At 39.6% G+C, this 72,089-nt stretch overlaps 3 protein-coding genes across 12 annotated transcripts; 2 read left to right on the forward strand and 1 right to left on the reverse strand.

Moving 5' to 3' along the window:
* Positions 1 to 3,147: 3,147 nt before the first annotated feature.
* Positions 3,148 to 4,273, forward strand: PTH (parathyroid hormone; the record flags this gene model as incomplete). The annotated part of the gene is made up of 2 exons (XM_079536977.1): positions 3,148 to 3,233; positions 4,000 to 4,273. The coding sequence occupies 2 exons, from the start codon at positions 3,148 to 3,150 to the stop codon at positions 4,271 to 4,273; spliced, it is 360 nt and encodes a 119-aa protein (XP_079393103.1).
* An 11,664-nt stretch (positions 4,274 to 15,937) lies between these two features.
* BTBD10 (BTB domain containing 10) lies at positions 15,938 to 34,663 on the forward strand (the record flags this gene model as incomplete). Of its 2 annotated transcripts, none has more annotated exons than XM_079537169.1 (8): positions 15,938 to 16,038; positions 27,163 to 27,356; positions 28,175 to 28,460; positions 29,948 to 30,050; positions 30,733 to 30,853; positions 31,910 to 32,107; positions 32,682 to 32,792; positions 34,353 to 34,663. In XM_079537169.1, 8 exons carry the CDS (start codon positions 15,938 to 15,940, stop codon positions 34,661 to 34,663), a joined length of 1,425 nt encoding a protein of 474 aa, XP_079393295.1. The 2 variants fall into 2 exon arrangements, with proteins under 2 accessions (XP_079393295.1, XP_079393294.1); XM_079537168.1 differs by lacking the exon at positions 15,938 to 16,038 and adding an exon at positions 21,432 to 21,556.
* A 1,659-nt stretch (positions 34,664 to 36,322) lies between these two features.
* On the reverse strand, positions 36,323 to 57,657 carry BMAL1 (basic helix-loop-helix ARNT like 1; the record flags this gene model as incomplete). 9 transcript variants are annotated; one of them, XM_079536720.1, is made up of 18 exons in its annotated part: positions 36,323 to 36,483; positions 36,957 to 37,059; positions 38,681 to 38,774; positions 40,131 to 40,239; positions 40,757 to 40,845; positions 41,285 to 41,435; positions 41,775 to 41,881; positions 43,807 to 44,053; positions 45,155 to 45,304; positions 47,415 to 47,532; positions 48,429 to 48,521; positions 49,521 to 49,600; positions 51,726 to 51,883; positions 52,660 to 52,701; positions 53,017 to 53,055; positions 53,910 to 53,930; positions 56,823 to 56,970; positions 57,567 to 57,657. In XM_079536720.1, 18 exons carry the CDS (start codon positions 57,655 to 57,657, stop codon positions 36,323 to 36,325), a joined length of 2,001 nt encoding a protein of 666 aa, XP_079392846.1. The 9 variants fall into 9 exon arrangements, with proteins under 9 accessions (XP_079392846.1, XP_079392848.1, XP_079392851.1 ...); XM_079536722.1 differs by lacking the exon at positions 57,567 to 57,657 and having other exon boundaries at positions 43,807 to 44,050; positions 56,823 to 56,962; XM_079536725.1 differs by lacking the exons at positions 53,910 to 53,930; positions 57,567 to 57,657 and having other exon boundaries at positions 43,807 to 44,050; positions 56,823 to 56,962.
* Positions 57,658 to 72,089: the final 14,432 nt, after the last annotated feature.

Raw genomic sequence — 72,089 nt, forward strand, 5'->3', positions numbered from 1 at the left:
TCTATATTTTTTCACATGTGAATCCCTTCAAAGTATCAACTTTAGTAATCTGCTCTTGATATTTTAGATACTTGAGATTTTAGTTTTTTTTTAATAAAAACAATATTAAATAAGAAATCCTATTTCCAAGTTGCTATAAAGACTAGGTATGCAGCAAACCAACCAGCTGAAGTTACATCTCATTCAAAGGCATCTGCACTAACAGATTCTAAGTTTCCTGAAGTGCATTAAGCATCTTCCACTGCAATATCATACTGTGCTGTTTTCTCTGCCTCGGTTTTATGGGAAGCTCCAGCCTGGGCTCTCTTGCAGATTTGATGTGCATTGTAAGGATGCAACTGCAAGAACAACATCTGCAACTTATGTTCGCTAACACTTATTTTGCAATTGTCACTAATGCTTTACTGCCCATTTTTGCTATCAGTTGCTACCAAGATATATGGAAACATTTTTTTCTCTATACAAACACCACATTTTCTAATGCTTGGCCTTTACCTAAGGTTGTGCTGCCATCTGCTAGAGGTTCCAAATGAATGTCAGGCCTTGCAAAAGCACTGCCTTGAGGCTCTGCTTTAAAGGTTTGCATATGTTTATCATGGTCAAAAAAATTTGAGCTTTTTATTATCAATTGTGTAGAGATTTTTCCAAATCATTTCCTGGTATGCCATGCCCATTGCACATTTTTACTCACTAAAGCATTCAGGTTAGTATCTCTAGTGGCTAAAATGGACATAAATCTCCTAAGAAAATGTATCATCCCCATAAAGCTCTGTATACTTTGCTTTTTGTGTAGCTAGAAGGACTCTGAGAACTGAATTATAAAGGAAGGCAGTTCCATCCAGATTTCCTAAACTCACTTAATTGGACTTTATTTTTTGCTTCTCACTTCACTATCTACTGAGAGAACTATGAATTTTTAGAATTTTTTTCCTTCCTTCCTTTTCCACAGCAATACCATCTGTGTAATCCAATACACTAACATATCTACTTTATCTGTATGTGAAATAATACAGCACAACATAGCATAATCTAAACAGTATTCGCTGTAAAAGCAACAGTAGCTTTCAAATGGTGTATTTAAGTGTGCAGGCAAACTTTTTTCTGGCAAAATACTCTAGAACCCAGAAAATGCATATAATGTAGGGAATCTATATTGCAGCCAAAAGTAGTCTCTCTTTATATATATGGGAATGTATTATTTAAACATTTTACTTCTTAGAATGTAGACAGAGTTCTATATTGCTTTTCCAAAATGTATGAAGTACCAGTATATATCACAGCCTCTTCAAATGCCTTCATTTTATCCAGCACATTAGAGCAACGCAGAGATGTTCATGGTTGTAGGTATAACAGGGCAGTGGGGATCTAGCACTGTATCTTAACATTTCAATACCATCATTTTCATTAGATTGATTTCACAGATTCATTAGATGACTGTCTATCATCTTGGGGTTTCTGCTGCTCTCCAGTGTATTCTTTTACAAAGAAGTCTAGTTTCTGACCTAAAATTGCTATTCTCATTTCTGGCAATTATTGTATATGTTACTCTTTCAATATGTTTTATCTTGAGTTTGTAGCTTATTGACCCCACTGCCTGCATTTAACATCACAAAGCTTTCTTTGCAAATCCTTCCAACAGCTTTAGATACCACATTATCTTGAGCACAAATCTATGAGTAATTGGGAATCTGAATTCAAAAGTCAGACTTCTTCATAGCTACCAAGGATATTTTCTTTCTGCTGAGACCTTTCTTTTCCGTGTAAATGCCAAATTAACAAAAGCATCTGAGGGTGGGTACATGAGGGTCAGGAGGGTGTGTGTTAAGAGTGACATCAACTGAGACAATAAAAGGGCTTCTAAGTTACTTAGAAGCTCTATTTTAAAGTCAGATTTAAGGGGTCCACTAAACCAATTCAGTAGTCTTTAAATATACTTGACATCAAGACACAGCCATCTGCCAACATACCCAAACCAGAAAACTGTTCAGGATAGTATTTGGTGAGTATACCTCTATTTTATTTCCAAGTTCTCTAGAACACTTTATCTAGAAGATTTTATCATTGCTTTATAACTTGCTTTTATTTTATTTTTAAGGTAGCCTGAAAAAAAAGTGAATGTAAGTAAGATCAAACTGTTTTATTATCTAAACCAAATGTTTGAAATGAATACATCTGAGACAGTGTGTTAGAATATCTTGAAGTGAATCCAATTCCTGAATACATAATATTGAGTTAGATGGACTGCTGGGGCCATTCACATTAACACGTAAGAGGACATATAGTAAATGTTTCCTGCGCTAAAGTAAAACTGCAGAAAATATTGCAAAAAAGGCACTCTGGAGTTTGATGTTTCCTTATGTTTTGTGTACTCTCTATAAAATTTCTTCAGTTGTAGCAGAAAAGATGCATTTCCTAGCAGTAAATACTGAAAATCCAAACTGAAATTTTGACTGTGTCTTATCTGTCAGTTGTAACATCGTTGGTAATACATTTTCTAAGCAGCAGTTGTGCTGATGATGTGCAAAGCAGTGCGAAATTCATATGGGTAATGCAGGATTAGCACTGAAAATACAGGGGGCTCAGTTCTGATTTCTTTTGTGTGATTAAATGATGAATGAAATAACTCAGTAGAGTTATGCCTCTGTGCAAAATTGTCCAGAAGAGAGTTGGCCCCCTCATGCTAAAGCAAATGCAACTCGTTTCTGCAAAAGAAATACATAAAAGCATCCAAATTTTCAGTTGCATAGCAATGCATAAGTATATACTTATGCATTACAACATACAACATACTTAAAGCATATCAAATGCAAATGATAAATAACAGTTCTACTGAAAGGATGTGGTCCTTTTCACCCCATTAGCCAAAATGTGAGTACATACATGATGATAATGCAAAGCAATTAAAGCTGACAGAAGCTTTCAGACTTGCCTACAAAGTTACAGAAGTTTTCTCATAAGAAATAGTATTAAAACCATTTTTTTTTCCTGTCGTACTCCTTGTTGCAGCATATTTCATGAGAAGAATGTTTTTAAAACCATTCTGATGCCTTTCTTTAACTTTTTTCCTAATCTAAATTTCTTTGGAATCCAAAGAACTACTGGAAATACTGATCTATACATTTATTCTCTTCTATCTCTGCAGACAAAATGAGTTCTACAAAAAATCTGGCCAAGACTGTAATGATTTTATATGCCATATGTTTTTTTACAAACTCTGATGGAAGACCAATGATGTAAGTACATTATTATACACTTCCAAAGTTTGGGGAATTATGTGAATTATTCTCAAGAATGTGGTCTGTTTGAGTACCAGTACCTTAATCTTTCCATCCTCACTTTTGAACCCTTTGGCCCAGCCAGCCAAATTCTGACTTCTCTAGAGCAGTAGAGATCTCAGAAACATGCAGAGTTTTTAAACTCATTTTGAAAATAGTAGATGAAGAAAAATCATGTATGGGTTTTCTTGGGAAGATCATCAGGTAATCCACACTATTAGCAGATGCTTGAGGGGGATCTAGTGGGTGATCTTCTCTATTGTGACAGCCTACTTGGAACTCACCCTCAGACACTGACATCAGTTGGCACTGAGACAAAAATCCATAGGAAATCATGCTTCCTTAACGCTAGTGTCCAAAGAAAACTGTCTTTGAATAAAAACCATACTTAGTTGTCTTAACCTTAACTATTGTCTCGTAAGCCCTAAGCTCAACTACAACAGGTGAAAGAAATGATAAATACATAAGCAAACACTATTGCCACATTGGACTACTGGTCTACTTGCCATATTTGGTGCCTTCTCACTCATATCTGTTACAATTAGCAAATCACCATCCACACTCCCTCTCTACTCCAGATGTTATTCTACTCCTTACAGATGAGAAAGGTAAGTTGTACAGCTCTGTACTGCAAAATCCTACAAAAGATCCCAAATCTGGATTTTGACTTAAGATGATGAATTCAAGAGAGCCATTATGAGTCCTTTCCTTTCCTCTCCTTCAGGAAGAGATCAGTGAGTGAGATGCAATTAATGCACAATCTTGGAGAGCATCGACACACTGTGGAGAGACAGGATTGGCTTCAGATGAAACTGCAGGATGTGCACAGCGCCCTTGAGGATGCCAGGACCCAGAGGCCTCGGAACAAGGAGGATATTGTCCTGGGGGAGATAAGAAACCGGAGGCTGCTCCCTGAGCATTTGCAGGCAGCACTGCAGAAGAAATCCATCGACCTGGACAGAGCTTACATGGATGTACTCTTTAAAACTAAGCCGTAACAAAAAGCCCAAGAGCATTATATCTGTCCAAGCAAGCACGTGTCTGTAGATCACTCATCAATTAAGGCATTTTATTTTTTAATTCAAACTATGATAAGGATTAAAGGCTCCATACCAGACTGTAGCCCCATTGATGGTGGGTATTTCACCACTAAATAATAAAATGTATTTACAGGTCACTCATGGCCATTGCTGCTATCTCCTGGGTATCTTTTAAGTAGTTAATTAACTAACTCATTACTTCCAGGAGAATTAAAAACAAAATAAAAGACAAAACAAAAAACAACAACGAAGACCACCCACAATAGAATAAGAAAGTTGAAAAACATTTAAGACCAGTTCTACCACTCCTATAGGGAGAGCATTTGTCTGTAATGTGTGGGCCTATTTGTACTGTAAACCAACAACGTATAACTGCCTTATGCCTAGGGTTAAACTTCAAATTTGTCCTAATGAAAAAATGGAAACTTTAACTCACTTTTATTTTCCCAAAAAGGCCTAAAACCAGATGAATGTCAATAACATAGCAAAAGCTGCATAATTTAGGATTAAAGAGTGCAAACATGAAAAATAGAAGAAGGAACCCAAAGCTTAACATTAAAGCATAATGAAATAAAATTAAAACAAATTGTGCATGAAATAATTAAATTTTATAAAATACTGAAATGAAGGGAAGGTTCATTAACTTTTCTTCTTCCAAAAGATGACAACTCATGATTAACTGCAGAAACAGTGAGAGCAGAGACTGTAGCATGTATGTATGCACAGCCCTAACTATAGAACTGGGAAATGGTTAACACAAGATAATAACAATTGAAACAAATATCTTGTTTTTATCTCTCCTTTAGTCTATAACCTATGAATTTCTGTATATTGTGCTTAGGATGCATAGGTAAGTGGGTCACATAAATAAAATTATCCATCTTCACATGTGCACTTTTACAGAATTGGGATTTCAGTTTGTTAAAACCCTGAAATGACAACCATTAAAATGCAGAAATCAATATCTGGAAAAGGAACTATCAGATAAAGTATAAGCAGGACTCAGAAAGAATTTGACAAGAACATGGATGGGGAAAAAACAATGCTGATATTATAAAGAGCAAGCAGCAAATATAAAATTATTTTGAATTGTACAGACAATGTCCTTATGACCTCAACCACTTCTGCATAAGAAGAATATTTTCTCTGTAGAATTGACAGCAGTTTCCTCCAAACATTCCACTGTGAGAACTCAAACCTCGAGTAGAATTCTCTAAGCCAACACATCTGTGTGGTCTCATACCACTTTTGGTGTTTGATGTCCAGCACATCTCAAGGAACATCATGAAAAACTCACACATAATTACAAACATAAATGTAATCTGCTGGAGGCTTAAAAGGTTACTTGTAACTAGTGAACTGTAGTATACAATCTAGGCTGTCCTTTTACTAATGTAAAGGCTCTGATGTTGGAAGCAGATGAAATATCAGTGCACATTAGTGCACTGCACACACAGGCAAGGATTCCATGCTGCTTGCCTATTTGTAGAATCAAGGCCTTAAAGTGCACTTTCTATTTATTCTTGTATCAGACATCTGTGCCAACTTAAATAAAATTGTATTTTGTACCTATGTCTCACATATGTATTACAAAATAAAGTGGACCAAAAGCTCTTGGACATTATTTTAAAGCATAATAACTGAGTGATCTGTCACTACTCTCATCTAATTTAGCATTTGGGGATAGATTATTACAGCCTTTTATTTTTAACATAGCAACGTAAATTCAAAAACAATGAAAGCACTTTTAATCTTTCCTTTTGTCTCTCATGCATGCAAAGTCATACAGATGGTTAAAAATAAAGGTATTTACCTAGTACAAATCCACCTACATCCTCTCACAACGACACATGCAGGAACTATACAAACTTTCAGGGTCAAACTCACAAACTCTTTCCATTTGATCTAAGCAAAGAATTCTATTATCCATACAATTTGTTCTTTCTAGCCTTCAGCTGTTCAGCAGATGGAAAATGCTTTCACAAATACTTAAACTTACTTTTGGCTTCAAAAAAATACTTATTGTTTATAGAGGGCTTTAGTGGGGCAAATGAAGAACAACTGAATGTTATTTAGCTAGAAATGTGGCCACAGATAAGCCATGTCCAGCACTGTCTCATTTTTGGCTGAAAATCACACTTTGCCCCACAGTATAGCTCTTTGAAGGACTAAAGCCAGCCACTGGCAGGAACATTGATGCTGTGTAATTCCCATTAGAAAAAAAAAGATGTAATTTGAATGAAATTACTATTACTTAAGGGAATTGCTTAGAAAACAGATTTGTTACAGCTCTTCAGCATAAATCTCTGGTCAAGTATTGCAGCACTAGGTCAGAACAAATAAAGTCAGAATGAAAATAAAAGAGACATGATAAAGACCTGAGGAAGAAAAACCAATAAAGGGAAACAAATGGCACCGACTACCTATCTTTCCTCAAGAATGGAAACTGTCCTCTGCACCAGTGTCACTGGAGTCTTGACTCTTCAGTGCATTTGAGCTCTTTTCCACAGACACTGCTCTTTCAAGCTCTTCTCTCTGTCAAATTTACACCACCAGGGTGCGTACTTGCATCTTAGCAATGTAAATTCTAAGTGAGCTACATTCCACAACAGAATCAGACGTGCAGTGAAGACTTCTTACATCTCCTGTTACAGTGAGAAAACGTTAGAAAAGTTCTAAAACCTTTCACATCCACGGGAACAGCCCTCCAAAGGTGGAACTGTATATTATCTCTAGACAGCCTCTTCCCCTCCCTGAAGTTGGTTTTTCTTAGTTGCTGTAAAAACTGCTGTTTTGTACTGCTTATCTTACTGTCAAATGGCATACAGCATCTGACTCCTCGCCTAGCTGGTACATTCAAATGCTTTTGTGCAGCCTGCAATGTCTGTCATTGTTCTACTTGGATTTCTAGAACTGCGTGGTTCACCTCTGTGGCAATTGCAAAGTAGGGAAAAGAGAATTTGCACATTTTGCATTGCAACAAAGCTTCAAAGTCTTTCATGGGGCATATTTCTATAATAAAGACACAAAAAACCTTGTGCAAGGGGCACTGGCTATTGAGTTCTAGTTTTTGGAATCCAACAGCTAATCTGCCAGCTTCTTCCACTTGTTCAATAATATCATTTGAAAAAATAAATGAGAGCAATACATCTTAAGCCTGACAACAACCTGAACTCAGACCATCATACACATTACTGCAACACTCCCATCTGATTCATAAACACTACCTTGGTTAGTATTACCCTACTCACCACACAATAATTAAGATGTACAAGTGCATTATGATGTACAAGAGCACACCTCGACTACTGTGTCCAGTTTTGGGCCCCTCACTACAAGAAAGACATTGAGGCCCCAGAGCGGGTTTAAAGAAGGGCGAGAAAGTTGGTGAGGGGTCTGGAGCACAGGGCTTATGAGGAGCAGCTGAAAGAGCTGGGATTCTTCAGTCTAGAGAAGAAGAGGCTCAGAGAAGACCTTATTGCTCTCTATAACTACCTGAAGGGAGGGTGTAGCAAGCTAGGGTTCAGCCTCTTCGCTCATGTAACTAGAGATAGAACTAGAGGGAATGGCTTCAAGCTGCACCAGGGGAGATTTAAGCTGGATGTTAGGAAATACTACTTCTGTGAAAGAGTGGTCAGGCACTGGAATGTGTGCCCAGGGAGGTGGTGGAGTCACTGACCCTGGAGGTGTTCAAGGAACATTTGGATATGGTGTTGAGGAATATGGTTTAGTGAGTACTATTGGTGATAGGTGGATGGTTGGTTGGACTGGATGATCTTGGGGGTCTTTTCCAATCTTGGCATTTCTGTGATTCTGTGAAATGCCTGTTAATAAGTCTCTGCTGCTTATGTTTCTTTGCATTCAGGTATCTTTTTTCCTCTTCCCTTGTTTGTTAAGTTCTATCCTATCAACTTTCAGAAGTAACAGACAGTAATGGTTTTAGTTTCTTACTCCACTACCCAAAAGCCAGTGTATCAATTAGAAAGATCAATATAATAGGAAAGGAGTTACAACAGAGATGTGATGATGAAAGGAGTGGCACAAAAGGAAGGTGCTATAAAGGAAAAAGATTACCTACACCAGAAGATTTGAGATCTACAGGGGAAAATTTCACTAAGGAAGGATCTCCAAAAATAGATCCTTCCCCAGTGGCAGTCAGCCCTTAAATAGGGTCTAAGAGAGGTGCAGCAGGCTCTACCCTTTCTGGTAGCAGAGGTGAATTGTCTTCATCTGTGCTTCCAGAGCTGACAGTCTTTTCTCCAGGTAGCTCAATCAGTGGTTCAGGTTGTGACTCAACAGTTCCCAAACAGACAAACTGCAATTTAAGCACTTAAACAGAAATATAACCCATCATGTTACTGTTCACTGATTGATGCTTTAAGGCAGGGTCCTGCTCAAGGTGAATACAGTTGCCTATTCTAAGGACATGGACACAAGTTCCCCCTTGCCTGTATGATTTCCCCGAGAGGTCTGGTGTAACGCTCGCTCAGAATGGCATTTCATGATACTCTGGCCCGCTGCCATGCACAGGGGCAGATTCTGACAGTGGGGCTGTTGCCCAGAGTAACCATTTTGCAACTAATCTGGCTTTCCACAGTGCACAAAAGGGAACAGACGGATGTTCAAAAGGTAGGGTTCTGCACCTGATATTAAAGTCAATCTCTACCTGTATTTAATTATGTATAGATAATAACTTAGAATATAGGCAAATATCACGGATAGCCATAGATTCAGCTAGGGCTTGGGATCAGCTGATTCTCCCTGCGCGGAGCTCACTGTCATCTCCACAGCTGTGACACTTCAGCACACTGCAGACGCCTTTAACGCGGAACCTTGGAACGCAACCCTTAGCAGCGTTCCCTCGGCACAGCTCTGCGCTAGAACGCTCGCAGCACCGCCGCGCCGTCGTCGGTTACCTTTAGCCGGGAGTTGGGAGCGGCTCTTCAGCCCCGGCGGGCGGCGCTGGCTCTCCAGTGCCGCCTCTCAGCCGACACCCCGAAAGAAGGCTCCGCCCGTTCCGCCGCACACGCTCCGCGGCCGGGACCTGGATCGGGACTGAGGCCGAAATCCGGACCGGGATTCGGAGGGGAGCGTGCGGCGCGGCCCCGGGGCAGCGGCAGCCCTCAAGTGGCCCCGGCCAGCGACACCATAGCAACGGCCGCCTCGCGCCGGAGGCCCTCCCCTAGCAACGGCGTCTCCGCGCGCCTCTCCCCGCCCCTTTCCTTTTCAAGTCTCGTGAGATCTGGACGTCCTCGTCTCTTCCTCTGTGCGTTGCTGTGGCTCTCGCGAGTGGTTGCCGGACCCGAGCCGAACGGCTGGTAGCGGTGGTGCCGTGCGGAGGCCGAGTCGCGGCGCCGTGCGGGTGAGCTGCGGCAGGACCGCGCGGAGCCGGCCCCTGGAGAGGGCTGTGTGCGGGGCTTTCGGCTCTCTCCTTGGCGGTGGCGGTGCGCGTCGCTGTGCCCGCGGCACGGCCGGGCTGGGACCGGAGCGGTACGTGGGTCCGCTGGGGCGCCGGGAGCGCAGCAGCTCCGTCAGGGCGGTGCGCGGGAACGGTTCTGCTCCGCGCCGCGGTTCGGTCGTGTTACCGGTAAAACCTGCGGCTGCTGTAAGGGCTGTGCCCAAACAGAGTGTCGCGTGGGGCTGCCGGGCGGCTGTCCTTACCTGTGAGCTCTCTAAGCAAAGCCCTCCCCGTTCGAACGGTTTTGTGAGGTAAATACCATTTTGAAACTTTCTTCCCCCTGTAACCGTGTTTTGTTTACAGAAAGATTTCTCGTTTACGATCGAGCCGTCATTGCACAGCAGTGTGTCACAGTTACCCAGCGTTGCATGTTTTTCCCTTGAAGTCGCTTTTGTTCCTCACTCTTGCTTGTACATCGTGTTCTTTTCTGTCTCTGATCTCATTGCACGTATCGCTACAGAGCTTTTTTCTTTCAGAATATGGATCCAGCTCCATCTCAGGCCTTTCCCAGGGCTGTTTCCTCTGGCTGCCTGCCTGCAGTCTGCAGCCATGGATGAGCGTTGCTCTTGGTTGGTGTCCCTACCTGCTGGCTAGCTTTCAATGGTCCAACGACATGCTTTGTGCATTTCAGTAACCTCTTGACCGTTGCCTTTTGTTCTTATTTTTGTTCACCTCTTTCTTTGTGAATCATCTTTAGTAACTTATTTAAGTAGCTTCAGCCTTTCCCCAGAGTACCCTCCTTTTCTCTCTTCAATCTGCTGTTGGATTAGATGGCCCAGAAATACAATTCAAATTACCATCTACACATTAGTCACAGTCCTTATCCTGGTTTGTTTCATTCTCATTTTCTTCTTCTCTGAACTAAAAATATGTCCCTGCATCATCTTGTGGAGGTTAACTTGAACTCATTCATATGGCTTGAAAACAAACACAGCCAAATCAAGCTGGGTGGATTTTGACTATTTTTAATTAGGGAAAATTGTTCCACTGTATTTGTTCTGCCAGTCTGCTGTTATGGATTTGTCTTCAGCCAGTCTTTCTTGTAAAACATCACAGAGATTTTTTTTTCCTGTTCAGATACATAAATCTTCCAAATCTTCTAAAATTACATCTAGCTTTGTCCCATTTATGTCTTGAAAACTTGTTGTATTCTATGATGTCCTATCTGTGATCATCACTGATATGTACCTATCATGCTGTTTGAGACTGTTCTTCTGACAAATTTTTCAACATCTAGCATTTGTTCTTTCACCCAGTTTTAGTGCCAGGAAGACAGCACTCCAAAGCAGTTCTCCTATCACCCACTGAAGCTCCCTTTTCCTTTTTAGGCACACTGGTATTTGAAAATGGTTAAATGATTCGTGTGTGGCTGACTGCTGATTACATTAGTCACAGATGTCATCACTGTTGGTTTTTCTGTCACCTGGTTCTAATTTGTATGCTTTCTTTGATTGCATGCTTGAGAACAGGGCCTCCTGTATGTGTACAGAAACATTAAATTTTCATTATGAGCCAACGTTTTTCAATACAGCTTTCATTAGTAGCATTGCTTAAATCTTGGCCTAGTATTGTTCCTTATCAATAAGTGTATGTGGCTTTGTATGTTGGTGGGCCACAGGGGATGGGAGGATTGCAGACACACCAAGTTAGGCTCTGCTGCTTCTGGTCCTGCAGTGCTGGCTAGGGTGCTGTTTTTGTGTAAAAGTTGCTTGATTGTCTCAGCATTACATATATAATGTTATATATATATATGCATATATGTATTTTTTACAAACAAACCTGGGCTGACTTTACTTGCTGAATCTGAATATGGAAGGGGAAAAAGTTGCCTGCCTTCTGCTTTGTAGGCTTATGGTATCAGATAGATGTATTTTATAATTCCTGGAGGCTATAAAGTTAAAGCCTGCATGATAGTCACTGGGTATCTGTTACTCGTGGTGCTATAGACATGGAAGTATCAGCTTCATGTGACTGTTTTTATTGGTTTGGGTTTTGTTTGCTCTTCTTACTCATTAAAAGAAGCTTGACCTACTGGTTGAATGTCAGTGCTGTACTGCAAATGAAGTTTCTGAGCTTGTAAGTTTGACATTCCTGAGAGGAGGATTTATAAAACTATTGTATGTGTGTAGTTGTGTCTGCTGTCTGCAGTGGTTTGCAAGAAACTGACTGGGCAGGTATGGATTTCCATGACAGATGGTGTTTGCAAGTGTGCTTTGAACTGCATTTCTGAAGAAGGGTGTAATATCACTGTGCTGGCATTTCCAGTAAATCTTACTTGTTAGCTAGTTTTAGTTGGTACTTTGACCAGAGGAGGTGAACTGCACCACCACTTCATACTGAAAGTCTGAAGAATCTCAAGTTTTGAGATTCTCTCACAACTGATGCCAGGTTTGGCAACTTACCTACTGGATTCTTCTGATTAACCTCATTCAGCCTTACAGATTTGTTAGCTGAGGAGGCCCTGGTTACAGCTGATGAGCTGCTGAAACCTGTCCCACTTGACAAAAACCTTCTGATTGATGTTTACATCTGAATAGCTGTGAGTCTGCTGAGGTGTTGTGTTAGTTATTTTAATGCTGTATTCTGTATTGCCAGCTGGAGCAGTTAATTCTGTGTTATATGTTTGGGACAGAAGCTGGCTTCTTTGGCTTCTGCTTCAAAACTTTAGGGCTGTGTTAATCATCCTCTTTAGTTAGACTCCAATGTTTTGCAACCTTTCAGATATCCTCGGTAAATATAATGTGGCTGTCTTTGAAATTTTACTGTGTCTTTGTAGCCTCTAAATTTCTTAAATGAGTGATTACTCCAGCTTCACGTTGATGGTAGCCATTCTAAACCTGTGCTGAAAGCTTTGTAAATCAGTCTGCTTCCTGGCTTTTAGATGTACTGTTTTTCAGCGTTTCTCCCTGTGCTAATTTTCCAGCATTGGCTAAGAAATCCTTAATTTGCACCTAGACAACTGCTTATTAGAATGGTGACAGTCTAGCCAATATGACAGAGTTTTGTGATCTACTCAGGGTTTTCGGATCTAATTTTCCTTTGCTTTTATTTTTCCTTTTACTGTGCTCCTTGGTGCCTTTTCATAATCAGCAGTATTTCAGGTGAAGTTGCTTGATTTCATGAAAGGCACTGGGTGGTATTCAGGACAGTGTCCTCCAGCACCTTATATTGCAGCTGAGCTCTGAATGTTCTTCAAAAAGCATATGCTTTAGTATAAACTACATATATTGCTGCCAATGTGAAACTACCCCTCTCCCTTCCAAATAAAATAAAATCATTTAAACCACAGTTGAAGCATTTTCTTTTCTGAATTTGCAGAATAGAAGTGAATTTTCAATTAGCAAATATATTGGTTTTGTAAGATAGCTTAGTAACTTTATGCTTTGCTCTTATTTGTGGCTTGCAAAATTTGAAATAAAATTGATAAACACATTTATAATCAGCTCAAAAGTGCCAGCAGTAATGATCAAGAAAAACATTGGCTTCATTATAGCAGAATATTTCTTAGAGAAGTATTATTTGTAGCTCCTGTTGAGTAGGGAGTGCAGCAGAGGTTGTTGCTTGTTTGCAGTGGTTTTTCATGTAAAGCAGGAAAAGGAAAATAGAGCTGTTCAGCTGGGGCAGTCCAGTTTGGTCCTTTGTGCACGTGTCATTGTCTTTTGTTTCTAGTGGTTTAAGTGCATAGCAGAGTAGGTTGAAGAACTGATCCTTCTTAAAGCACCTTTTTTATCCATATGCATGTGAGACTATGTCCTCATGTTGACTCTTGTCACTTTCTTTACGCGAAAGATGTAGAGAAGGCAGTGAGCATGAAAGAACTTTAAGTGGCTTTAGTGTGTCCTTGCAGCTGCAGTTCTCTTAATAATAGCCTGTTTACTTATCTTTCCAGTGTCAAAGCTTAATTCACAGGCTGGTTCTTACTTCATTAAAATGAATGAGACCTTGAAGCTGGAGGACAAATTCACTGCTCCAGAAAAGGTGTGGTCCACGTGTTTGTGAGACTGTAGATGAGATAGAAGCATGTAAGCAAGGTGCTGTGAGCCTGTCTCAGGGTGCTTGGCAGTGGGGGAGCCTGGGCAGGTGGCTGCCCTCCTTGGCACCTGGGTGTTGTTGTCTTGGCAGGCAGACAGTGCAACTGTGAGCAAGTAATTGGGTGGTTCCCTTTGGGGAATGCTCTTTGCCTTTTGTTCTAAGCTTCCTTGATCCCAGCAGTAGAACTTTGGAGGGGGAAGAAGAAGTTGAAGTGATACAGTCTAATGAACACAATTTGTTTCAATCCAGGATAACATGTATCTTTACTCTTGTGTTACTTGTGCTTGAGAATGGTACCTGCTGCACCTGAACTCTGAGTGATGGCTGCTGAGGGAACTCAATACTGGTTTGGTAAACCAAGCTTCCTTTCCCTTAGCTCCTTAATACTGCTCCTTCCACTCTGAAGTAGGCTGTAGACTTCTTTAAACATCTAAGCACGCTTGATAAAAGAGTGCAAATGCAATAACCATCTACATTAATGTTATGTCATCACACAGTGACTGTGCTATGGTAAAGCTTTGGTAACCTGAATTTCCAGATAATACGCAGTTAATGCTTGTTGGGACTTTCTGCATGGGAAAATTGAATGCCTGCTGTAATTCTTAATGAAATGCTTTTTTTTTTTTTTCCCTTTCCTGACTTCATATGGACACGTGACCTTCTTAGTTTTCTGATCAAAGTGTATTGGATTATAGAAACTGTAACAGGAAAAGAAGCAGCCTTGTGTTGGAGATTGTAAAATGCTGCAGCTTTAACACTGTAAGTCTTTAAGCAGCTGCCTGGTGCTTTGCAAGTCAATGGAGCTGAAGTCAAAAGGTTAAGCAAGTATCTAAATTTTGCTCATAGGAGAACATATAAGGGATTTATTATACATTAAGGGCATACTATAGATAACCTGTTATTTTAGCTGTGAAAAAATATTTCATCCTGGGCAATAGTATAAAATCTATTTTCTTTGGTAGGACTAAATTTGAAAACAACAACAACAAACAAACAAACCGAACTAATATGCAACTAATATTTTTAAGAAACTTGTTTTCTGCTATTCTCCTGTAATAAGAAATTTGGGGTCTAAATATAGCTGCGAGCTTTCCTTTTTTCATGACTAAAATATCTTTATCTGAGAAGCTACAGTGTTTTACAGGAAAAGCCCCAGTTCCTTTGGGACTTGCTTCCAAAAAGGATTGAGTTGCATAGAGTGTAATGGAAATATGCTAAATATGGAGGTGGGAGAAAACATAATGTTTCTAAAATATTTCACCTAAGACTTCAGAGAAATGTGGCAATTGTATCTATCTGTTCCTGGATTTTTCCAGATGCTTTAGAACCATCAACTGTTTACTTCTAGCTGCTTCACCACTTTTGTAAGCAGATTGCTACACACAACTGTCTTGACAAAAGTGCCACTTCCAGATATTTAGGATTGGCTGCCTTGATTGACAGTTAATAGAGTTAATTTGTCTATGAGTGAAGTTTAATGGATATTAAACAATCTTGGATCTCAGTCAAAGCAAAGGTAGGGTTATAGTGATTTCTACTTTACCATGAAATGTTTTCTTTTCTGAGAAGTTCAGTGAAACTGGGCAGGATTGAACATTTCTAAGAATTGATGTTAATCTCCTTCTGGAGTGAAGGCTCAGATAAAACTGTTAATGATAATTATCTTCTCTTTTTGGGCAACCACTCAAATTGTAAAACTGTTGATCTCCTTTCAACATTGGGATCTTTGGAATTAACTTCATCCATTTGGAAGAAAGCTATGATATGTTTTCCTCGTGTTTTATAGCCATTGACTTTCCTGTTTGGACCCAGTGGAATTGTGGCAAAATTAAAGCTGTCTACCAAAACTTACAGAACTATATTACTTACAGCAAAATGTTTTTTTTTAGTGCAGGTGTCAGCAGAATGTGTAGAAGATTGTTGCTGTGTAATGTTGAAGTCATGCTTGAAAATATCCTACATTCTGTGGTTTTTAATTTAAAAAAGAAAACTAACAACACTAAAATGTGCATTGTCTTCTGTTATTTTCCTATGTGGCATTTTTTAAAAGGTAAACACTGCTCTCTTAATGTAGGTTGTGAGTGCTGCATGTGTGCTTTTGAGAGCAGTAGTGTGAGGAAACTTGCAGTGGAATGGCAGGACGGCCTCATCCTTATGACAGTAACTCCAGTGATCCAGAGAATTGGGATCGGAAATTGCATAATAGACCTCGTAAGCTTTGTAAACATTCAAGGTAGGTGCTGCATACAATCTCTTGCATCTCAAAACTGCATTGGAAGCCTGTTCTAAAGGCTGCTGTATCTGGTTGTGGCAAGTCCTGTCATGAATTTCATGATTCTTTTCTAAAGAAATGCTACTTAACTATTTTAAAAGATGCTTCCCAATGTAACTGATTTGCCAGCTTTCCCTGTCTGTGTTTGCATTTGCTTTGTGGCGTATGGGGTCTTTGCTTCATTAAGCTGAATGCCTTTTGTGTATATCAGGATACTGGTTGAGTGGCCAAATATATGGGATGCTTACTGGGATTTACTTCCTGTTCATGGCTTTTTTAGTTGGGTACTCTGTGAAGCAGCATACTTAAAATACTTGCAGCTCCGTCATGGTGATGATTAATATTTGCTTGCATGCAAGTGTCACATGTTGTAGCATTCTCTTTGTAAAGCTGTTTGTCAGATCTTGCTTGCCTCTGCTTCCCCCATTGCAAGAATGTTTCCTAAGTGCTTTTTGAAGACATAATGAAGTTAATTAGTGCTTTTCCAGCATCAAGCATTCCAAAAATTATCTAAGCCAAGCTATTAGATACCTAGCAAATATATGTGAAGAGACACAGTGCTGAAAATACATATAAGCATGTTTAAAAAAAAAAAGTGCATCTTTGAGGTACTTTTGCCTTTTAGAAGTGCTAAATATATCTGAAAACATCTGTTAGCTAGCTAAAATTGCTGATTTTTTTTTTTTTTTTTAAGCTTTCCCACTTTAAGGATTTTAGGAAAAGAGCTAAGGAGAACATTCAGTAACAGCAATGTAATTCATGTTCTTATTATATAGATTCAGATAAGCTGTACTGTGGTGTTGCCCGAAGCATTGAACAAGCAATTAATATTGTTGGTCATTGTCCTGTCATTAAATGTTGGATAATTGAGACATCTGAGAGGCAGGAAAAAAAAAAAGAATGCTTTGGTAATTAAAAAGCTCCTAGGGAGACCCATGCAATTATAGGCTTGTTTGAGATGTTACTTTACAGTGAATAATGGAATGGTTAATGCAGAACTCCTGTTTCTGGTCAGTGTGGGCCTATGAAATGCAGCTTTGTACAGCTGCTGTTTTTGTTAAGGTTAGTGTCTGGTAAGTGGTTGATCTGTGCTTCTTATTTAGGGTCAAAATGCGGTGCAGTATTGGCAAGTGAATGGTACAGTTATTAGAGGGCACTGTATGTGAATTGAGGACTGTTCACTATCAGTGTCACAGTGTGATTGCAAATGATGACTCATTGCTGACTCTGGTTTGTGGTGCTCATCTGTGGTCCTGCACTGCCTCCCATGACTGGCAATATGCAATGCAGCCTAAAACTGATACTGGTGCAGATGGCTAATGATGGAAGGGGTAGTAAATAATGAAAAGGACTTGTTAACAGCACATGATCTGAACAGCCTGATAAAGTGGGAACAGGCAACCATGCATTCTTAATATTGCTAAATGCAAAGTTAAACATTTAGGAACAAAAAACATAGCCCACTTTGTAGACTGCGTAAACTGTGTCATTGTCAGTCTCAGTATTGTAAGGAATGGGCAGGATTTAATTGTAAGGAGCTTTCTCGGTGGGCAGTTAAATAGATGTAAATCTATAGTAACATCACATGATCAAAAGGGTTAATGTGGAGTTTTCTTGAGGAAGTCTATGGCCTGTGCTTTGAGAAAGACTTGAATCACTTCGTTTAGTCTGAATTCAGGGTTCTCCCCTCAAAAGGCATGTCTCTGAAATGACTGCTGCAGAGTTAGACGTGGCTCTGGTGAGACGTAGTAGGTGTTCCCAGCAAAGTGCTGAACAGCCAGCATTTCATGGAGGCTTTTAGTACATGAGGTAGAGGGATAGTATTTAAAGTAACATCATTTTCTATCAGAATAATGTAGACTCTTTTTGGAAAGCTTTGTGAATATGAAACCAAGTAATAGTCTGAGGTATAAATTAAGGAGAAATATTCTGTTACCTTGTTCCTTTGAGATCCTTGATTACTTCATCGAATCAAATTATTGGAAAATAGTGTGCTTTATTTAAAAGCCTAAACTAAATAATCTGATTTTCTGTGGCTGAGTGTAGAAATGTTACTACAGTTTCTGATTTAATGGACACTTTTTTTCTCGAGAGAAATAAGTCTGAAAAATGCAGTGTGAGAAAAATGCCTTTGAAGACAAATCTTAAGGGTGGAACTGGAAGAAAATGGCTTCATTAAAAGGTTTGACTACTGCAGTCTTATTTGCTTTGCACTTTCAAAACATACCTTATTGTCATAAAAAAAAAAAAAAATACTCCAGATTTTAAAACTGTAATAACGAAATAAGAACTTTATAATGAATCTTGATGAAAGAGTAATATTTAAGATAGATGGTTAGCTTGTCACTTCTTGATGTTCTGCAGTGTTTAATCCACCAGCCTTGACATTCTTAGAATAGCTTAAATAATTGTCTGGACTTGTTGAAAACAATCCAGGAGTGTGAGCCATCCTGCTGAGTGTAAGGCTTGGTTTGTGTAGCAGCAAGGAGAGTTGTGGAGCCCTGCTTTCTTCATGGTGCCATCCGCTTGATGCAGAGGACTTGTGCAAAACCCTCAGAGAGGTGCTCTTATTTACCAGTCACACAGCTCCACATGTCTTTTTCTAGATTGAGAATCAGATGGAATTTTTGAAACCTCTAGCAGGTTGTGATGTTTTCTCTCCTTTTTCTTGTTCTGAGGTGAGCAATGTATCAGAAAACAAGAGCAATTCAAGTGATCCCTAGAAAAAATTAAAGGATCCTGAGGGGATGAAATTGTGGTGTTAAAACTGAGTGCAGCTAATGATTCAATCTGTCTTGCTTGTCCAATCTATTAAGAAAACTTGGTGCTTATTCCAGTACCTACTTAAGATGGAAGAAGACTTCCAGGAATCTAATGTTGACTGAACAGCAGCTGAGGTTCAAGTAAGGAGTCATTAATATTTTCATTGATAGGTATTGCTGGTTTGTATTTTCTATTAATTTTTTCATTGGTTAGGGTTATTAGCTTCTCGTGTTAGTTTTTAGCTTCCAAAAGGCTTTAATTGCTGTTGGAAGACTTTCATTTTAATTCTGTTGCACTAAATGCTTCATCTAGAGTAGCGGTGGAAAATCTGTCTGAACCTTTCTTCCTTCTTAAGATTTTTCCTGAATATCTTTGCTGCTCTTCTAGTCAATACCAAATGGTATTTCCATATTTTCTCACTCTCTTTAAGTACTCTTAGGTTTGAAATCCTGTCTGCTCTACTGCATGAATGACCAAAACATGGCTGTGCCATGTTCTCATGACCCTTGAATCTTTGGAATCTTTAAAAATATTGAACTTCTTCGAAAAATTTTCTAGAAATAAGTTACTGTGCAAATGTTGAAGGCTGAAAATTCTTGTGGCTAATTTTATTTTTGCATGCTAGAGAAGGATGGATTCATGAGTTCTGAATGAATATGCAACTTGCCTCAGCATTTTCTAAGTACGTGACACATCCTTAGAAGTTTCTTTTTGTCATCCCTGCAATGGTATCAGAATATGTAAGATTTTCTGCTGCAGGACTGATTATTTTTTTTCTGTTCTTATAAATATGATTTCTGCCACTGAACGTTTTGTAGGATGCTGCAGGCTGCATACGGGTTCAGAAAGTGTTTAAATGTGATTCCTTTGAACTTCTGAAGATGGACATACTTTCCAGTCCCAAGGAAGAATACAATGCTTCTTAGCTTCTTTAACTTGGATATTAAAAAAAAAAATCCCTTTTTGAAAATGGAGGAGGAATTGCTGGCATGTGAATAAAGGCAACCTGTTTTCTTGTATGTGATGTATTTGAGTAGTTTGACAGAAGTCATGAGGTGTGGCTGTATATTTACATGAAGATTAATTCCTTGCTGCTTGAAAAATCAAAATCATTGGCAAATGAGCACACTGGATTTTTAATTGTTGTTGTTTCCTTAATGGAATGGAATTACTAAGAAATATATTGTTGGTGGTTGATAGGGCCTGCTGAAGAATATTTAAGAATTTTGGAGCTGGAAACGTGTTTTCCTGAGCTGCTGTGTGGAACAGAGGGAAGGTCTTATAGCACTCTGCATTTTGAGTAGAGAATTCTGCCCAAAGGCTTTCTTCTTGGTGGCTGAGCCCCATTAAGCGTGGGTGCCAGACCTTACTTTTGCAGGGTCTTGATGGTTGTGTGTCCTGGCCTGCTGAGCGGCTTTGGGGGAGAATCAGAACTAGCGTATCCATGGCATGTTCTTTCTAGCTGAGCTGGGATAGAAAGGAAAACATGCTAGTTCTGCTCTGATGGGAAGACCACATATAGAGAACCAGTGCTGAAAGAACCAATGCACATTTGCACTTTTACTTGCTGCTTGTTGACTCTATTGCTGGAGGGAGGAAAAAGGCCTGAGACTTTTCTGTTACACTTTCTATATGGCTGCTTATAGCCACGTCTTCCGTGAGTTATTTTGATGGGAAGAAATGACTTAGAAGACGGCGATGGCTCTTCTGCTTCTAGAAGGTCATTGCATGAACCCTCAGGAAATGCTAAGAACAGAAGATTCAGTGGCTCAGGGGACTGAAATGGTGCAAAGGGAATATTTTTCCTGCCTCACGAGAACGGTCTCCTCTGTTGAGAGTGCTGCTGCCCTGCTTTTCTAATCACGGATCTTGCATTTCTTCTTATTGACTTCCTTTTTCTAGCAGTGGTCTTTTGCTGAAAAGCACAGTAGATATTTCCTACAATAAACTTGCTGGAAAAGGGACGTTCACAGTTTAGAGCATGGGGAGTGTGCTATCTTGTTCTCAGGAGGTTATTGCCATACCTGCTCATGAGCTCAGTGGAAGGTGAATTCAATTCAAACATTAATCCAGGCAGACTTGGCAGGAAGACATCGAGTGCCCTTGAAACTGCATGTATTTGTGCAGTGTGGACGATGATGAGCACAAACGAGCTATGTGACGAGAGAAAGTTAGCAATAACCTTTCGAGATGTGTGTTTGTGTGCTGAAAGCCGACGACTTGGCAGGACCAAAAATAGCTTCGCAGATGGTGCTTGGCACGGCAGCTCGCCGCTCGTGCGCTCCTCACGCTGCCTGTCACTCACATCGCCCAATGGCTGCCTGGGGATGCGGGACAGTGAGTGTGAGCTGGGCTGGCAGGAGGCGGCGAGGTCAGACGTCAGGATCGCACTACGCATGGCTGAGTCAGTGGCTGCGAGGAATTGAGCTGAATTAATAGCTACAGGGGGGTGCGTCTCTGAATGGACTGTGGAGCTACGGTCTCTTATCCTTTGAGGGGAAGATGATGGAGGAAAAAGTATGGCTGGCTCGTGCTGCGCTGGGCTACTGAAGAGAGGATGGAAATACCAAATATGCTGAACTTAACAAGTAATGCCAAAGGATGCTGATCTGGCTTTCAAGGCTGTCTTCTTGGGAGGAACAGAATTCCTTTGTGCTCTGATTCCCAAATTATTTCCGTGCTTTTGTGTTTCCTCCCTGATAGATACAAGAGGAAGGTGTGTATGTGTTAAAAGGAATAATCTGTGGGTAATGCTCAGGAGCAGAATGAGTTAAGGGGAGAGTGCTGTCCTTTGTGTGTACTGGTCAATTTACATATCTGCTGACAAAGAACAGGCTTAGGGGGAGAAAGGGGGGCATAAGCGTTGTGTAAGTCCTAGTGATAGGAACAGAACGGATTTGATTTCATCTGATGCCTTGCAGAAGTATTGCTGGTACTTATTGTATATAGAAAGCTCTTTATCTGCGTTCTACAAGTGTTGATTATGTGAATCATCCTAGGAATGGACTGGATCTAAGTTCTTATGTTAAGATGAGTTAGTTCATATAGGTCTAGAAGATAAAGGGTGAAAAATAGGGGTAAGATCTTAACAAATAATCCAGTGCTGTGTCCTCTACATTTACATTTAGATTTATGGCTTTTTCATGGCTGTTTTCTTTGGCTTTTATGTTAGTTTACCACCATAATTCTGTAGACAAGAGCCTGTTTTACAAATCATGTGTTTATTGGCAGTGTTCAGTAGGATGCACACACACTTTTTGTATTGGAATACGTGCTAATTGTTTTGGCAGTGAAATTAATTCAGTTTAATGACTTCTTTTAGTCATTAGTAATACATTCATAGCAGTATGTTGTTATGTATAAAGACAAATGGAAGCCCTTCTTTCACCAGTGACTCTGATGCATCATTAAATTGAAGTGCATTCACTTCTTTTAAAGAAAGCTCTTCCTTTGCTGCAGAAACACAAAGCATGTTGGTATGACAAGCGTGTCATTTTGATGGTACTTTCCTCCTTTACTCCATATTAAATAGGCTTCCTTAAAGCCTTTAGCTTATTTGGTTTTCTTTGTTAGGTAACTGCATTTAAAGAAAATGCCTCTTCCCTGTTACAAAGGCAGAGCTGTCTTTATCTGTGACTCAATAGGAAAACAAACTCATTTATTTATCAGATGTTCTTGAATGGGTGCAGTGCTGCTGTCCCAGTGTTCCTTTGGAGCCAGGAAAAGCAGTATAGTGAAATTCTGTGTAGGCTGAGTACACCAATATTCATAGGGCTGCTTTCTTTGAAGGTGATCGACAAAGCAAGGCAGCATTGACCTTCTCTTGGTAAACTTCTGTGAGCTAGCTACATAGGGTAGCCTACATGATGGTTTTTTTCCACTTAGTTTTAAATTAAGTGCTGTTATTAAGCATCTAGGAATAACATTTTGCTTAAATGCTGCTTTTGTTCCTCTGTTGTATCTACAGCTTCCAAGGTGCAGTGTGCAGATGTTAACCATCTGGGAAATAGATTGAAAGCTGGGAGTTGCGAGTATTTTCTTTTAGAGAAATAGAAATCTGAAGCTATAATGACTTTCTTGGAGGCTTGTAATAATGCACTGCCCAGAACACTCTTCACTGTTGTAGGCTGACATTACAAATTAATACAGTGTGACAGCCAGGTGCTGCTTAAGACCAGTGGTTTCCTGGCAGTTTTAATTATCCGTGTCTCACTGCTGTTGGGAAGTACTGGTGTTGTACTGGGCTGCCTAATGTGTCTGTGAACAGTTTGTTCTTTCAAGTAGGGCTGCTCTGCTTTTGTCGTTCCTTCTTTCGTCAGGGCAGTAGCTGCAGTGACACAATGGAGAGCTCCCTGCTTCAGCACTGCTTTGGTTTGTCTGTGTTATCAGGGTTCATTACCTCCGATTTCTACCAAAGGTTAAGACTTCATCTGCAAAATGCACTGGCAAGTCTCAGTTAGCAGTCTGAAAATCTGCTTAAAATTATTTTAAAGATACGGAGAGACAGCAAGTGTATCGGTCTGACTTGATAATGGATTAAATCAAATAACTCTTAACAGCCTTTGCATTGCTGCTGTAATGCAGAGTTTTTTGGGTTTTTTGTTTTTTGTTTTGGTGTGTTTTTTTTTTTTTTGTTTTTTTTTTTTTTTTTTTGCATTTCCCAGTGGAAACTGCCACCTGTCCCCAGTGGTTTTGTTGTGAGAGGAAGAAAATGACATTACAGATCTTCTATTAGGGGAAAAAAGTATATTTAGTAGTCTTGATGTCTTCATACTTTGTTGAACATTTGCAACTTCTTCAGCCTCTTAGTGAAATATGTCCCAGGTTGTCCTTCCTTTTTGGTGGTAGCTCCCTTTTTCAGGGTGATTAAACACCTGGTACAGTGACACAGCTCTGCAGGTCCCTTTCTTTATGTTCTTTGCTCTACAATATGCAAAGCAAACAAAGGAGTTTAAATCTGAACAACATTGTATTTCACTGGTAGTATTTAGCTTGGTGTACATGCTGTAGAGCAAGAGAACTGCAGACTTCTGTCAGATGCATCTTCAATAGACCAAAGAAATACACTGAATTTCTTCTCTGTTGTGATTCAACAGCAGTGTGTTTTAAAACCGATGCTTAAATGGCTGTTAATAAGATGAGGGAAGATTCATGTTTAAATGGTGCTTTCTCATAGAACCATAGAATGGTTTGAGTTGAAAAGGGGCCTGTAAGATCATCTAGTTCCAACCCCTGCTATAGGCAGGGACACCTCCCACCAGACCGGGTTGCTTCACAGGCCTGTGCAGCCTGACTTTGAGTGCTTCCAGGGAGGGACATCCACAGCCTCGTTGGACAACCTGCTTCAGTGTCTCACCACCCTCACAGTTAAGAATTTGTAGTATCTTTACAATTTGTTTAACCTACCCTCTTCCAGTTTAAAGCCCTTTCCCCACGTCCTATTGCTGCATGCCCCTGTAAGTCCCTCCCCAGCTTTCCTGCGGGACCCTCCAGGTACTGGAAGGCAGCCCCAGTAGGAGCGTGGGTGTGTGGCTGAGCCTCCAGCCTCCCTCATGGGATTCTGGCTGACTCAGGATTGCTTGCTGTAGCACCTGTTTTTCTCCTGAGAGAGATTATTAACCAGGGCTCATCCCACTGCTGTGTGAACTCTGAATCACTGCTTTGAGAGTAATGCGGCTTAAGATAGTATGCTGAATTAAGAAACACATTTTTAATTGCCTTTCCTGTTGAAGAGTAATTTGTGCCTGCACCGCCAAAATGCGTGATAGGTTCAAGTATCCTCACAGAGGTTTGGTTTCATTTTCTCTAGTATTTCCCTTAGTTAAGGAAACTAAAGCACTTGGCTGTTCAGAAATGGGCAATCGTACGTTCTGATACCATGAAGTGCTGTATACGCGCTACTCTGGTTTCTTGCAGCGTGGCTAAAAGCATTATCAGGGCTAGGATCAAAAAGCTTTGTTAAAGGTGATCACGTGGCTCTATCAGGATTTGCTGAGGTGCGCTGTCACAGGGCTGCTACGTGCCTGTTTGTGCGGGGCAGTTGGTTGCTATCATAACATCACGCTTCAGGGGCAGGAAGGCTGTGACTGTTTCTGGGGAAGTTCAGCTGTATGTTACTAATCAATTGTCATGGATGAACTGGGTTCCTCTGTTTTGAGTTACATTTTAACTGCAGGCTACAAACTGACCGTTTCCGATGTTTTGCCATCATTTCCTACCTGCTTAGAAGGCTGTATTTCATATACACTGCTATATGAGGAAGAAAAGGTACAGAGGTTTTCTTAAATTGTTGATGCCTTTGAAAGGCAGATTTGCCCATCCTCACCCTTGGGAACTTTTGCATATTTTACTTTTATGATGCAGAATTACCTTTCCTCTATTAGAAGAGCGAAACAGGTAAGGAGATGCATTAGCTGTGCTGAAATGCCATACATCTTTACCCAGTCAAAATAGCACTGAAGGCCCCGTGGAGAGTGCTGTTTTATTTTAACGAACGTATTTCAATCATCTTGATTCTTAGCTCATAGTTCTGAGCCTTTCCAGCCATGAGCAAGGCTTGCAGTTGTTTTGCCTCGTTCAGTAGACCTTTGGCTGACTTCACAACTTCGAGATGCATGTCTTATTGCAGCATATTTTAAGCTTGGCAGGAAACAGTATTGCAGTAGATTCTCTCTGCACCAAACTCCTCCTTCGTTGGATACAAGATCTTTCCTTCAAAGTGGCGTGGGGGGAAGCTGAAAGACATATTTCTTTGTTTTGTACTAATACCCCTTTGAGGCCAATTTCAGCACTAATGTAAACTAGTAAAGATTTATCCTGTCTTTTGTTCTGATTTACGTTCCTCTTCTTATCAGTCACTGATACCTGAAGTTGCAGTGTGTCACGTTAGATGCTTACTTCTCGATCTAGTCTTGTGGGGAAACTTGGGGGGATGGGGTTTGGTCATGACTTTTAAGTTACTTAAGAGGATGTTCTGCTCTACTTGCTTCTGCAGTCAGTGCTTTTTAAAGTTGTCTTTAAGTGCCCTTCTTAGCTAAGTCCTGATTCTTACCTCTTCTTGTTCTTGAATTCTACAGCATTCCTAGCAGTGATCTTTCAGGTCTCTTGGTAAGCTGTGTGATTCACAGGCTGCAAGCAACTGGGGCATCGAGGCTCCTGTGGGAAATGGTGACCCATCTTTGTCAGATGCTGTAGCTGTCCACACTTCTGTCTCAGTTACACCGTGCCTGGGGCTTCATCAAAGTTCTGCAGTTGAACCTGTTATAAACTAGGAGTGTTGCCATGCCTGTGCTTAAATGACAAATAGCAAAGGAACTAATTTAAGAATTCTGGTGGGGTGCAAGGACACAGATGTCTGTTCTCTGCTGATATAAAATCATTTTAAAGAGTACAAATGAAAGGCAGAAGTATTTTCAGTGAAATTCAGCAGTGACTTTTGTACATTGCTGTTTAATTTTTAGGCAATTTCTGAAGGTACTGGACCTTGAAACCGAGAGGCTTTGTTGATAGCTTTAATAACTAATTGCAAAACAAAATCAGTATCCTTGATTTAGGAAATGTAACATAACCACAGTCTAAAAAAAAATCTTAAACGGTTAATTAAAATTTGCTAGTTTGGAACAAATGTCATTCTTGTTACTGACAGCTCTAAGAGTCTCAGCTTAGATAGTACACTTCATAAGTCTCTTACTCTATTGTTTCTTATGAGAGTAATTGACAATTTTAAAAAGGAAGCACAAATGTAAACTCGTGGCTGGTATGTTTTGGTGCATTAACTGGTGTGAGGCTGACCTCCTTTTAGAGGGCAAGTTGCAAGAAAACAAACAGGCAAACCCTGAAGAGACAAGCAAGCAGCTAAGTCTGTTCTAAAAGCCTGTACTCTGATAAATGTTTTCCAAACCAGGTTTTACTGGAAAAAAATAAATAAATAAATAAAAAGAGCCCTGCCTTTTGATTTCATTGTTCAATTACAATGCTTAATCTAACAGTAAGAATCAAAATAAAATACTCAGCTGTGCTTGACTGACTTGTTCTGGAAGGGATTTCTGTGAGTGCGATTTGCCAGGCAGTCTCCAACTGATCAAGCAGCATCTCTTTGTAGATGATACAGCAATAACCAGATAATTTGTGCTGTCAATTTAGCGTTCCAAACCATTGATTACTTTTGTGAATGTAGATATGAGTACAGCAGAGAAAGAAAATGGATGTGGATAATGTTAATCTTCAGTTTATGCTCCATGTATGTGTTTTGATGTCTTTGAAATTTCAATGTACAATGTTTCAGACATTTTGAAACGTGGAACATTTCTCTTCTGTTTCCAGCACCTCATCTCGTATTGCTAAAGGAGCAGACTGTACAAAAATGAGCCTTCATGGTGCAAGTGGTGGACATGAGAGATCGAGGGACAGACGCAGATCCAGTGACAGATCTCGTGACTCATCCCATGAAAGAGCAGAGTCTCAGCTCACTCCATGCATCAGGAATGTTACTTCACCAACAAGACAGTACCATCCTGGTGTGTTCAGATCTTTAGCATTTCAGGATTAAAATTTTTAAGTTTAATTGCCAGTTTGTTAAAGGAATACAATAGAAAGCATACAGATTCCTTGTGTGTGCCTTGGGCTGGAAGTACCTTTTTTTTTCTTCCCTAGATCATAACATTTATATATTCTTACATTATGATTCTTATTTAATATAAATTGCAAGAATTATCTAATTCTCCTAAAAAGAGAATATTTTCCCCTTGGCAGGGTTTGGGGTTTAGCATTATAGTAAAAGGAAAAACTTCTCTTTTTTTAATGTAACAGAATTTGTGGAGGTTTTTTTGTTTTGTTTGTTCATTTGTGTTGGTGTTTTTTTTGGTACCACAATACTAAATACAAACTGTGATGAGTAGCTCTTGTATTATGTTGAGCTGCTTTTTCAATTGTGGAATGCTAATATTTTTTTTTCTAATGAAGAATTTGGGGAGACAAGGCAGGTTTGGTGTGAACCTCTTTGAAGTTCAACAAGGCCAAATTAGAAGTTTGTGCACCTGGGTAGGGGTAATCTTAGATGTCAGTACAGTATGAATGATGAATTGATTGAGAGTAGGACTTAGAATGGTTTGGGTTGCAAGGAGCCCTTTTATGATGGCCAGACAGTAGAAACTTTGGGTTCTTATACAGAAAGTAGTTACTTTTGAATGTTTCTTTAACTGAAGAACAGCTTTTGTTGAATAAGTCTGTCAGTTTGCCATGCTATGTTTCTGGAAACCCATAAATTGCATAGGACTCATGTAAGACTAATAGATTGTGTTGTTTTTCTTTTCCCTCCACCTCGTGCTCTCTTAAGATCGAGAAAAGGATCATAGTTCATCTCGACCAAGCAGCCCCCGCCCTCAGAAGACTTCCCCTAATGGTTCCAGTGTTAGCATGGGGAACAGCAGTAGGAACAGTAGCCAGTCAAGTTCAGATGGAAGCTGCAAGGCTGGTGGAGAAATGGTGTTTGTGTATGAAAATGGGAAAGAGGGAGCTCGGAATGTAAGAACTTCTGAACGGGTAACACTCATAGTGGACAACACCAGATTTGTTGTCGATCCTTCTATCTTCACTGCACAACCAAACACAATGTTGGGCAGGTTTGTACCTTTTTATTTTCTTAGTCTCCTACCTACAGAAGTGAGTAATTCAATATGTATACATATTTTTTTTTTAAGATAAAAAAGAGCTGTTTAAAAAGCTACTGATCTCATTGTTACTTTAATCTAACACTTGATGTTATCAATTTGTAAAAGTCTTTAAGTGAAAGAGTTCTCCGCTTGGCAGAGGTGCCAGTGGACATCTATTACAGCAGTTTGCAACTGCATTAACACTTCATACGAGCATATGAAATTTCCTTCTTGCTTGGCATCACTTCTGTATTCAGTCTGCCTTATGCTATCTTCCGATTTTTAACCTAATTGCTTCATAAAGCACTTCTGACATAGATGATGTTTTTCAAAGCAGCATGAAAGAAAACTTGTAGGTGTTTTTGGTGATAGTGTTTTTTCTTAATGGACCTGTCCAGACAGCATTCAAGCTCAGATTTATCTTCTAAAATGCGTTAGAACAGTGTAATGTGAAATGGGCATTATCGGTGTAACGTGTCAGTCTCACAGCAAAGAGAACTAGTGTTGCAAATGGACAGTAGTTGAATGAAAGTCCACATAACTCGTGCTTAATGCTTGCTGCAGAAACTATAATAAGCAACATAACATCATGTTTTGTAGGTGGGAAGGAATGCTGTACTTTAATTGCTTGGATACAGACTGCTTTGCTATTAAAATGGGACTTTTTTCAATCCCTAATCACATAATATTTAAAAATGTATATATGAAGCTATTTGCTGAGGCATAGATAAATGTATGATGAAACAATTTTGTTCTTTAAACGTGCACTGTGAGGGATGAATAGTACCTTGGTTCCCTGTTTTGTGACAAGTCAGGGGCAGAGTTGCAAAGAGCCAGAAAAACTGTTTTGTGTAAATGGTAAAGAAAATAAGTACAAATAACCTGAAGTAAATTAAAGAATTGATGCAAGGTGTTTGTATATTTACAATCAAGTTATATGTAAATAAACAGGAATGTCACAAACTGGTAATGTATCAGAATGAGGTTATGTGGTGAAACTGTCTCTTTTTTCATGTCAGCCTCCAAAGAAATGGTATTGGCTAATGCACTAGATATTTTTTTTCTGTGTGTTGCTGAGTTATTCTCCCTCAGGGATTGGTTCAAGGCGCAAATCTATTTTATCTTTTATCAATTCAAAAGTAGGTTAATAAAAATATGGAAATACTGTTCTAAAATGCAAGCTATTTATAAAACCATTTTCCCTGGTGTCAGCTCACGGGTCACTGGGTAGGAGCTGCTTAACTGGAATGCACTAGGAGGTAAGAGAATGGCTTCTTGGCCTTAAGCCTTTAAGCTGTTAGACTTCCATTTATTTAAATACATTTTGGCTTTAAAAGTGGTCAGAAAATGCACATCAAATCATTTGAGTACCATTTTTGACATTTTTACCTTTAAGGTTCACAAAAAAACCCAACACCTAGTAGGGAGTTCTAACTAAATTTCTTATTTTTGAGCAGGATGTTTGGATCAGGCAGAGAACATAACTTCACACGTCCCAATGAAAAAGGAGAGTATGAAGTGGCAGAAGGAATTGGGTCCACTGTGTTTCGTGCAATTCTGGTGAGTTTTTATGGAGGAAGAGGTACTAAAAGCATTGTTAGGACAAGTGCTCTATGTACTAAGAAAAGTTAAGTTCTTGAAATATTGCATTAGGTTTTTGGTTGAATCTTGATGTGAACTTTCCCAGGGTTTTCTAGGCACATGTGTAACACCAGGGAGAACACATGAGGCCAACAAAAAAAAATCTGTTCATCTCCTATGGGTCTAGTTGGCCTAGTTTAGATATATTCAGCCCTTCTTGTGCTGAAATGAGGGAAAACCCAACCAGTACTTGAAGTGAACTTTCTGCAGGTAATGGGAGAAAAGCAGTCTTTAATGTGAGAAGGAAATATCTTCTTACACAAGATCTAAAACTGTTAAACTGCTTTGTCAGCAGAAGTGGAATATCAAAAGCTGAGGGAAGTATACATAAAAGGCAGTATATATGCAACAAGATGACCAGCAGTAGTAGATGTTGCTTAGAAAATGATCCATGCTAGAGCTTGCTGCTCTGAAAGCAGCTATCTCAGAAACTGTATGAATTCAAGGATAATAATATTCATAATTTTTTGATGCACATTGCTCTCTTATGTTTTAGAAGGGTTTGTTGTGGAAAAATAATTTCAGCTTTGAGACTGAAGTGTATCTGTCAACAGATGTTTCAGTACATTGTTTTTTTTTTTTGTTTACTGTATTACTTCAGGATTACTACAAGACTGGAGTGATACGCTGTCCTGATGGGATATCTATTCCTGAATTGAGAGAAGCGTGTGACTATCTCTGTATCTCTTTTGAGTACAGTACTATTAAATGCAGGGATCTCAGTAAGTATGCACTTTATTAAAATGAATTGTACAGGCTAACTTAAGCAAATATCTGAAGGATTAATTGCAGATTTTTCTTTATTGAAATAAGGAACACGTCTGATACTATATGAACAAAATCTATCCTTTTTTTTCTTAAAGTAGGGCTCCAAATGGATATGCAGCTTGTGAAAAATCATGTTTTAGATATTGAAATATGTGATACTCAAATATTTTAGTGCCCTGGTTGGAAGTGTGTGATAGTTAAACTGTACTGATTTATCTGTGGTAGGGATACACTAGCATTAAGTGGTATCTTGTAGAAGAGAGGGAATATAAGTTGTTCAACTCCCTGCCCATGAAAACTGAGCTGTATTGCTAGTGAAAGCAGTAGAGTTGTGCTGGTGGTGCATCCTGGTTATGAGTGTGTAGTGTATGTCCAGCTGGTGTCATCCCTGAATGCAGCCAAAGCTTTGGCCAGCAGGTCAGATCACCTGGCCATGTCTCTGGTTGCTGTGATCTTGTGGTGGCTGTGCAGTTGTAAGACATGTAAGATACGTACAGGGCACCTGTGCCTTCACCAGCAGCGCCATGGCTTCACTACGTGTTGCCTGCTCAGTCACTCTGTCTTAGCAGGATTTCAGAGCTGATGCTTTGAGGATTTTGAGAGGATTTTGGTTTTAAACTGCCGCTTATGAAAAGTGGGTGCATGCATTATTCCTTCAGCAGCAGGCTTAAATAGTGCTGATTTTAGGAAACCCAAAAGGAGTCCTGCGTGCAACTTCCTCACATTGAGGGGCAGTAAAAACATTAAGCAAGTCCACTTGGAAGTCGTGCCACTGTCTACCCAGTGAATGTGAATGTCCTACCAGCAGGACAGTGCTGTCAGTTAGAACTCCTGGTGCAGCTTACGGTGGAAATGGGAAAAAGTTCTGATCATATTCAAACTGATTAACTAAGTGTCTTTACAGCTGTCTGCAGTAAATACTGCAAAGTGAACAGAGTTCTGTGTTTCTTGCTCCTGCCCTCATTTCTTAACCAACTTTAAACGTATCAATGCTTTTTAAAACGTTCCAGGTGCTCTCATGCATGAGCTGTCAAATGATGGTGCTCGCAAACAGTTTGAGTTTTACCTCGAAGAAATGATTCTCCCCTTAATGGTTGCCAGTGCCCAAAGTGGTGAGCGGGAGTGCCACATTGTTGTGCTGACGGATGATGATGTTGTTGACTGGGATGAAGAGTACCCTCCTCAAATGGGAGAGGAGTATTCGCAAAGTAAGTCTATTTTGTTTCTGCCTTGCCGCTCCGTGGTAGTAAAAGTGCTCATCTAACTTATGTATGTGTGAGCACTCCTAGTGATAACATCCAGATGCTTCAAAAAAATTAGCTTTGTCAGTTCTGTTCACTATTTTGCTTCATTCAAGTCTAATTAAGAAGAGGAGCTAATTTTTACTGTTAGAAGGCATTTGAGGTTTCTGACTTTGAAGGCTGAACTCCCTAAAATGTGTAAAGGAATTACATCTTACCCGAGGGGAAAAAAAAATCCTTTGTTGAGGATGCATTGAGAGTATTTAGTGTGGTTTGTGAGTTCTTTTACTACATGTATTAAAAACTAAACGATAGGAAGAATTACCAGATGCAACCAACCAGTTTCACAGTGCCTTCTGCCACTTTTTTTCTGATTTCGGTTTCATGTGTTTTGAGGAGCTTTTAGGTCTTTCCCACTCCTTCTGCAGTAACAAACAGTTATATAAAGCAGGACAATGAAAAAAGATAATGAAACCTTATTTCTAGGACCAGAAGCTGAATCATTTGAGTACAATTTTTCCTCATTAAAATGTACTTTCAGTTATTTACAGCACAAAGTTGTATAGATTCTTCAAATACATTGAAAATAGAGATGTTGCCAAGTCTGTTTTGAAGGAAAGAGGGCTCAAGAAGATCCGATTGGGCATTGAAGGTAAGGCTTTATGATCATCTGTACAGTTGAAGATACAAGGGTTGATTCACCTTGTGGGGTGGATGACATCACTGATGGTAGATGACAACATGGCTGGGGGGAGTGGTAGTCAATAAACAACTGGTCCAGCTGGAAACCTGATTACAGGCTTGGCTGCTCCACAAGACTTACATAGCTGCTGAGTAGCTTACATGGTTTATAGCATCTTAGGGCTGCATCTCACGCTGTTCCCCTTCAGTTTTCATGAGAATCTTCTCTGTTCTTGCTCTACTTCATCTGAAGTCCTGGAGTCCATTTACAGCTTTTATATGTTCTGTTCTTGGTCTTGTGTCTTTCTGGGCTCGAAATGAAAAATCTAAGTTGCATCTAGCTGTTTTCTTTTAGGAAATGCAAACTTATTAAATGCATCACTGAAGTGCAAAGAAATATTAATCTGAAATCTGGTCAGTGGAACAGGCTGCCCAGGGAGGTTGTGGAGTCTCCTTCTCTGGAGATGTTCAAGACCTGCCTGGACACCTACTTGTGTGACCTGGTGTAGGGAACCTGCTTTGGCAGGGGGTTGGATGATGATCTCTGGAGGTCCCTTCCAACCCCTACGATTCTGAGCAATTCTGTGATTCTGTGAAATAAGCATCTTCTACTTTGAGGAGGCTGATGGGTAAAAATCTCAGCTCTGGCATTGCGAAAGACAAGTGCAGTTAGTTGGCTTCGATTTTTACCATGGATGTAACAACTGGGCTGCTCTCTATTGCGTTTTCTTTGATTGTTGACCCAAATATTTAAAAATACAGCCTTTTGTCACTTGTCAATTTCTAGCATTCACACACCAAGTTGTCATGGTTAAGTTTGTAATTTGCCGACAAAAAGCAAATGCATCAAACACTTGTGAACTTAAAAATAAGTTCAAGTGAACAAAGCATGAGCCTCCTAGCTGACATGCCATTAAACTACTCAAGAACTGTTTCCATCTGTAATGCTGGCTAATAACAGATTATTTTTGCTGGCATTTGTTTTAGACAAAGGGCAACAGTTTGACTCAATGCTCACACGCCATAGTTACGTGCAACTTTGTAGTAATGAAAATTGCTGCTTAGAGCACAGGGAGGAAAGGATTGGTCTAAAACTGTATTTTCTTAGCTGGGGAAGCTGGGAGGATGTGAGATGAATTGCAGTGCTAGGATTCTGCTTGGGGACTTTATCAAAGTGGCACTGCTCTCTAGTTTTGAGGTGTCTTTTTGAGGTCTCACTTTGCAGGTCAGTGTTCACAGAACAACTGGCTTTGCCTGTGGAGCTTGGAGAGTTGTCTTGGAAACATCTGCATCATCAGGAGCATTGCAGCCTTTTTTATTACAGCTTGTGTGGTAGTGCAGCCTCTGTCTCTGTGTTGCCTTTGCTTATATAACATCAAGAACAGCACAGCTGAGTGTTTCCATTCTGGCTGCTGATGGTAAACAAGTGCTCATCTTCATTATGCTTCATGTGTTTCTCGTACTGTTTAGTTCAGGGTTTTCTTTCACCAGAAAGCAGTGTTAACTTCTGCTGTACTGTAATGTTTCTTAGGTTACCCTACATACAAGGAGAAAGTGAAAAAGCGACCAGGTGGAAGACCAGAGGTGATTTACAACTATGTCCAGAGGCCATTTATTCGGATGTCATGGGAGAAGGAGGAAGGAAAGAGCCGGCACGTTGACTTCCAGTGTGTGAAAAGCAAATCTATTACAAACCTAGCGGCAGCGGCAGCAGATATACCCCAGGACCAGCTCGTGGTAATGCATCCTACCCCCCAAGTAGATGAGCTGGATATTCTGCCTATTCATCCTCCACCCAGTAACAGTGAGATGGATACTGAGGGACAGAACCTGCCCCTTTGATTTAGACTGATATAAAAAATAAAGCATGCTCCATTACAGCAACCCTGTACTCAGTTCATACTACACTGCAATTCCAGTTTTCTTCATTGTGTAATGGTGTTTAGGATATTGCAGTATGGACCTTTGGAAAGACCAAGGGGAGTCTCTGCTTGTTTTTGAAAGGGTACAGATAAAACATTCTGGGGTTACAGTTACATGTATTTGTTCACCGGTAGGTTTGTGATGTTGATTATTTGTATGCCGGACTGTCCTCGCTCTTAAGCCCATCAAAACTGCCAGGATGCCGGGGGCTGTGTGCGTTCAGTATTGTTACACAGGGGTTAGAATGCAGGATTTGGCATTGATAGTAGCACTTTACAAATGGTTGATAAATGGAATTCCAAGCCATTTTTTATAAATCTATTGCACAATACTAACAAAGTGCTTCTATCAAAAGTATTAACTATGAATAGTTTTGCTCTGAATAGATTGACCCTTCTAAAGTTATTGCATATGGTTGAGCACAAAACTACTTATCATTGGGTTTTTGGATTGAGGACGTGATTCAATTACCCACGTAACTCCTTGTTAAAGTTCTTCAGTGAATTTTTTCACTTGTTTGCAGCGTGAGCCATGTTCAAAAGTTGTGAACAATGGATAGGGGCTTTATCTTAAATTTTGCCTTACTTTATTATGTTCACAAGTATTTATTTACTAAATTTTTCATAAGTGTCATGAAATAGGAAAATGCAAATGGTTCATTCTTCATTTACTGATTGTAAACGAGTTTTTCATGCAAATAAAATTTCCATTATTTTAATGGGTTTGAATTATGTGCGAGTGAGATTAAATATACAGATGAGGTTCGTAAGTTGCTTTTTGCTTTTTTCAGGGTGGTTGGAGATAACTTCAAATGTAAGAGTGAAAAGTGGATATTTCCTAAAATCGGGTATCTGTTGCGCTGTCTGCCTTAACTCACCTTGCTAAGGGATTTTTTTGTAGTTTAAACTGAAATTTCTAAGTAATATCTTCTTTAGGAATGCAGTGTAGTGACAGAACTCCATAAGTGTCTGTAAGGCATTGATTTTTCTGTTTCCTTCAGAGCTAAAGAAATGATAAATAGGCAACTGCTTCTTGCATGCATCTTCAGCAGGGTTTTATCAAATTTATTTATCAAAGGAAATGCTCCATCTTAGAACAAGGGAAACATTTATTTTAAAAATATTTAACTGTCTAATACATTACACTTTAACAATATTTATAGTAAAGGATTCTTACAAGAAAGAATAAACAGCTTTATGGTACAATTAGTATAAGAAATATCCACATGGGGACTGTTTTGCAGTGTAAAAACACACCATACATCTGAAATGGTCATTTGCATATAAAAGCTACCACTGATGCCCGTGAGTTGCACAGTGATTAAAAAAAAATTCAAATAACAGAATCCAAAATATACAGGTATTGCAAGCTATACACAGCTAACCAAATCAACACGGAACACTGTAGCGGGTTATTCCACTTTGTCTGACATTACACATGGTAAGAATGAGTTGCATTCTGATATGGCTTTTATGAAATTCATACATAAAAGCTTCTCCATCCACTGAGTTTCACAGACTGCAGAACTCCACCAATAAATGCACTTTGATATTTGGATGTTGAAGCAAGGTGCATCATTTACAAGGGCCATGGCAAATCACTGAAATCTACGGGGCCACCCAGACCTGCATCTGCTTCAAGAAGGCTCATTATTACTGCCATCGCTGCTTCGTCGTTGCTCGGGCTGCTCGATCCCTGATCGTTGTCAATCATGTCGATGCCTATGTGGGAGTTCTCCCCTGTAAGTATAAATACAATGAGTCCGGTGTCAGAAGCTGTTCTGTTTCGTTTGTTTTGCTTGCTGTGTGACTTGGAGTACCTGAACAGGCTGTGAGCTATTTTGGGTGTGTGATCAGATCTGATAGCCAGATGCAGGGATACACCTGATGCCTGGTAGTCAGAGTACAAAGGACGGGTCACCTCTCAGACATGCCCAGGCTGTGACCCTGTCTCTCCTCCCAGCTGTTGAGAAGTACTCATAAAAAGTACCTTCAGACAGAGAAAAGGGGCTTCCAGATACACTTAAGCTAGCAAAGTAGGCTGCCAGGCTCCTTTGCTTGCTACCTCTTAAGGCACAGCAGATTATAAGCTTCACTGCTCAGCCATGTACTGTGGATGGTAAAGGCACATCATTGCTAACAGTGGTCATCCTGCTACAGCTGCCTGTGTGTTTAGCTGATGTTGAGACATGTTTCTGTATGCCTTCACTTACCAAGAATAGAGGAGTTATCAGAATATGGGTAACCAGAGCTATCTTGGATTTGCCCAGATAGTAATCCAGCTGAAGAAATGTCTGGAGTGCCACCATTCAGGATCTTGGGGAAAAAAAAAAAAAGAGAAGCCGTAAGACAGCATGAAATGTTGCATTAAGTCTAAACTGTTTTATAGTGTAGGATTTTTAATGCGGAGAGGAGGGACTTCCTGAAAAAAAAAATCCAGGACTTAAAGGCTAGTCTGACTATATGTAAACTAGGAACTGCTTTCCCTGTCTTACCTCTATTAAGCAGACAGATGATGGATCTCTTCCTTCCTGCTGGCGCTAAGTCAGCACTATGCTAAACCTCTAAATGCACTTCTGTGTAACTGCTAGAGAAAGTCCTGAGAGTATTTCTGAGTATCATCGTTCTAAGTATTCCATCTGCAAGTGAGCATAATTACAGCCAACTATGGATGCTTTTGAATTTACAAATACAGTGCCTGGAAAGTACTGTCAATTAAGACCCTCCATTTTCAGAGTACAGTCCTCCGAGGTAGAGAGAGGCTCCACAGCTGAGCATTGCTTCTGGACTTCAAGTCTAATGCTTTTTTAGCTACAGAGCACAGCAGCACTGCAGGCATGAGAGCAAGCAAGAAACAGAAGTGCCTTCTTTGGGAATGCTAAACAAGTAGCAAGGGAACAGCTGACCTTGAACTATGGTTTTCAACAGCTCAGAAATGCACAAACTGGAAGCTGAGTTCTGAGTTCCCTTTTGTGGGTGGCATCATCTAGAACTTGTGTTCTTCCTAGCAAACTTCATTTTCTAACTAAAGAGAAATATTGAGAGGCTATGCTATTAGAATTCCCAACTCTCTTCGTGTAGTCTCCTTTATTAGGTTACAGTAATCCTTACATTATGTAGGTATTGAGTTACTGATGAGCAGAATGATCAAGAATGACTCTTTGTAGAATGGTAACTGTTCCAGCTTGAAGTTTTATTTTAAGAACAAAGAAATCCAGAAATAAAAGTATTTACTGTCAATTATGTGCTCTAGTCAGTTAATTCCTATGTACAGCCACTTGTAATTTCTGGGAAAGAAAGAGAAATCTGTGGCAGCGTTTGAATGCACAGAGTAAGGATTTGGATAAGTGCTCTTCTTGTCTTGAACGTGACAGCTGTAAGTAGCCATTTACTAGATGACTTAAACGTAGCTTGTACCAGTGGTTGGGAAGGTAAGTGTTAGTAATGGTATGTGAACGCTACTTAAGCAATCTTAGAAGGAAGCATGGTCGTAGTATTGACTTAAGATGTCAGTGCACAGTGAAGCATCTAATTACCATATTTTGTGCTACAGCAGTACAGTGTAACTTATGATTCATTTGCACACCGTCAGTGCTCACACTGTAGCAATTCCTGCATTCACCAGTACGTGGTGTGAGAGAGTTTCTGGACGAGCAAGAGACGGAAGGAGAGCTGTTCTTTGCAGCAGTTTTTTAATATTAAAAAAGAGCAAATCAAAGAGCAGGCGGATTTCAAAAGCTGTCACTGCTAAGAATCACTGGTCTCTGCACATTAAAGACAACGGTATTGGGATTTTGGACACCAGAATACTCTGACCTGCTGTCAGACTTCTTTGGCCGAGCAGTTTGTGTATTCTGCACCCCATGTTGTTTTGTAAGCATCATCTCCGTGTGTTTGACACTACTGTTACAAGCCTGTCCACAAAGCTTGTTCTTACCTTCTTGCTGCCAGGGGAGGAGGCATCGGGCGGTGGTGTGCTGGTAATGTTCAGTGGACTTGAACCACAGCTAGATGGTGATGATCCTCTTATCCTATTGTAGGGGAAATAGGGAATGAGTTTACCAGAAACTCGGAGACTCGGGTGCTGATCTCAGTATCAGGTGGCATATTTCATTTGTACAGTTTCCTCAATTTTCAGTATTATTCAAACTACCTGCAGCAACTTTTAATTTACAGCAAGATAAAGTTTGTGGGTAACTAGTAACAAGTCCAGCTTGCCCAGTCTGTAACCTCTGCCTTCTTCCCATGCTAATTCCCTCCCCCTTATTTGTTTGTGCAGCCTAAACTGAGATGGAGCAAGGAAATGATCCTGCTTACTGAGGAAACCTCTTCTACATTGCATTTCAGTTTCTACCAGCTAAGAGTGCGAGCTGTCTCCATCACACAGATCTAGACTTGTTAAATGGGCTACTGCTGGAGAAGTGTGCTGGACACACAGCAATATTATAGATGTATACTCATTATATATATTTAATACCCTTTGAGTCGGCATTTCTCACTCATCTCAATTCTCCCTAGCTTGATCAGGTTGTGTTTCTTTTTTATTATTTAATTATGATAAAATAACGTATTTTAACTATAAAACCAACAAGTCCTGAGACTAAATGGAGGTGGGGCAGTTAGAAAGAAAAGCAGTGCAGAAGGAAGTCTCATCCTTGACAGAGTTCCTCTGGGAAAGCTGAACAGAAGGCAGTTTTGGAAAATAGTAACAGCTGGAAGGACTGGAACTAACCCAGGCTCTTCAAATGAGACATGGGTGATGAGGTATAGTGCTGCACTTACTGAAGTGCAACTGAAAGGGAGGATCAGTTTCAGAGTATTGGTTGAACCTGAGTGACAGCATTTTTTCTTCCTTCCTATTCTTATATACAGGAAAGACACTGTGCTAAATCTGCTATTCTCTTAGATAGGCAGTGTCTGGTCTAGAGCAGAAACAAAACTAGAGGGGAGGGACTGAAATTGTAATTAGTACTGCTGCTAAGCATCTGCTGGATGAGGCCACTTTCACAGGAAGGGAACAACTCCCAAAACTCAAATTGTGACAGGAATTCTATTGAAATTAATAGTGGCACCCACTGAACGTAACGGCTCCGACAGGATGGACATGAGATGGCTGTTACAAGAATCAGAACAGTCTGGAAAGGAATTGGTTTCCAGTTCGCTGCTCTTTTTGCCTACTGTTTCTGGTTTCTTAGAGCAGGCAGTCAGAAGGCTGTAACAGTCATTCTTTCACTTTTGGCTGTGACTGTCTCAGGTATTCTGAACAGCTATCTGTAGCTGTTTACTCATGAAACACAATTTCATCATTATGCATTCAGCTTGAAGAAAGACTTCTTTAATTTCATTCTGAAGAACTATACTTATTATTTCATGCTGTTTTCTCTTACCTGTGAATTTCCATGATTTCTTCAGCAATCATCCTTCCTATTTTTCCTGCCCCAGCTCTTGTTCCTCCTGGAATTCCAGGGACAGTAGGATGACTCCTTTTTGGACCGCCTGAAACAAGGAAGGTAGCTTCAGGTCAGATAAAACTTACATTTTCCAAAATGCATTCATATTTATGTATGAATCCCACAGCTGGTCAGAACTATATGAACTCTATTTAAATTCTACCACTTCTTAAGTACCTTCAAACCTACAGGAAGCCCTGACTTGGACTCAGCTGTGCCGTGTTTCTTAGACATCTCTCTGTGTTGCTAGGTACGCCACGTTCTGCAGGTGCTTAGAATCTGCCTGCTTCAGGCATCTGGTAGAGCTTCTTGTCCAGACTCAGTAAAGAATAGCTCGTCACACCCGCATTGTTCTGCAGCTGAACAGGCTCCTGTTCAGCCCTGTTTATTCTTTACTTTGAGTGAACTACTTGCTAGCATAGACAACATGGACAAGAGCTGCATTAGCAGTCTTTTGCCTCAAACAACACTTTCCCTTACGCTAATAAGAAGTTCTCTGTGCAAGACTGCAACAAATCTGTGCATGTAGGCATGACTGCCACTCCTGGTGGCAGAGCAGTTACCTTCTCCAGCCTGAAGCACGCTGTCCATACTGTGTGGAGAAGCTGCAAGCTGTGGGAAGGCTGCGTCTCCACTATCAAGTATGTTGGTGCTGTGGATTTCAAGAATTACAATTAGTGATGGAAAGCCCTGCAAAACAGTCACTCTGCAGTGTGTCAGAATGGAATGCTACAGGGCTTAAGTAGCTTGTGAGTCACTATCACACAAAGAAACACTGGGGTTGGCAAGGAGGCTAGATAAACAGCAGAAAGAAAACTGTTACAACTCAAACACACAGCATCTCTCAAGACCAATTCTTCTGCAATAGTCCATCCACTGCAAAGGCACTGCAGCTCTGCAGAACCCTCAAAGGAAAAAAAAAAAAAGGTGGAAGGGGGGAGTTCCCACAGGAGCCAAGAAAGGTGTCTGTCTGAAGTTCTTACACAGATGGACGTGCTGGTTTTCCCAATGAAAGAAAATACCAAAACTCATCTGACAACAGCATGAAACAATCAGCTTGTGTGTGCATCTGCTACATTGAAAATACTTACGAAACAACAGTATTTGTTGAGACAATGTATTCTACTTCTTTGGTCCAAGGGTTCATGAAACTGAACCAGCGACTCCTCAAGGTAATAAAAGAACCATCTTTTATTTTAAACTTGTAGCAGTTTGTTGTAATTTTTTCTCTTGTCTGCAAAACTGAAAACAGACAGCAAGTAATTTTTGGGAAACAGCAGCATGACTGCAGAAGCAGAGTCCTTATCACACAGAACTGTGCAATTAACTCCTCCCTGCACACATGGAGAAAAGTCTTATTTCTGCAGTTTGCCCCTTTACCCAATGGGAGCTTCAAGCTTTCACTAAAAATACATGAAAGTCTAAGAACTGTGTTGCTTGGTACATGCAAACAATGTTATCAATTAAAGCATTTACAGAAAGAGACAGGCAGACTTGAACGGGTTTAGGTAGCTTTTTTAAATACATCATAATTCCCAGTATTTCTTTCAATTCATTTACCCAATTTATTAATAACCATACCTTGTCGATGACATTCTGCAAGATGTCCTATATCGTCTTGATGGAAATATTCATAACATGAAGTACCTAGAAGTTCCTGGGGTAAGTATGCCAGAATGGCTGTTGCCCTTGGGAGTGGGAAGGAAAGGGTGGGGAGGAAAGGAGGAAAAAGATTGAAAAACAAAACAAAACAATCAAAAGCAAAACCAAAAAACTCTTATTCTCAAGTTGAACTATTTGTGGCAGCTTACTAAAAGTTACTCTGAAAATGAGTAAGTAATGCTGACAGCTGTTTTCAGGTGAGAGAGGAAAAAGTCATGAAGATTAATCTTTCTAATTCATGGGTAATTAAAAAACAGATAATGCCAGTGACTCTGAGGTATTATATTAGACCTGTGACCATCATGGCTGTGAAAGTTTCTAAACAGCTCTGGAGGAATATTGTAATTCTGGAAATTTAAACCTGAATAAAGCTGCTTTGTAACAGCTACAAGATACTGGCACCCCTTCCCCATAAGGTGCCTTTGAAAAACAGACAGGTAAGGTCTGAAGAACTGCTTGAGCTCCCTCCTTAACCTGCACAAGAAGGCTATTTCATTATAGTTGTATTTTCCTTCTCAAAGGGAGCACAAAAACAGAACAGACACAGGCTGTTTCCATAGTCGTAATGGGCTTAAACTGGAGCCAAAAGAATCCAGATTTAACATTCAGATATAGATTTCATCTAGAAAACAATTAAATAGAGTATACAGGTTTGAACTCAACTGGTCAACATTTTCTGAGTCATTATGTTGGAAGGACTTCAGTATCTATTGGAAGAGTAGGTTTCATCTTTTGAAAACAAAACTTGTTCATTAACTACCATCACTTGGCATCACAGCATGACACACTTTCTGAGCAGCAGAAAGGCTGTGATGCTCTGCCAGCTCCCATAACGACCACTAGCTAGCAGTACTGCTGCAGAAGAACATGTATTTCTAAACACTTACTGTGAAATTCAAAACAAAAGAGAAAATAGAAGCAACCACTACAATCAGAGACACTACTGAAAAAGATATCACTTACTGTACTTCTTAACACTACCAGCTCAATTTCCTCTCAAAGTCCACTAGGAATCAGCTGAGCACAGACACACCCCAGGAACAAATTCCAGCAGGCAGATTCTGGCAGAATTTGGAGCCTGGGCTTTTTTACGTTGTAAATAATCATGCCTAAGCTACAGACAACATGAAACAGTCTCAGCTGAGCAGTCTCAACCCATCTTGGCATGGAAGGGAAACAGAAGAGCCCTTCCCAAGCAACACAACCCTTCATTAATATCCTTCAACCACTCCTTTTCCCTTGAAAATGTCCATTATTCTGAAAGAAGGCCCAGCTCACATCTCTTTGCTACGTTCAAGGAATTTCTTTTTCAGTAGTAAGAATTAACCTGAATAAATATACAAGTAGACAATAAAATTGATGTTTGAAAAAAAATATACCAACACTGGTCCACATTCCCAAACCTATTCCAAGTAAATCTTATGAAAAGTTTTATTTCTTATGAATACAAAAGATCACATGCAGAGGTATTACCTCAGTAGACTGTGCCCAAGTAGATGCTCACAGAAATGAGTATGATATATAAGCCTGACGTAGACTGTGCAATAAAACTTAACCATGCAGTGGTTGCAGAAGATTTCAAACAACCAACCACTGTAATTACAAACTCCAGTAGCAAAATAGGACAGCATATTCTTCTGAGGATTACATACAAACATCCTCCTGATAAACGGGCAGAAATGATATCTGCATTATTCTGCCTACTGCCTAAACCGTAAGCCACAGTTTAGGAGATTTTATAATTGAATCAGTAGTACCTGATCAATACATGGTAGTTGCTTTGTGCTATGTCTCAAAAGCAGAGTAACTTAGAGTCGGGATTTAGTATAAAGTTGAAAAGATCAGACATGTCTTTTTTCAATAATATTTACAGTTCTTTAAGTCTATCACACTAGCAGTAAATCGGTGTTGGACAGTAACTTGCTGTGGAAGTTATCAGAAGTATCCTTACCTCTGGTCTACAAAAACAAATTTTCCATCTATTGCATGTCGAGAAACGTACTCTGTAGGTTTCACCCTGATCTCACCATTGACTGGCTGTGGTACGACATGAGGATGCAGGCGACCAATTGCAACAAGACAGCTTAAATTACAACCCTCGTTATCTGGCTCATTATCTTCATCTAGTCCCATTTTCGTTGGTGGCCAGCTTTTTAAATATCCCGTACTGTGGATAGTGCAGAAGCTTTTGCGGTCTGCTATAAAAACAAGAACAAAAAAGCAGTTAGGCTACAATACAGCTTTTGGAGAACTTCACCTCTCCGTTCTGAGAATATTCACCTCCTTATCCTCATCCTTCTCACCAGGGGATTTCTCAGTACTCCTGCTTCAACACATCTTATCTGAGGTAAGCCAATATACAGTTTGCCTCAACAAAATCATTGTTAACAGTGAACCACCACAGAGTTCAAACCAAGATCTCTTCTGATCACCCTCAGGTAGAAACTGCATTACATCTTATTATTTCACCAAAGAATGCAAGTAACCTAAAGGACTGCTAGAGGAAGTTAATGTTACATTTATTAATAAGTAAATAAGACATTTTTCAACTTAGCACGAGGCTCCTACAAATAATGAAACCAATTTGGCTGCCTGAAAATATACAGTCTGGGCATACAGAAGATAAGCTGTCCATAGGGGTAAAGACTAAGGTTCACAATGACAAGTAGTACAGTCACTCTCTGAAAGGAGAACTCAAATTACTCAGCACTGAGCAGGCCTTATGACAGCAAGGAAGAAGACTCTGACAGAAAGGCAGAGAAAAAAACCTTATGCCTAACTGCACAAAGCACTTTTCTCAGGGTTGAGCACCAAGGTGTGATAGAAAGTTGAAGCTATGTCTGAGATTAGTGGGCAGTACTTGGAGTAGCTGTCACATCCAGAGACAAAACACTGACGTTACTGTCTCTAGTTGACACTTTCTACTTCAACTAATATAAAATGTCCAAAGAGCTCAAAAGAAGAAACTTTCAAACTTGGACTAAACATATATGTCAACACATTTGCAGTAATACCTTGCAGAGGAAAAAAAATACATTAATTAAAACCATAGATAGCATTGTGACCAAATAGTTCAGGTGCAGAAATACTACATTTGAAGGGAAGTGTGGAATGGAAACTGTCCGAAATAAGAAAAAGTAACAGATCAGAAGATAGTTCATGTAACAATATCTTAAGAATAAATATTGATACTATTCAATAAATATCAAGAACTTAACTACTGCAACTGAGCGATCATATATAAAAAAAAAAAAAGCCTGACAGCCATTACACTTGATATTAACACACACAATCATTACCTTTCTTCTTTGAACAGGTTGAAGGAAAATCCTTGTCTTCTACTTTCACTGAAGGTCTGTTGCACTTCATCCTACAAAAGAAGGACCGCCTTGCTCCAGAACATAGTCGTGATGGCCCAGGTGTTATATCAGTTTTAACTGGGAGTCCAGCTGTAGCAAACAGAGGAAGTGAGGAAGCTGCCTTTGTTGGGTTAAAAGGTAACCATACAATTACATCATATAACCAAACTGTATGAGGTTTTAACTTCACAGCTGTTGTATCTCCTTCAGAAGCAGAGGTGCTCTTGTGGAGATTTTTATTTCAGTGACCACCTGCAGGACACTCAGCTGACCACATGAATATTAGAATAATTTTGATCACATTTTCTACTGTGAGCTTGAGAACACAGCCTTAGATTAGAAAGTTAGAAATAGATTGTTAATGTCCAATCAAGTTTTGCAACTAACACGATTTCTTTGAACACTAATCAGCTGATGAAAAAGAGAGATTATTTACCCGTAGAGCAGTACTTCTTACATACAGTTATTCAATATACCCATGACCCTTCCTATCAGAAGGCTTTTTAAATCACAAAATGCACTGAGAGAGCACACATGTTTATGCAAAAAGCACCATCCCAGGACTCTCTCAACTACAGTGTCTCCAAATATCCGATTTCTGACAATGAAGCCAGACAGGATGGGGCCCTGGGCAGCCCTGGTCTAGTGGGAGGTGTCCCTGACCATGGTGGGGGAGTTGGAACTGGATGAGCTTTAAGGTCCCTTCCAACACGAGCCATTGTCTGATTCCATGATGGAAGGGGGAAAGGGTAGTAGTGACACGCACAGGGACTGCAAATCCCCAAGACCTCCCGTTATGTGTAAGAAGAATCTCTGTCCTTACAAAATTCATATGAATATGCCCTATCAGTGAGTCCTGACCTTTATCATATACCTGTAAGAGAATCTTAGATTATTTTCTGTGGAAAACCACTGGAGGAAAAATTCTTTGAAAATGCATGTCAAATCTGGAAACCAGCAACAGAGTGCTGATACAAACAGCACACTAAGAGCATGGTGTCCCAGCAAAGCAGAAGGAGCTTCAAGGGACAGTTCTCTAAAAACTGATGAATTAAAATCACACAGCAACTTTTCCACAGCTTGCTGTCCACTTCAACCACTGCTGCATGGGGATATGTATAAATGAACAGCTACAAAACCTTCCAGGATCCTGCCAGTTTTTAATGCAAGGAGAAAAATGATGATGGCAATGTTTTAGTGTTAAGAGTGCCTCTGTGGAAACTAGAATTGAGAGGTCATGTCAAGGAGGCCAGCCTGTCCTGCACCATACACAGTCTAAACTGCTGTTCACTGGTGAAAGTACAGGTTGTATGGGAGTCACTTATGCCAAGATAAAAATACAAACAAACATCAGTACTCTTAAGAATATTTGTTCTTGAAAACTTACCAGTTGGTCTGTTGTAGCAGATGGGAAAACTGTAAAGTATGGTCTTTATTTTTGCTTGACTTTGTCAGAGGCATATAGAAAAAAGGATAGCACTGGGTACATGTGTTTGATGACCAGGCAGAGCCAAGAGACAGAGAAACTTCAGCTGAGCCAGGCTGAGCCTCTGGGCTCCTTGCCCTGGAGTGACCCCTAGCTCCACTTTCTGAAGTTGAGCTGGTGGCTTTTTTGATATGAAGTCCTACAGATTTCTGTTTCTAACAAGCACGAGACTTAACAACTTGGAAATTTGCAGTTATAAAGATATCACTTTCTACTTAAGCAATGCAGACTCCTTTTACAAGAATTAATTAAATACTCACACACTTCTAAACAACACAGATACAGAACTACTTTTAAACACCAGAATGGAGTAGAAGTAAGTGGAGGAAATGATTCCAAGGACCCAGTAAAAAACCTTGTAAGAGAAAGGTTAGGTCATTGCTGGAATTGGGGAAAAAAATGCCCTCTTCCACAACTGACAGCTATGGATAACCAAAATAACATCAGTGTTCTTTGACCACCGAGAATGAAAGATTAGAACAACACTTCATATGTTTCAGCGGGGAAAAAAAGCAAAACTTTCCATGCCTGGAGAAGAGACAGTACCTCACAAGCAAAGCCAGCTAATTGAAAGCATCTACTGCAGGAATCCAATTTATATTTTCTCTTCTCTCTCTTCCTTGGCACAACATGCAATCCAAACAGCACCCCTCACAAACACTTTGCATGTTCACCAAACATATGGCAGTACTGTTCAAAAGAAAGGACACTCACTTTTTGCATCTATAAGCCTTTCTCGTGGTGCAGTGTCAGAAGAAGATAGCTGCTCCTTCACTTTGGCAATGTCTTTAGGATGAAGGTAGTCAAATAAACTTTGACCAATTAAATCGTTCTGTAGGGATTGAATACTCAGTCAAAAATTAAAATAATTGTACTGTATATTTTCCCAATTTTAGCATCAGTCATAAAGAACTGGTCTAACCAATGAACATCAAACATCTCAGATCCAGGATTAAATGGAAAGTATTAGTATTCACCACAGCTATGGCTACATTTCATATTAAGTACTTTCATTATTTTCAGTAAGAGTTTTAAAAAACCAGCATGCTCAATCCACCAACAACAGATATTCCAGTTTCTTTTCAGCTTCCTTTTGTATGCTACACATTTCAAGTCATAATTGTTCTTCTTTAATATTTACGCAATTAGTTGCTATTTAGTAAATACCCAACTAAAGGATGCCTGATGAAAACTTTTGAAGCTGATATAGTTTTTCAAGTTGGAAAGGAGAGCAGGCAACAGAAAGAATGAAAAATGATTTATACAATGTATGTTTTTCAGTTACGCCTCACGTTAAGCATATATCAAAATCCTGGCTTTGTTACAATTGCTTCCCAGTTTCCATCAGTAAGAATGCTAGCAAAAACAGAACAGAAATTTAACCAAGATGAAAAATTCATGTAATGCTACTGGAGAAACCTCAGGCCGATTTTTCAATATATGCATTCAAGCCAAATTAGTGAACACTTCTGCAAGCCTGATGGTGAAAACCCAAACAGAATGTGTCACAATCAGTAAAGTCAAGTTAGTACCTTTTTACCTCTTTCATTTGAATGGAAGCCAGAAGCAATCTTGTCTAATAGCATGACAGAGAAAAGTTTTCTTTGCAAAAAATCTCAGCTTTCAGGACAAACTATTCACACAAAAAACCCTCCCATAGAAATGCATCACAATAACATTGTTTTCAAATCTTTTAAGGCCAACGCTACTTAAAAAGGAAAAGAATACCTGACTGTAGTTGAGGATCTTGAAGACAGATTCTGAAACAAACAGTATCTTCCCTCTGTCACAGCCCACAACAAAAAGAAATCCATCTGCTGCCTAATTTGGGGGAAGGGGGGAGGCAGAGGAGAAGTAAATTACTAAGTTATACATCTTCACTGCATCATTAAACGTTTAAAACCACTTTGTATACAGCAGGATTTCCACACTAGGAGAACTCTCTTAACATTTAGAGACATCTGAGTCAACAGACAAGATATGAAATTACATTTTTGGGGTTTTATTTTTCATCTGCTAACATTTCTGGCATCATTCTGGGAATCGTGCCCAGAATCACCAATCACTTGTATTAGAAGAATGCATCCATATTTTGTCCAGTAATATTACAATTATGTTTAATAATGTCCATTTTTTTAAAACAGTATTTTAAATGCATTTATTCCAGAGTTCCTATTTTGGAAACCAAAATAATCTGGGTATTTATTTGCGTGTCCACAGGCAAGTTGTTCCCATTCTGAAAGTCCTATTTTTCAGCCACATACAAGCATGCAGGATTAGGCCCTACCTTTACAGCTCTAAAGTCACAATGCTGCAGAAATTAAATTCCAAACATGCTGCATCTGAACACTGCAGTGCTTGACAACTTACACTAGCAATATGTTCTCTCTGTGCTATAAATGCATACAGCAAGGATACAAACACATCATGCCACGTGACATCAGTGACCTCAAAACAAGGCATTCCTATAACATTATATGCTAAAAATCTTGTCCGGGTCATACGTGGCAGAAAGTCTGTCAGAATTCTTTTTTGATGTAATTTTAGTCTATTTCATGAAATAACTGAAAATTCATATCATTACTATCTAAACAACATGTTTGTCAGCCCTCCCCCTGAAATCCTTTTGCTTAATTTCAGAGCTGTTGCTCATCTTTAAAACCTAATGACTGCGTGCAAAGGTCTTACAGATTTCTGTGTTATCCTCTATTATCACAACATTCTTAAGCTCAGACAACAGGCAGAAAAATCGTGGTGTTTTGCCACGAAAGAATTCCATTCACAGCCACTAATATCTCATAATTAAAAGCTGAAACATACCCTGAGTATTAGATGTTTTAATTCGTCATCTGACAGAAAAGCAGGCTTATAGTTGGCTTCTGTATATGGGTTTGTAGCACCTAAAGAAAAACAAAATCCCCAGATCAGAATTTGTGATTTAAACAATACACACCTCAGTAAGCAATGTTCCTTTGATTCCTTTTTACACCACCATTCGTTTCACCTGTTCTTTAAAATGAAAGTTGATTTTTTGTTTCATTTTATTAATATGATGAACTCTGTTGGTATTTTTAGCTGCAAGCAAAAATACTGCATTACAGTAACACAAATTAAATGATTTCTGAGATGTAAGCATTTTTTTTGACGTATTTTTGACCCAAATGTTCTGCTTGATTTATGTTCTGATCTCCAATAAGAAATGGAAAGTAAGAAAGTAAAAAATGAAAACACAATGAGGTGACATAAAAAGATTGTCAGAGAGGAGCTTACAAATCAGTTCTCATTCCATACCATTGACAAAAAGCAGGTGTTACACTGGCCTGACTTACCAATGCAAAAAGCAAAAAGCAAAAAAAAAAACAACAGAGCAAATGAACCATCTATTTATTTGAGAGTAATTATTTTCATCCTGATCCCTTCATAAAGACAAGAGATTCAAATTAGCAACCACTGATCTGCTATGAAATACCAACTTACTCAAATGACAGCGGCAGGAAAAGCTACACCTTAAAAAATGCTAGGATAAACATGACTGGAAGATGCCAGGTCTCCTAGAAACTCCAACAGTGACTCTGTAACTTAGCAGCATCCTTTCTCAGGGGCGTACTTCTCGAAGGCTTAAAGCTTTCATCATCATCACAGATTGTATCCAGCAACTGATTTGCTTTGCTCTTATATGGAGCTTTAGGACACACAGAACTTTGCTACAGCCCCACATATTTCCCTATTTCAAGTACTTGTAAAAGCAACTGACTAAGAAGACTAAAATTGAAGTCTTAAAGTACTCCTCGTTCTTCCACAAACAGCTGAAGGTAAGAGCACAAAACATCACAAATCCTGCAGCAATATTACTCACCCCTAAAATCTAACCTCTCTATCCAAGCAAGTCTTGCATATGGCCTACCCAGGAACAGGGATGAGTGCCATGCAAGATTCAGTAGCGGATTACAATCCAAGCCCTTATTCCTTCATCCCACAGGCTCAGCTGCCTTGCTTTCACTGTATTCAGTGACACTAATCCGTCAGGTCAGCTAACAGAGAACTATTCCTTCCTCATCACTAATTTCCCTGCTAGATCAGGATATCAGACCATGAAGCGAGTCATCCTGCAGTTGCTCAGCTGCAAGAGAGAGGGGAAAGAGAGGCCGCATCCCTTACATGGTAGCTTGGTGTTAAAACAAACTAACCACACCTTGAGCTGGAACGTACAGTTGGCAGCATGTGCCTTTGCGTGACTTCTACCACAAACTCTGGTAGCCCACACAAACTGCTTTCTTTGTTCTAGGACATGGTATGTTCTGCATTCTCACAGATTCTGTAGGAAGAAGAGTGCTGATATATAACTGTAAGTTTGAAGATATTTCTAAGGGAAGAGACAGAAAACAAAAATAAATTCTATTTTGTTTTTGTAATGACATCTACAGAAGCAAGTAAGAGAAAAGGCAAAAATCTTCACGGCTGTATCTGATGAAGGGCCTAAGTATATGACAGTGCTGTTGTGAGCATTCAAAGATGAGACAATTAGGTACAGAGTTCCAAAGAGAATTTCATCTTGAACCAGCACAGTGTAGGGATGATGCAAATACAGGGCTCCAGCAGAACGAGTAGCTCCAGGGTAGAGACAGCTTGCTTACATCAGTTCTTTCACACAGGAAAAAACTGAACTGCTACAGCAGAAGACTGAGAAGATGCATCTTTCAAATGCCACCTCCTCAAAAAAACATGAAACCCTCAAAGCTCCAAAATTTAAAACCTGCTTTGCTGGAAGGTTACACATCTCCCCTCCATACTTGAAAACATGGCTAATTTTAAGCTGCTCAGGTGAATTTGCCAAATACAGGTTCTTTCATTCCCTTAAATAAAAGCCCTTGAAATTCCCCAAGTAAAACCACACCAGACAAGAATGGGGTTACTCATTTTTGTCAAAAGGGAAAGAAATGGAGAGCAAAATTACAGACAGCTTTAGGGGAACCCCATTTATCACCCTCCAGCCCTGTTCTCTCTGCTCCCCATCGATCAACTTACCACGTAATGTTTTCATATGCTGGACTGCCATTCTCAGTACAGTGAGTTTATCTAGCTTTCGAGACATAGCGTTGCACGTTGGTACCAAGGATGCCAGTTCATCTATAAAACTGTTCATTTTATCTCTACGCCTTTTCTCAATTTGACTGTGAGCCTCCCTAAGCAAGCAAGGTGGGAAGGAAAAACAGAAGAGCATGAGAAAACAAACTGTATTAACAAAGATCCCCAAATCATATACAATAAAACAAAAAAATAACATCCTCCTCATAATTCATTCACCCTCTCAGCCCCATAAAATGTACATACAGACTTTTTCAGAGAATAATATGCTCATTACTTAAGTGGTAACAGTTACAAGCTACAGGAAGGGCTGCAGCACTTGGCTCTACTTTAGCAGAGAACACACACAGTGTTGCCCATACAGTACACTGAATAATGCATTCAACTACATATTTGTATAAGTATGCTACATCAACACAGCAGTATTTAAAACTATCTTTTGCTGAGTCTGTATGTCTTCCAGTCATCCTACAACTTTTCTTTTGAAATATCCAAGATAATTTTGAACTAAATTCTCCCTAACCAGGAAAACTGATGACAAACAATGAATCATTTAATTCTTGTTCTGTATTTTCACATCTTAGGAGTCACTATTAACACTCTGTAACCCACTACTGAGTTTGAAAGAATGCAATATTTAAGAAACATGTGTAGGCTACAATTTCCAGACAGAAGTGACTAAAACAAAATTACGTTCCACCACTTCCACAAAGCTACATGTAGTTTATATATGAAAAAAGTTAGCAATGCAAAGATAACAAAAACAAGGAGAAGGTCCATGCTAGAAAAAACAATTCTCAGAATAAAAGAAATACACACAGGTATTCATATATGGCAAAAGGCAAATTCTTTTCATGCTTGCTGAGAGCATTACCTTGCATTTTTTATTCTCCCTTGTTGGTCTGCGTACTCCAGCCTGTTAAGAAATGATATCACAAAGTTACAGTATTGAAAACAGTTTTTAGCATATCTTATGTACCTAATGATCTTTATTAGAATAATTTTTAAGATCTGAATATTTATTTAGCCTTTCCTCAGAAAATAACATTATTAACAATATTGCAGTAGGGCTCAAAGCATTGGATATTTTCTTTAACTGTTTTACTTCGTGCAGTGATCTTATACCTCTGTCCCAAAAAAGAAACAGTTTGAGACACCTGACCATGATATTGGAAACAGATCCTACATCAGCATTGTGAAGCAAACAGTTTAGTGACCATGTCTATAGTACCTTCCATGTTGGTCATCTTTATCTGTATCCATACCTTCCCTGCAAAAACAGAATAAAGCAACGTATCACAAACTAAGCAGCATTAGCAAGGCTGTTAGCAAACTAGCATAAAATTAGAATAAAGTGTTGCAATCACCCTTACATCCTTGAAAAAAAGAAGAATTTAAAAGCAATAACCTGGAAAAACTACAGCATTTTCTGTAGTATTACAACATTTTCTTGCATTTCTTTTGAAGCAAACAAAATGGCACAGCTTGATGTGTTTGACAGTAAAGCATACTGCAGTTCAAAGACATCATCTGTTATAAAAATGTTTTTCAGTTAACTAGAGGGATAAAAACAAAAAGGACTTATCAAAGCAGATCTTTTTCACGCCCTCACCAGAATGAGGGCTACTAACTTGCATTTACTACAGTTAGGCATTTCAACACAGGTAATTATCACAAGGGCCAGTACAGAACGCACAGTTTGCCCTGAATTCACTCATGTCTGTGTCCTGAACCTCGCTGTGCCTTACTGTGGTTGATTTTGGAATAGGAGATGGCAATAATCTAGACCCACATGATGCACTGCAACACTGGAATAGCCAAATGTACAGGGTGGATGAGAGTGTGTATAAAGCTAAGCAGGCACGTTTTAAAGTAGTACAAATTTTGTCTCAACGTCTGAAAAATAATGCCAAGCACTACAGGGCTGTTAGACAAAAGAATGAGGAAGAGGATGTTCTGATATAGATAAATCTGTACAAATGCACTTACATGGGCAATCCTAAGCCTGCCTTATTCTGCTTGTTTTGTTGTTGTGTTGTTTTTTTTTTTTAAATCGGAAAACCATGGAAAAACATTAAGCATCGTTTTTCAAGTGAAACCAATTATAAAAATATTTGTACTTACTCAAAAGGAAAGCCATCAAGTCTGAAAAGAAAGAGAAATAAAGTACACCATCTATATGAAATAATAATCTCTCATTTTCTGTTGAAATTCTCAAGCTAATTTATATCCTATTTGAAATAAAAAAGAACAAAGACATGAGCAGTGAGTGCATTTTGAAGGCATCAAATCCATTACACTGCATGTGAAAAATCAGTACAAATGACCTAAATTTATTATATAAATTATGATGCACATCACTGAGATACTGTTTTGTCAGCAGAAACAAAAGATCCGTGCTGCATGCCTGCTGTCCTCGTGGTTAGATAACTGGAGTTTCAGAGGACTCAAAGCCAGGAATAAAATACCAACATGTATGTCAACTATCTCAGTTTTTTATTCCGCCCAGCAGAACATTTTGTTTTAGTCAGTGCTTAAGTCCTAATTCTAAACTTTATACAGATTTTACTGTATCAAAAGAAAAATAAAATGAATTTCTACATGCAATTAACTGCTGGCATCACTTCAAGTCTGTAGAATGATCTCAAATACCACTGAGCTTTAATATGCTGCAAAGCTAGGTTTCATTAAAGTCTTAGGAAAGAACTTCTCATGTTAGCTACTGATATATTACTTATTCCCACACAATATTGGACATTAGCATTCTAAAAATTTTTCTATATGTTATTCATTGCACCTCTTAATTAATCACCTTTGTCATTAGGCTTGAAAGAAGTTTGAATAATGCTAAAGGCTTTTTCATCTCTCCATTTGTATATTTGAGTTACTGACTTAGATAATAGTTCAAAGTGCTTCTGATGCTCACAAAGAAACAGCACGCAGGACCAGCATAGGACTTAGAAATGAGGCATCAATTCTCCACTCGTGGTGCCACTTTTAGCTACAAGATGCTTCTTGTGGCAAAACAAGATATGGAAGAGACTTTTATAGTGGCTACAGGGTAATTTACAAATGCTTCAGGATACTGTCATTTCTTATCAATATTGTTCCAACTTAAAACACTACTGCCAACAACAGAAAGTATGTGTTCATAGACCTGTGCATGAAGCCCTGGATTCCAGCATTTGACTAAAACACGCTGTAATAGAGAACAGATAACTTTAGCTGGAATTATATCATTGTGCTGAAGAAGAATTTCAATGGGAAAGGAGCAGCAGAACAATTGAAAGGAACCTGGCGTGGAAAGTTGAAATTGTTGTTGACCAATAAGCTTGCTTGTATTTGACGAGTGAATGCACACTAAAACAGTCAGGTTGTTCCTCACATCCTGAATTCATTGGTAAATGAAGAGTAAAACTGGACACACTCCATTTATATAAAAACAAATAAATAACTGTATAGGCAGCAAAAGTTGAACAGTAGCAATTCTTGAACATTTATACATACATACACATAGAAAGAGGGATCAAGGAATTCTACCTTAAATTCTACTTACAAATAGGAATATTCACTAATCACCATTTTCTTTGCAACAAAACATGAACTCTGTACAATGACAGCTGTTATAAACTGACTCAAGGAAACAGCATTTCACATATTTAATAAAATGCACACACAACCTAGAGGGCAGAATTAGAACTTACAAGAGCAAGCTGTCTTTTGGAAAAGAGGACTTGAGCAATGCTTCCTACTCAGAAGTATAAAGATGGAGAAATCCTTTCTAGAGAAGAGGAAGTTGGTAAGATTGAGGCTTTTCATTGAGTTTTGTAGGAGTCAATTCAACTAGAGGGAATCATGTACTTTTCAAGAAGACTAAACTTATACTACAGAAGCTATGTATGCAGTACACTCGTGGTCTGTACACAGTAATTAGTATTGCACCTAACTTCTCCTAAAAATTATCTCCATGCACAGGGAACAGAATTCTTAATTGGCATCCTCAGCACAGATTAACGTAGAAGGAACTGCCAACTGTGAGAAGGCCCACAATGATAAAATCTGTGCCAAGTTACATAGAAATGGATTATGTAGCTGTGTTAATAATGGAAGGGGCCTATCCAAGGGTTACCCTGCAGCTAGGCTTTGTAGTTACAATTGACATGAAGTTTGCATAGTGACTTACAGTAAGCACGTTGGTCTTGGTGTACTTAGAGCAGAAGACATTACACAGTTGGAAACATGGCACACATTACTGCAACTTTCACCATTCTAAAGCACAGTTGGTGTGATTTCTTTCTGTTTCAAATACCTGCCCTAAGACAGAAGGTATGGCTTAGATGGTGCCTCTAAGCTTTGTTAGTAGCAAGCATCCCTTTAAGAGAAGCAGCTTTCTTGAAATGAAAACATACTACCACCAATCCACAAGAAACAAATCTTTATTCTACCAGGAATAATAGTTTGCAACCGGAGAGCAATACAAGATTAAGTCACTTAATAAAACACAAGGCAGTCCTACTGCAGCAAACCAGAGACTCCCCAGACTCATATTCAACTGGGAGACCAAAATAGCTCCCCATCAGGCAAAGTTTGGCAGCACACTGACAGGAAATGACTGAAAATGCAAAAAATTGGTGAAAAGAAGGAACTATTCCTAGTTTTGCTTTTGCTTTCTAATTAATTATTAGCTTCTCTTCTGCTGGCCAGACATTCTGCTTCCTATGTATGCGGTCAACATAATCAACCTTCACATCATATATTTCATCAATTTTATTTTATTTTTTTCCTCATTATGCAAAGGTTTCTTTCCTGAGCCTTACCTCGTTCAATAGCCCTCAATTCCAGCTGCACTGAGATGAAGGACTTATTCTTATTACTAAATAATGAACTTTCCTTTTAGTGCATGGTAGCTTTTTTCTTTGTTACGGCCTTTAAACAACAGGTTGTCAAGAAAAGGTTAAGGTTATTTCATCTCTCTAATTATACTGTTCCATTGCAACTGCTTTTCAGCATTATCAAATTGAGAGAAATCCAACTTACTGATAATCAGTAGAGCTTCCCTTCCTTTTCCGATTACAATCCACTCCTGAAGTGCTAAGGGAACTGGAAATCAATTCAGCAGGGTCTGGTGACATAAAGTCACTAATTGTAGAGGAAATGTCCATCCTTTGGTCTGCCATTGGATTGTCTAATGTTGCAACAAAAAAAAAAGTAACTATTAATAAACATAAATTTACATATTTTAAATACACATGAATACACACACAGAACAAATCTCCAATTTAATACACTTAAAATTGCAAAAATTACAATTACATTATTTGCTTTTGCCATAAACAGACATAGGCTTTTTCTCTTTCTTTCAGCTACTGGTGTATTAAATATCCCACATGAGCTACAGAATCACAATGGGTTGGAAGGCATCCCTGGAGATTATTTAGCCCAACCTCCCTGCTAAAGCAGGTTCCCCAAAGTAGGTTACACAGAAAAGCATTCAGGCAGGTTTTTAATATCTCCAGAGAAGGAGAAGACTCCACAAGCTCTCTGGGCAGCATGTGCCAGTGCTCTGTCACCTCCAAAGAAAGGAAGTTCCCTCTCATGCTCATGCAACCTCCTGCACTCCAGGCAGAACAGTCCCAGATGTCTCAGCCTTTCCTCAAAAGGGCTAAGTTCCGGGCCCCTAAGCATCCCTGTAACTCTCCACTGGATTCTGTCCAGAATTTCCATGTCTTTCTTGAACTAGAGAACACAGAAATGGACACAGCACCCTGGATGTGGTCTCACCACGGCAGAGCAGAGGGGGAGGAGAATCACTCTGGGCCTGGAATCTTAGGATTCCACTTTTTTCCTCCTCCAGTGGAAAACAAACATGCATCAATATGAAGGGCAAGATTAAAGACTTCTCCTTTGTATTTTCAGGTGTGAGCACTGAGTACATTCTATGTATCCATATTTGCTCATCAAGAAGTGACATGCAGAGCGGCTTCTCTCCACCCTGCTTCTCCACCCATTGTCAACATGACTTTTAACTAAAGGTTTACTCTTGTGTTTACTGCCCAGTGAACTGCTGCAACCTAACAGAAGTAAAGAATAAGTTCTTTCTTCTGATTAGTGGGAAAACCAATTTTCACGCCTCTCTCCTTCATTTGAAGACCATATTCTTAAAGTCCATAAGGTTTGAGAGTTCTACTTCCCCTAAATTTTATGGAACAGAATTCCAAAGATTTTGATACAAAATGAATGAATTAAATAAATACCTCCACCAAAGCATACACCCCCCCCCCCCCCCAAAAACCCTAATAACCCAGGGAAGGTTTAAGACAAGTAGTTAAAAATACAGAAGAATGTAATATGCATTTTTCATCTAGAAAGTACACAATATAAACCTCTAGATTGCAAACATCACATAGCTGAAAGAAACATTGTGAAAAGCTTATCCATTACTGAATGCCATCAGTTGTGAAGCAAAAAGATTTTACCTGAAAGCTTTTCTTGGAAGCCTAAATCCACCTGGAAGAAGAAGAGGATGCTCAGCCTGAAGCAGTTGAACACCTTAAAACTTTTTCATGCCTCATAGTCTGTTAGTCAGGTACTCTCAAAAACCTGAATGGAAAGAAAAGCAGCAACCATAAGAAATGTGAAAAACACCTTCAAGGCCAGTTTGTTTACAACATCTGGTTTGGACATTTTTTACAGCAGCAAACAGATGCTATAAGTGAGAAATACAATGTCTCATCTACTCAAGAGTAGAATATTCATTTCCTTATAAAGCACAGGAGCTTCATTCATTTTCAGAAAGTTTAGATGTCATTTCCAGCAGACCAAGTACTGGAATGGAAGGAAATTCCCAGAATCATTTCCTTTGAGCCTTCTTTATCTCTCTTTGGTTTTTGCAGCTAATCACATAAGCCTTCTCCACTCATATCATCAGATCTGAAAGCATTTGTTGTCAGACGCTTGCAAAATAAGTCTAACTGCTGTTACACTGCAGAGAAAAGCTGTTTTAATGTTAAGGTAGCCATAGCCTTAAGATAATTTTGGCTGGGCTTATGATTTTATTTTCCCTTCCAGCAGCACTTGGCATTTCCCAAAGCAAGAGTGGTTAAACTTCTTGTCCTATTCTGCAGGCTTCAAGCTTTAAATAAAACTCACATCCCATACTGGAAACTCAAGCCCTTAGATGTGTCCCTCAATGACATTGCAAAGACAGAGGGACTTTGTCTGGACTGTAGATGACTCTTCTTCCTTCCTAGATTCCTGCCACAAAACTCACTTTTTTCATGAAAAACTCACTACGTGAGATGTGAAAACCATTCTAGGACTGCCTCTTGCAAAAGCTTTTGCAAGTCTTCTGAATATGCTCCTTGCTGGTTGATATGTGTGATCACTGCGTCCAACCTGCGATGCAAGCAGAACTTCCCAAGAACACAGATGAGTTCCTATGACACCTGCAGAAGTTCTCAAGCCTAAAAACTAATATTCCATCAATGCGGCCACTTTATAACCAATTCTATTGAATCCCATATATATACATAAACATGTTAAGAGTTAGAAGCTAACAGAAGCTCCACAAAATACTAGCATTGCTTTTTTCAGCTCTGCCAGAACAACAAATTCAGAATTAAATAACTGAAACTCATTAGTCCTATTACAGTAGCAACTGTAATTGCTTGGGATCAAAGTGCTTAAATTTCAGGTCAGGCAAATCATGACTTTTGTATCACTAGCTTGTGAGCACAAGACTGCTGCTGTAGAAGCAGACTTTCCAGACTGCTTCTGAGGGCTCACCATGCACCTCATTGGACAGCCCCTCAGTGGCCTGTTCTCAAAAATGAAAAAGGAGTCAGGTCTCTATGAATGTGTGGGCATACTGGTACAGGTAAGTTAAGAGGCCAGCTGGCACCAGGAACACATTGACAAAATGCTAAAATATCACAAGTTTTAAGCAAATTATGAATTGCCATCAACTCCATAACCACAACTTACAAGAAGGCTCTCACACACACTAATACAACTACCTGTAGACCAGACTTTACTTTCATTTTAAATCAGCCTTCTCCTAGTTGTCTACTTTGTCTCTCCTACTCAAGCAGTTCAACAAGTATCAACTCAACTATGTTACTATGGTTTATGAGATTACTGCAGATTAACACACAACCCTCCAGTAAAGCCACAGTCACTCATCATTTCTCTGCTCTTGTTTCAGATGTAGAAGTGTTATCCTCAACCTCAGTCAGGTGCAGAAGGTAGCTACAGCTATACGTTGCCTGGCTAACGTGCATCCGTTATTTGGTCTTGGAATCTAATGCAAACCCCTGAGCAGTGTATAATGCACCTACTAGAAACAAGTACTCCCCAAAATTTCTGACCCTAGCATCCACCTTTAAAACTCAAAAGCTCCTGACCACCTCTGTATGTGAGCACAGTTGTTAAAACTACTTTTTACTGCTTAATATAATCTCACTGACCACTAATGATGACCTGACAGCAGGGTGGGACATGCTGGAATTAAGAAAGAAAGCAGAAGAAAATACCTATTTTAAATTTAACACAGTTCTACTGAAGAATGCTTAAAAAAAAAAAAAAAAACCACAACACTGGCACTGATGTACTTTAATGCAAAAAAATTTGTTCATATCAAAACAGAAGTTTCAAAGCAGTTACTTTGAGGCGCATTAGCCATTTAAGCAGAGAAAAACTACATTCAAAAAAACAGAACTCTCCAATTCTTACATATCAGCCCTTTCTCTGCCACGTCCTAAATGTTTGTCTCAGTTCTAGCAACCATAGCCCTACACATCAGCATTGTGGGAATTGAAAATCACAGCCGTCTCTCGAGATGAGGATTAAAGTTAGAAAGAGTCAACACAAGGATCAGAGCAAAAGCCATCATGTCCCACTGTAACCAACAGGCAGCAACTCAGAGAAGTAATCTGTGTCAGGGCTTTTTACAAACTTCTTGAAAAGGGAATATTTGAGTTTTTCAGCCTCAAAATGCTAGTTTTTCAATGGCTAAAAAAACAAACAAACAAACCAAACCTCTATGAAAAGCAACACAATAATTATCCATAAACACAAGCAAAGCCCAAATCTTCCGTTTATGAACCTTACCCGCTGAGAAAGTACTCCAAGAACCTACTTGAACAAATGCCATGTAGGCCACTTCCTGATTACATTTTGTCATTGTGCCGCACAAGAACTTCTCTCCACAGCCCATTTCAGAACACTTCCTTGAGGATTTCCCTCTCGTGCGTGCAATCTCTTTTGTCTAACCCCTTGTAAAAGGAGGCAATGAAATCAAATCTTACTGTTCATCCCTTTAAAAGGAAAAAAAAAAAAAAAAAGTTAGCAGTCATGTGACTAGCTTAATCACGCAGGAAAGCTGATCATGAGTACATAAACACCTCTGAGCAAATCAAGGTCAGAGCTAAAGTAGGTCAACCAAGTCTGCCAAGCACCCATCTGAGAGTCAAGACCTCTTTACACAAGCGCCATGAGTTTCAATTGCCCCTGGGCAAGACTCAGCTATCTCTAGCACACAATGCATTTTTCACTTATTTTAAGAGAAATGTAATTCTTAACTTTGTGAATCAGAAGTGTGTCACATCTTGAAGCACGATTTCACAATGATAGAGGAAAAGCATTGTGTAGTTTCCTTCAGAGATAATTAAGACGACGCTTACAGTCCCTATGCGTAATGACTTGAACCAAAAACACGCAGCTACAGTAAGGAAAGCTTTCTCCCCTTCACAGCAGTACTCCACCACAGAAGGCAGCTGTCACAGTACGAACCAGGAAGAAGCACAACAGGATTTGTTCTCTCCACTCTGTATTTCTCCCAGCCGTGCTGTAGATGCACAGTGCCCCAGATGCGCGCACCCCATCTAATGGTGGCAGAGGTCTGCTCAGCAGCACACGCACTGTGGTGTCCCCGAGCTGCTCCCAGAGGCATCACGTGCACACGGGCACAACTGCCCCATGTGACAAGCAGTTCCTACAGCAGAATCTTCATTAGGAAATAGTCTGTATGGTTCAAAGGAAGATGTTTGAACTAAAGCAGTGATATTTTCCTTTTCCTTCGGTCCTTAAGGAGCACCTGCCAGAACACCTCCTATTTGTCCAACAGATCGATACTGTTTTGTTTCAGTGTCACATTCGTGCTCCCTGAACTTCCTTAATAACATTTGCAGGAACGCCCTGCACTCCCAGATGGTAAAATGCCCTGTGGCATCATCCCACATCTCACAGCAGAGCCGTGATCTGTGTGTTTTGCTTGCTGAGGCCATCCTTTTACTCACTCAACACCGTGCTCCCCAGCCTCTGGCAGCCCACAAACCACATCTGAGTTTTGGAACTCTTCCCTATCCTAGCTGGTGTTTATAGCCCATCCTTCTGGCACACACACAGCCTGGTGCACACCTCACATTACCAGCTGCTACAACACAGACCTGCACAAGGCAGGCTGCACGAGCAGCCCCAGCTCTGCAAAGGCAGAGGCACAGCTTTAGGGTGCTCAAGTGATTTACTGCCCTAACAGCTGCCCCCTGTCTTTCCTAAGAAAAAAGGTACAGGCTGGAGGGGGGCATCCCATGAATTTAAACCAGCCACAGAGCTACAAGATGTATCATTTTGACCTAAGGAAAAAAAAAATAAAGCCTTCAATACACAGAAGAAAAACTCCACAGGCACAAAGAACATCCTTCAGCTCTGGAAAGTTAATTAAAAGACATTTTCTCAACAGATCAACACGGTCTCCACACACCCTCCTGTACCTAAGGAAGTTTATTCATCACTAATGTCTCTGAGAAAACTCAGTCACACCATGGCATCACCTGAGGAGTTTTCTAGGCTGTCATAGTGATAATGGAGCCACAGGACAACATCCTGAGGTTATCCTGTCCATAGAAGCACTGAGACTCTCAGTTCAGCCTCAGATCCTATCTCTCATTGTTTAAAAAGGGAAATAATTTTTACTTCCAGCTTTTTTGACAAAGGACTTCTCTGGTGCTCCAAAGCCTAGAATAAGCGGTAACTAAAATAATTTACTCATGCAATAAGGAGTTCAGAACTGGATCCATACCCCAGAAGTATCTCATCAGTACTGAGCAAAGTGGAAGGCACAACCTCCTCAACCTGCTGGTAACACACTTCCTAATACAGCCCAGGATGCTGGTGGCCTTCTCATTCACAAGGGCTCTTGGCTGCTAACTCAACAAGGTGTCCCCTAGGACTTCCAAGATCTACAGATTTAAACAAGCAAACAAACACCTAGCTCCTGTTTTTCTTTAAGTGCAAAAGACAAATGCCTGCTTCAAGACTGACAGAGATATGGACCACTTTCACAACAACAACAGAAAAGCAAAACCATATTCCACTTGTGCTCCTTCCAGGAATCAAACCTGTTTAGAGTGAAACTGGACTGTCCGTGCTATGGCTGAAGTATTTCCCTCCTTAATAGGTTCCAGTAGCATGTACTGTAGTGACATAGCAAAAAGGTTGTGTACATTCCTGCACATCAGCTGCTAGGGCTGGAGACTGTATTGTTCTCAGCAGTGGCATCCAGAGTAAGCAGCCCTCAGCCACAGGAGCTCTCAGGACCTCACACATGGCCATCTGCCTCTCTACCAGTTCAGTGAATTCCAGCTAGAAGTGTAGTACAGCAAAGCTTACTAGTTTACCATCATTATTGAAAGTCTGATTACGTGTAAGCCTTTGGATTCCTTATTTCAACAGACCTTCATCACCAAAATCTCCAGTTTGACTTCAATGGATGTGGACACAGCTACAAAAAACAGTTATTCTAAAAACAGCTATTTGCAGGAAAATGACTGAGCTTGAGATCAGAAGTGTTTCTATTTCCTTAAACCAAAACCAACTTAAGACAATGCTTAGCACCCCAGAATTTCTCCAGTGTAGGTTAAAGAAGGAAACAGCTGTATTTTATACTTGAAAACTGGACCCACTGGTGTTAAATGCTGACAGAGTTCACAAAAACCTACGTTAAGATGTAGAGTTTAATATTAAATTATTCTGATCCCTCAGATGATTTTGTGTCTGTGTGGGAAGGAACGAAGTATTACAGTTTCAGTATTACAGGGAAAAAGAAGAAAAAAAGATCTAAAATTAATAGACAACAGAAGCTTTATGTCCTTTGGGCATTCTTGTCATTCACTCTTTAGATGCCAAAATTCATGACTCTGCTAGTAGTGACAGACCCATGCAGAGTTAAAGGACAAAAATCTGCTCCCCCAGTCACTGTGAAAGTTGTCAAACTGGGTTACTAAGCTTGGTACTCACTCCAGTGAGTGAAGACGTACTGTTCCATAACCACTGGGTGCAACCCTTGCTTTTTATCAACCCTAAGCCATCCAAGGGATGTTGGAAGCTGAAAGACTGACAGAAACCCATCCTATGAGGTAGGAAAATTATCCAAAATAAATATCATTTACATAACAACCTAATCAAAGCCACTGCTGATTTCTGCAGTAGTTTAGTGAGTTTTGATCAGAATCTTTTGGGGGAATAAAGCGCAAAGACACCAAACAATCTCCCAGCTGAGGAGGCAGAGGCTCTGTGAAGTCTCCCGAATGGTACACATTACTTCTGAACTGTCAACAAAATCTCTCATCTTGTGCTGCAGTGCGCAGTCAACTTCAAAGTGGAATTTTTTGAACAACCAGAAAGTCTTCCTCAGGAAGATTGCACACAGCCTGGACCGACATTTCCAGAGCAGGAGTAGCATGTAAGACAAGTACGTAAGCTACTCAACTCACTTCCCATGTTTACACAAGCAGTGGGAATTTACAAACCAGTGCACCTTTAACACACAACTGAGAATGTCTGGTTTGCACTTATAGTCCAAGAGACGCAGCTTTCTGTTTTAAGATTTCATCTCACTCCTACAAACAGCTGGTTTGCTGAAGAGAAATGCTTTAGGCACAAGCTTCAAGGATGTCTTCACTCTTCATCTACACAAACCGAATACACTGCATTTCAGGCAGTTAAATATATGCCTTTTAATTCAGAGCTTAAGAATATCACAAAGCCCAACTGCTCATTTTAACTATTACAATCTCCTTGATACGCTCTGAGCAAGTTGAAATTCTCCTTCTCATGGCTATGCCAAGCTCTTGCATCCTCAGTTTGGCAACTATTCTGCCTGCAGTGCATCATCTCTACAGTTGTCTCTGGTAGGGAAGCAAAATCCTTTAATGCAAAGTTCTAAGAAATATGTCTTCTGAAGGGTCTCCTGCAGAGCCTCTATAGTGGCAAAGCACCATTACAGCACTCTGTTAGCTGCCCCAGTTTCCAATCTCACAATATGGCTGTGTGCTTTTGCCAGGTTCTCATTTTCTTCTTTCTTCTTCATACTGGAGAATTATTAGCACCAAAATTAGACAATACATTCGTGTTCTTGAGTGACTATAATATTATAGTAATATAATATAGTGTAATATTTCTTCTTCTTGATTTTTAAAGTTCATGCATTCAGGGATGTCAGCCATTTTTCAGTTTAAGAGGCTGAACTGCTACACACTTCTTTTAGCATTCTACACACTTCAAGCTCATTAAGGTGACAAACCCAGTTTCTTGCATCTTCTTTCGGTTTGGATTACCTGGTCCAAGTACTGTTACACACACTGCTTACAACTGATTCTGTTTTTCACTCACATTATTATTACTACAAACATAAATGCACCAGGCACGCACAAGACCTTTCCTGCAGTGATCTACTGCCAAACAAATAGGAACTAATGGAAAAGAACAGGTCTCAACCAAACAGGTTGTATCTTCAGACAATGAAGCACAGAAACAAAAGGGCCAAATATCACTAAAAGGAGAGTAGACACGTGTTATATTTATACCTTACACATTCATTTCCAGCTTTGTCACAGGCTTTTTGGTCCTTCTAAATTCCATCTGTGACTGGAAGAAACCCTCCCTGCTTTCAGCACCCTGCCAGCCTGACAAAGAAAAGCTGACAGGCTGTCAGTTTCCCTTTGGTCCTAAAGAAAGCCATGGGAAAAGCAAGATATTCTCAGCCTGCCTGAAATCAAGCTGAGGCTATTTCCCACTCAGCTGCTTGCTCCAGCACACACATCTCTGAGGTCTGTTTTTCCCCACTCGTTTATTAAAAGCTTTTTTTAACTTAGCTTTACACAAAATCAGCTGTCAAACATATACATATATATATATATATATATATGCCAGATTCATACGAACATCAATATTTCTTCCTTCTGACTTCCTCAGTACTATATTAGAGGCTCAGCTTCATTTTTGTTCTCCCACTGTTTTCAGGATAGGAAGGCATCAAGGCTTTTTGTAAAGTGCCTGAGTATGTAGCTTCCAAAGGGAAAAAAACTGCAGGAAAACATGCAACACCATGTCTAATATTACATTATATTATCATGTGTGGAAATAGAGAAATCTACAATTTAGAATTATTCACAAAATCACAGAATCGTAGGTGTTGGAAGGGACCTCCAGAGATCATCGAGTCCAACCCCCCTGCCAAAGCAGGTCATTCCAAATCCCATTTTTAAAAAAATTACTCCCCATCCACAAGCTCACTCATGCAAATAGCCCCACCTTCTTCTATCTTGAGTCCCTTTGATTTATGTGGAGTAACAGGAAACACTAACATAAATGATAAGCCTACCAGTTTCATTTTGAAATCACACAGTTCACAAGCAAAATCCATATCCAAATAGCAAAAACTGAGATACCGCCACAATTCAGCACTTGCACGTCTTCTGGAAAACATGCAAAGATGTGACCATAAAAAAAAAAAAAAAAAAAAAATAGGCATACAATTTTCCAGCCTTGCTCCATGCTTCAAAAATAATCGCCTCCCATGTGCCTAAAGTTCCATTTTTTAAGTAAGTGATCTGCTGCTAACACTGAGAAAGGCAGCATTTCAAAGTTAGGATAGCTCATACTGTGGAATTATCCAACACTCCACTCTTCAGAGAGATTCACAAAAAGCAGTTTCGAAGCGCAGTGACAGTAAGCACTGAGAAGTAGGGCAAGTTCCCAGCACCTCCCAAGGGCCAGCACTAACACTGGTACAGTGCATCCGAAGTAGAATGGTTGTACTGAAAGCTGCCTGTTCAGCTGCCCAACCAAGAGCACTGCTGCCACAGCACAGGGTGAGCACGACTACAGGGCAGCTTCTTCTCATCTTCCATTGGATTCAAGTGGCTGAGAAGCCAAAATGACAATTAAAAGTGCTTTAACAGGACATTAGAAATAAAGCTAGATGTATCATCACGCCATATACTGGATGGGTAAATGATACAATCTAGGCTGCCTCCTTCCAGCACCACCTTTTTGTGTTTCCTTCTCTCTTGCTTGGATAAATTGGAATTCCTTTGCAATGGGACACATCACTGAGGTGAATGCCAGGCACTCTACAGTATGCATCTCACTCAAGCCAGCAATCAGGAAAGTTCAGCTTCTCAAGCTTCAAATACCACACCACTCAAAGCATGACTCAGATAAGCAAATCAAGCAGAATATGTCTTGTTTTCTATGATGATGCCCAGAGTGGTGACTACTTTGTTAAAAGCTATACAGGTTGGAAAAAGTTGTTACCTGTCTAGCCCAGGATAAACATGAGATAACAAAAACTTCACAGCAGTCTTACAGAACAGCTAACCTAACATCTTACTGCCATGTAAGGGTGGATCACTCCTTCCTTCTCTTCTTTGTCACTCTTCTTCCACATTTCCCTTCAGTCCCCTGGTACAGCTTTTGCACAGTCCCCAGAGCCTTTCTGCACAACATGCCGAATCTATCTGCTCATGAGGCTGAAAAACAGCTTGGCAGTAAACACAGGCTTCAGTAAGTTTAGCAAGCTGCACCATCTCACTGAAACATTGGGTGATACCCTGAACTCTTGCAAAGCCAGGGGTGAGACATGCCAGGAGATAGGAAGGGCAGAACTGTCAATTTCAACAGCAGTGATTTGCTAAAATACCCGTGCTATATGCTTTAATCCCATTTGCAGCTTACTCACAGCAGGATTTGTTTTCATATGTAAATCCCTGCACAGTTGGAGCAAGGCAAGGTTGCCCAAACCTTCTACTAATCCACACCTGCACTGAGACTGCTTCAGGAGCTTTTCCCTTTGTGAATGACAAGTTATGAATATACAGACATGCTAGAGGAAGCTTCCTTGCCACTCTGTATTCATTGCTTTAGTGAGAGTACAAATTTTATTTTCCGGTGGAAGGCATAAAGGCAATAGGAAAGACCTTGGCAGAAATTGCTGACGGACCACATTCCTTTTATGTGCGTCTGTACATTAATGCTGATGTTGGGAAGAAGCAACATTCAGTTGCCAGAGATACATCTAAGACTTGTATTTTTCCAGGCAGGGTTTAAAGCCTCCAATTTCTGTTTTAAAGTAATGGTTAAGTTTGAATGCATACTTTTGCACTACAACCAGAACTGAAAAAGCATTTTTAAATGGCTGTTGTGTGTAGAACAGTCTCACACTACCAAATCAAGGCAGCCCTTCATAAAAGCAGGTAATGATCAGGGAACATCAGGAATTCACTGATTAGGGTCCCTACACTACACAGACATCATGCACATTAAAAAACAAAAATAATCCTACCAACAGCAAAAATGGGTAGAGGAGAACGAAAGTTTGTTTAGAAAAAATAAATTAATAAATCACTGTGTCATTTTCTTGTTTGTTTTTCAGTTGCTGTTGTTCACACCTATGAACCTACCCCAAGGAGCAGCAGCTCCATCCCCTGAGACAAAGAAGGGATAACACACAGAGAAAGCAGACACCCAATTAACAGCTGCAAGCAGAAGTTTCTCCAACTCATTGCTGTATTCCAGAATAAAATATTCCACAGTGTCCACAGCCCAATCCCGTAGGACCTACGAAGGCACACCAGGCAGTCCAAACTCCTTCACAGAAAGTTTAAGTGGGTTTAGATGATGTTATTTCTGCAGGAAGGCTTGTGCCAAATATTAATAGTGCAGTCCCTTAGTTACCACTTACTAATGCTCATAATTATTTACAGCTTCTGAACAGTACGGAGGATGACTTGGATACCATCCAGTAAACCTACAGCAATTAAATCTATTAGAAAATAGAAAACTTTCCAGTTTCACTCAGTTAGAAAAAAAGATAGGCATTGGTTTTATATAAGGAACAATCAAGCTAATGCTTCAGCTTAGAAAACTGACAAGACCAAGATCTACAAAATCATCCGATGTCACAGTGACAAACAAAGCTTGGTTGACAGCCCAAAAACAATGCTGCTCTTCACACACATGAGGTGGAAGGCAATGGGAACTCCTCACCAAATAATATGAAGGCTGAAAGTTCACGTGGTTTCCCATAAGGGGTAAGGCGAGCTCATGGAAAATGTAAAGCATACAAAGTTCACAAAAAGCTTTCCTAGATCAGGCTGAAGTCAGCTAACATAACAGTTATCAGCATCATATCAATGAATATCAAGTAGAAGGAACCCACGTTAGAAGTCATTAGGCACAAACCAATCACTCAGCATGCCCATCCCATTCTTAACTAAGCTAAGCCCTCAGTTACTACACAGTTCTTCACTGAACTCTTGCCAGCATTATTAACTGAAATTTCAAATCATTGACTACAGCTCATGATTCTCTTATAAGGAGGCCAAAGGGGCCAGTGAAATAAGGAACCCTATTAATAACGAATGCAGAAAACAGAACAGAAGTGCTTAGAATAGAAAAGAATGCCGTCCTTCAGAAGATTGCCTACTACTCACTGGACACAAACATTTCTGCCTTTTTTCAGAAGTCTACTTTTCTGCAATGTTCACTTCAGCATATGATCTAGAGTCTTGTGTTTTAGTTTGCCCCCACTTCACTAGAGAAGTATATACCCTTATTGTATGTATTTTTGCCTCAATCACCCATCTGGCGCTCCACTGGAATGCTTTTAAGGATATCTGCTAGAGCTCCTTCAGCTAGTTCTGAAGGGTTTTGTTTACTTTTATTTTTACCCTTCTAACTAGAAGTTGCCTTGTAAAAAGTTTACAAGAGCCCTCATAGATGTTCTTTTCTGCTACACGTCTTCCTTGGCCTCCCTCTCAATTACAGCCTGGTTAAAGCTGTGTCCTCCTCAGCTCCCTTCTGCTTACAAACATAGCAGCTGAGAGAAAAGTACATATGTTTTATCTTAACATTCCCTGTCAATTTCCTCAGATTTGTTTCCTTTCATGATCGTGTATTCCAGTCTCCTTTGCAGTAGGACACAAACAACCTCATTTGCTACTTTATAAAACAAACTGATATACTGTAATTCGGGCCAAAGTTCATTTTTAGAAAGATATCCCTGATTAGCTGATAGCTTGCAAGAATCTATTACCCTCCTCCCATCTTAGCTGTTTCAAAGCTCAGTTCCTCTTCTTCTTCCTCTTCTTCACAACTTCAGCTTTTCTGTCTGTATTTGAGTAGATCACCTACAGCTACTGACACTCATTCCATTATGTCTTTCCAGGTAACTCTACCAGGTCATCAACCAAAGGACAAATTCCAGGAATTGCATTTTCTTCCTTTAACTAAACTCAATTGTGTTTCTTTAATTTCCTACTGTAAGGCTGTATTTGCAAAACACAATTCATCCCTTGAGAACTCTTCAGTTTTCTATAAACACTTCCTGAAATATAGGAGAGTATTAAAGTTAGGACAAATTTAATATCACACTTAAAGAGATTAAGTCACCTTAATTTGTCCACTTCCCTGTAACACTTCACTGGGAACAGTCTATCAATAAAATTGTCCCAGTCACTTCAACAAGACAAGCTTTCTGAGACAGGCTACATATTCTAAGTGTAATACATAAACATAAAACTGCTTGGCAACTAGATAGAAATGGTGTATGCATTTCTTAGGCAAGATCTTATCAAACAACATAGGCTATTGGGAGTGATAATTAAGCACACCAACCTGTTCCACTTGGCTCTCTCACGAGTAAGAGCATTTTCTACCAGCTAAGGATTACTAAGGATCCTGAACAGAGTAATATTATATATTCATATATTATATGAACCAGTTAACAAGTTTATTTAATATGCAACTACATGGAGATTAAGCAGTGCAGCACAGACCTCTCTCTGAGGGATTCATGCAACAGAACTCTTACATTTTTTATTAGAAGTTGCAAATCTAAGCATTCCAACCTTTGTTACTGAGTGTGACTGCAACAGATATTAACCCCCTAGCTTCACCTTTCAGCTGGTGCTCTTCCACCTAACCCCAAAAGAGATTTACACTAAACCTCTCAAAAATACCCCAAGATAATCTATAATTTTGAATACATCACAGTAAGATGATTCAGGGAGCCAAACAAGTACCAGCATTGTACACAGGAGAAGAAGAGATGACGAGCTAACCAGCAAAGGTACACAGTGCTTGCTACAGCAGACCAAGATCTGAATGTGAGAATACAAGGCTTAATTTCTAGATGGATGTTCAGCAAGAATAGGTCTACAAAGCCCGTAGTGTAATAGAGATATGAAGGAGAATCTGAAAAACGGTACTTATTTTGTTTGTGAAATGCTGCTTTGAGTAGGTTTATTCTTTTTATAGAAGACTCTTTTTATCAACATCCAAGTTAAAACAAATCCCTCTACATAGGAGCAGAGTCCTGAAAGAGTCTGTATAAACACTATACAGTAGTGGTTCAAGAAATACTGTTCTGTATTAGGATGATATGTAAAAATGTTAGAATATAATTTCACTGAGATATCTGATGTTTACATACTGCGAAGTAGAAATATGAAAACTACAAAGACAAGCAAAGAGCAATAGAGGCAGCCGGCAGGAACTAATTGGCCACACTTTTTTAAGAGTGGAAGACAGTGATTAGATCAGATGTGGAAATGATTCTGATGAGTGCATTTTTGGAAAGATGTGTGGAAACTTCAGGATGATTTAAGAGAAACTTGCATGCCAAAAAAAAAAGACTCCGCTAAATTAGATCACTGGGAGGAGTTAAAAAGGATATGCTACATTTTATCTGAAGGCAGAGAACTGTGGTGCTTCACTACAACATGCAATTACACTTTGAAATGAAAAATAAAGTTAAATGTATTTATCTCTAATGTTTCTTCTGAAGTAGAAACCTGCTAGTCCATTTAGGTTCCTCCCTGAAAGATCTTCATCTGCTTCCTGGATATCTCTGAAACTCACTTGCCAGCTGCTTCTACAGGCACACTTGAGAACTTGCACCAATATTATGCCCTGACTTGGGTGCCACCACACCATCATTCCAGAACATCTGCACGAAGAATTCAC

This window comes from Tetrao urogallus (assembly GCF_951394365.1).
Source record: "Tetrao urogallus genome assembly, chromosome: 6".
Lineage (NCBI taxonomy): Eukaryota > Metazoa > Chordata > Aves > Galliformes > Phasianidae > Tetrao > Tetrao urogallus.